Source organism: Phyllostomus hastatus, unplaced genomic scaffold (assembly GCF_019186645.2).
Source record: "Phyllostomus hastatus isolate PE091 unplaced genomic scaffold, TTU_PhHast_1.1 phas_contig_17, whole genome shotgun sequence".
Taxonomy (NCBI): domain Eukaryota; kingdom Metazoa; phylum Chordata; class Mammalia; order Chiroptera; family Phyllostomidae; genus Phyllostomus; species Phyllostomus hastatus.
In genome coordinates, this window is record NW_025333664.1 from 20,822,326 (window position 1) to 20,883,273 (window position 60,948).

The following is a 60,948-nucleotide window of genomic DNA, read 5'->3' on the forward strand; positions in this document are numbered from 1 at the left end:
TAGCTCTCTCTCACCTCCCTGAAATCAGAGTGTGGGATCAAAAGTTCCAGCCCCTATTCATGGTTGGTTCCCCTGGCAACAAGCCCCCATCCTAAGGTACTTCCCGAAAATATGTAATTTCCGTAATATGAACGTGAGAGGGGGCTTGTTATGAACGTCAGGACACCCATTTCATCTTTACGGCTCCAAAGGGCTTTCAGGAACTGAGGGCAAGAAAGCAAATATTATATCAAAAGATACTCCCAGCCCTGGCTGGCGTACATAGCTCAGTGGATTGAGCGCAGGCACCAAAGTGTCGCAGGTTTGATTCCCAGTCAGGGTACATGCCTGGGTTGCAGGCCATGACCCCCAGCAACCGCACATTGATGTTTCTCTCTCTCTCTTTCTCCCTCCCTTCCCTCTCTAAAAAAAATAAATAAATAAAATCTTTAAAAAAAAAGATATTCCATTGGTCTTATCCCTCAGGAAATTTCAAGGTTTTTAGGAGCTTTGAGCCAGCCACTGTGGCTGAAGACCAAATATACCTGCGAAATATATTTTGGTCATCTGAGTGACCAAACTGACATATTTTTGTAAGTCATGATATCTCAATCCCCGATAGGATAATGGCAGAAATTTTGGTATGCCACTTCTGAGATCGGGTTATATATAAAAGTCACTGCAACTTCCACCTGGGTCTCTCTCTCTCTCGGGTCCCTTGTTACAGGGAAAACAGCTGCCACGTCAGGAGCTGCCCTGTGGAGATGCCCACACGGGGAATGACCGAAGCCTCCTGCCAACGGCCATGCAAAGGGGCCATCCTGAGAGCAGACCCTCCAGCCCCCGTCCAGCCTTCAGGGGACGGCAGCCCTGGCCGCAGCGGTAACCTCAAGAAAGACGTTGAGCCGAAACCTCCCAGCTAAGCTGATTCCAGATTCCTGACTCTCAGAAACTGCATGAGGTAATCAATGTATATTTTTAGCTTCTGCGTTTTGGGATCATTTATTCAAATACACATGGTTTGAAAATTTTTTTAAAGAATATAATGAAAGCTCTTTGACGTAGTCCCCCAGCTGCTCTCACTTCTCCCCCTAATTTACAGAAAACCCTTGGGAAGTGTTAGATTTACTATCTTGGGTATAGAAGTAGACCAGCCCATGGCCCCTCTCCTAGATGGTCAGACCCAAGAAAGGCTGTAGCAATAAAACCATGCCCTTCTTTCTCTACAGGAACTGAGCCATTGGCCTTTGTGAACCTGGTTGCTACCTTTCCCTGCCAAAGCCTCAGACGCCCATGAGCATCCCCACATCCTGTCACAGGTCTGGGGGTGGGGGCTTCCCCTCCTCACACACTAGTGGAAAACATTACCTGGCCTTTTTGTTTGACCCATACAAATCAGAAATCAACTACTTGCCTCTGAACATGGAGTCCCAGCTTAGTACCCAGACTCCCCTCCCATAGTACTCACCCTCCATCCTGCCCCAGCCCCGCACCCCTCACCCCGGACTTCCCAATCTGCTCTGGTACCCTTCCAGGACTTCACTCATGCAGACCCCTCCACCCTGAACGCTCTGCCCCAACCCACCCTTTAGGAAACAATCACCTTTTTTTCTGTTATCCGTATCGAAGGATATATTTATGGATTAAATTTTTAGAGAGAAAGGAAGGGAATAAGAGAGAGAAACATCAATGTGAGAGAGAAACATGGATCAGTTGCCCCCCTCGTGCACCCAGGACCAAATATGCAACCAAGCTATGTGCCCTGAATGGGAATCAAACCTGCAACCCCTTGGGGCACAGGATGATGTTCCAATCAACTGAGCTGCCCAGCCAGGACACAATCACCTATCTTTTAGACTCAACCCCCAAACATCATAGGCCTCCTTGCTTCCAGCCTGACCCCAGGCAGTCGACTGTCCCCCCTCCACCCTCCAGAGAGACTGAGGGATGGATGGGAAACCTGGGGTGGTGCTTCCCATTTTCCTAAGATGGAGTAAGCAGTCTCCACCCCACCTCTGCTGCTGAAGGCAGCTCCAAACTCTGAAAGAAGGCATAGAGCAGCTAATTGAGGCCCCTGAAAAGTCAACGGTAGCAGGCAGACTAGGGAAGAATGGTAGTTGAGGTACCACCAATCTGGAAGTGAGTTTTCACTTCCTTTTTTCCTCCGATAGTCCCCGGTCTGGTCTCAGTGCAGCCCTGAACCTGGAAGTGTGCATCAGCATGAACAGGAGAAACCCTCTAGTCTGGTTCTGGAAAGCTGGAAAGAGGTCTCTTAACACTCAGAGATACTGGGGGATCCCTATTTCTTCTCTTTTGTCCGTTGTCTTGTGTCTTAGCTCCCAGGCTGTCCCACGGTGGCAGAGGTGGTGGCAGGTGCCTACAGGAGCCTGAAACTATGAGGAAAAACCACCTTCCTCTCTAACTGGAAGAGCTGTGGGATGAGCCCCTGTTGTTTTGGCCCCAGGCATGGCTGCAGTTGTGGGAAATTCATGTCAGAGTAGGGTAAATAAAGCCTCAGGGAACCAGAAAGTCCCAGGGAAATCTCTGAGAGGGAAGTTAGGGAAAGCAGCCCACAAGGTTATTTATGGACTCCTGGGCTCCCCCACAGTGGTACATGAGTAGATCCACCCTAAACCGCTTAGAGGGATAAGGAGCCGGCCGCTGCGACAGTTCCACACTGACCCCTGTGTGACATGCACACAGGGCGGACGCCCATGGCATCGCAGGGCATTTGCAAACAGGACTGACATTGGAACTCACAGAAAGCAGGTGGAGTTTGCAACCTGAACCCACTTTGCCAACTGCCTGCTAAGAGAGAAAGAGCAGTATTTCTCCGTGGATTTAAATGAGACCCAGAGTTCATAGCATAATATTTAAAAAAAAATATCCAGGACAAATGACTTACCCTACAAAGAAGCAGGAAAACCTCAGCTCACATGGGAAACGACAATGAAGACACCTACACCAAAGATACTGGAATGATTTGAAAAAGACTTTCAAGTAGCAATGATAAAAATACTCCAAGCAGCCCTGGCTGGTGTGGCTCAGTGGATTGAGTGTCTGCTGTGAACTGAAGGGTCGCTGGTTCGATTCCTGTTCAGGGCACATGGCTGGGTTGTGGGCCAGGTCCCCAGTGGGGAGCGCTTGAGAGGTAACCACTGATGTTTCTCTCCCTCTTTTTCTCCCTCCTTCCCCCCGCTAAAAATTAATAAATAAAATCTTTAAAAACAACACTCCAAGGAGAGAATGGGAGTTAGTGTTTACTGGGTACGGAGTTTTGATTTGGAGAGAAGAGAAACTCTGGAGACAGACGTGGTGACGGCTCACCACGATGTGACTGTGTGTAGTGCCCCCGAACTGTGCACCTAAAGTGGATTTAAATGGTAGATTTTGTGCTATCGTGTTTTACCAAGATTTTAAAAAATACTCCAAGTAAGGATGAAGCCTCTGAGATTTCCTCAGGTTTTTCCTAAATAGAAGATAGACATATACCAAATGGAAATTTTTGAACTGAAAAATACAGTAACTGAATTTTTTTTTTAAAACTACATGGATGGGCTAAACATTAAAATGGAGATGTCGCAGGAAAGAATCTCTGAGCTTGAAGACAGATCAATAGAAAGCACCCAATCTGAACAACAGAGAGAAAATCTAAACAACAGCAACAACAACAACAAAAAAAAAGGTACAAAGGACTTGTGGCACAATATTGAAAAAATCTAACACGCATATCATCCCAGTAGTGGACACTGCAAGAGAAAGAATACACTAATGTTCACAGCAGTTCTGTTTGTGATTCCCCCCAGTAGGAAACGACCCCTTTAATAGGCAAACACATAAACTTCAGTGTATCGATACAGGATATTAAAAGGAACAGGCTATTGATACCTGCAACCACCTAGATGAGTCCTGGTGACATTACTCTGCGTGAAAGAAGCCCATTTCAAAAGGTGGCATACCACATGATTTCATGTACGTGACATCCTCAGAAAGACACAACTATAGTGAGAGATTGGCAGATACCACAGGCGAAGGGCGGGAAGAGTGTGTCACTACAAAGGGAAACATGAGGGTTTTTTGAGGGTTGATGAACTGTTCTGTATCCTGTTTGTGGTGGTGGTTACGCAAATCTACACGTGTTAAAGTTCATAGAGCTACAGACCAAAAAAATGTACTGCATGTTCATTAAAACAGGCAAACAAAAAAACATGGGTAGCCACCTTCCAGGACAGCCCACGGTGATCCTCACCTCCTCGTACCCATGCCCTTGCACAGTCCCCTCTCACACTGAATAGGGCTGGCCGGCGTGAGCCAGAAAAAAGGCAGAAGTGAGGGTGCATGACTCCTGAGGCTAGGTCATAGAGTACAGCACAGCTTCTGTCTTGGTCTCTCAAGTCACTTGCTCTTGGGGCAGCCAGACCCAGAGTTGTGAGGTCACCCACAATCCTGTGAGAGGAGCTGAGGCCTCCCACCAAGAACCAACCCCAACTTGCCAGCCACCTTGGAAATGGAGCCTCCAGCGGCAGCCAGACCTCCAGATGAGTGCACCCTGGCCAGTATCTGACTTCGACCTTGAGGGAGACCAGAACTGCCCAGGCAAGCTGCTCCCAAACCCCTGACCCACACAGAAGATTGGAGAAATACGTGACTTTTTTTTTTAATCTTCACCTGAGCACATGCTTATTGATTTTAGAGAGAGGGGAAGGGAGGGAGAGAGGAGAGAAACATTGATGTGAGAGACAAACATCAGTTGGTTGCCTCTCACACACGCCCTGACTGGGGGCCAAACCTGCAGCCCAGGTGTGTGCCCTGACCAGGAATCGAACACGTGACCCTTCATTTCACGAGACAACACTGCTCCCTCTCACACTTCAGCCCCTACTCCTTGTCCTTCAAATGCGCTAGGCTAACATCCACGCCAGCCCTCCTGTGCTTGCCGTTCCTTCTCCCTGGAATGCCCATTCCCAGACGGTTTTCTCACTCACCTCCTGCAGGTCTTTGCTCAGATGTCGTCTGCATATCGAGGCCTTGCCTGGCCACCCCAGTCGCTGTCTTTCATAATCGTGATCACTCCTTGCACGTTATGTGTTTATTTCTCATCTGTTCTCTCCCACTCAAGAGCAAGCTCCACGGGAGGAGGGACTCAGTTCGTAAGGGTGCAACGGTTGAGTGTGCATTCCTATTTCACAGTTGAGGACAGGAGTCCCAGGGACCCCACACTGGACAAAAGATAAAGCTGGGCCTCGCACCCAAGCCTTTGAACTCCAAACCTAGTGCCCCTTTCAAACGGTCACCCACTCCAAAGAGGACTTTTATACTCAAAGAGGAGACAAAGAGTTCAGAGAGGGCCAGGGCCTTTCTTGCCGCAAGGACTGTCTTTCCTGCCTCCCCCCACGCACCTTTGGTCTCCTTGGCTCCCTCCAGGGCCTACTGCTCAGAGGCCTCATCTTCCATCCAGAGGCCGGGGAGAGTCGCTCCCACCCGCCCATCTCCCCCGCAGGCCAAGTGCTCAGGGTTCCTGTTTGCTCACTGATGACAGCCAGAGAAAGAGGTCTCACTGTGAACAAATACAACACTGGAAAGCCATGGAGAGAAGTAAGGAAGCTCACAGCAGGCAGTGCCTAGCAGGGCTTCCAGAGTCCCAGTAAAGCTTAATCCCCCCTCTCCTAAACAGTTGTAATAGCTGTGAAACATTTCATGGGTTTTGGAGTCTCTCTGGCAGCCCCATGCCAACCACTGGTTTTGAGCTGAAGAAACTGAGCCTGAGAAAGATTTTGCAGTTTCACGAAATAATAATACTATAAATCGTCCAACATCTACTATGTGGTGGATGCAATGGCAGTATTAGTTCTTTACATTCCCACAACAACCTGACCAAGTAGAACAGAGTTATGTCCCATACAAGTTTAACAAATTAGGACAGAAAGAGAATAAATTTCGGCTTTGTGCTTTAGGATCTGACTTTAAAGTAAGAGGAAACTTGACTGAAGATGTTATTTCCTTTTACAGATGTAAAAGCCTAGGTCCAAACAGGCTAATAACTTGTTCGAGTCACACAGAAGCTAGTGGCTGAGCTGGGATCAGAACCCAAGTCTCCGAGGCTGTGCACAGCCAGCACCCTCTGCATCAGGACAGAAATCAGAGCATCCAGATCCAAGACCAGCGGCTTCTCCCAAGGCCACGTGAAGAACAAAGGAAGCCTGTTGGGAACAGGCACTGTGCCCAGTGGGACCAATGAGCACAGCTTCGCTGGAGGGCAACAGCCATGCCAGTCAAAATTCGAAATGCACACACCCATGTAAACCACCAATCCCAGCAGCAGAAATATATCTTACTGATGTATCTGCACACATGGGAAATAGCACCTGTTCCAGGTTCTTCATTGCAGCTTTGCTCAGCATGGACAGAAACGTCAAACTTAGATGTCTCACAATACGTTGAATACATTATAGTCCATTCACACTACAGAATATGGAGGATAAAAAAAAATAAGATGTGCAAATCTGATATGGAAAAAGCTCTAAGGTATGTTATGTGAAAAAAGAGCTAGACAGTACAATTTTGTGTGTGTGGTTTTTTTTTAAACCAATGTACACATAGGCGTATGCTTATGAATGGCATGAGAAATTTCTGGAAGGCTTACAAGAAACTGTTAGCAATGTTTGCCTCTGGGGAGGGTTCTGGGCTAGGAACAGGCACTTATTTTTCACTATACAGATATATTGTTCTGTACTTTTTGAATTTTTTACTTTGTGCATGAATTTATTTTCAGTAAAGTTTTTGGAGACTTCCAGTCAAGATGGTGATGTAGGTAGACGTGGTTCCCCTCTTCGTCCTACCACATCAAAATTACAACTCAGGAGCATTAGGAATCGAGTTGAATAGAAGTCTGACAACTACAGAATTGAAGAAACTGCACCCATCAGGACTGGGAGGAGGCATGCAGATATGGAATGGGCTGGCCCCACTCCCCTGTGGATAAAAATTTGGGAGGGATATCTGGGGAGCAAGGAGTCCCAGACCCATACCAGGCCCCCCAGTGCCAGGAAGGTAAGTCCCCATAACTCCTGGCTGTGAAAAGCAGTGGGGATTGAGTCGGTGGAGGAGGCTGCTGGAGCCCTAAGCAATTCCTCTTGGGGAACCCACACACGGACTCACCCACTCGGACTTGCTCTCTCTGAGTTCCAGCACTGGGGTGGCAGCTTGAAGAGCACCAGTGGTATACAGGGAGAGAATGAAGTGTCTGGCACTAGGGCCAGCAGAGGCCATTGTCCCTTTGCTGAGCCCTACGCCCCACAGAGCCCATAGACTGGTGCCAAATCTGAGATTCTATCAACCTGGCTAATACTGTGTGATCTGGCTTGGAGAGCCACAGAGGCTCTGCCCCACCCAATTTACAGGCTCACCCAAGCTGCTTTTCCTTAAGGATGGCTCACCTCGGCTCCTAAATCCTATAAAACCAGCCATAGCTGTCTTCAGTGAGCCCTAGCAGCAGCCAGATTAGAGTTGCAGCCTGGCTTCAACCTGGGAATCTCCAAGCCCAGCACAGGCAGCAGCCATCTCAGGTTGCTTTATAGCTCAGGCAGGGTGCTCTGAGCAAACCACAGGTGGGGGCTGATCTTGGACTTAACCACCTGGGGAAACCCCAGAGCCTGTTCACCCAGTGGACAGCTACAGATGACATCAGAGCACCACCACCCTGCCCCTGCACAGATGATCCTCCACAGAGGGCGGAGGTTGGCGGTCAGTGGGCACAGTCAGTCCTTGCAGCTGACTGGCCTAAGTAAATCCCTCCCATTGACATGCCAACAGCAACCAAGATTCAACTACAAGAGGAGGGTATACTCAAACCACATGAAGGACACACCTCAAGTACCCCGCTTGGATGATATGGGAGGTTGTGCCACTGGACCCTACAGGCCACCTACTATATTAGGTCATACTACCAAGACAGGGAGTCATAGCAGCCCTACCTAATACATAGAAACAAACACAGGGAGGTTGCCAAAATGAGGAGACCTCATTTCATGGCCCAAATGAAAGAACAGATAAAAACTCAGAAAAAAGAACTAAAAAAAAAATAGAGATAAACAACCTATCAGATACAGAGTTCAAAACACTGGTTATAAGGATGCTCAAGGAACTTAGTGAGGACCTCAACAGCATAGAAAAGATCCAGTCAGGGAGAGCATTATGCTAAGCAAAATAAGCCAGGCGGTGAAAGACAAATACCATTTGATCTCAACTTTAATAGGAACCTAATCAACAAGACAAACAAACAAGCAAAACATAACCAACAACACTGAAATTGAGAACAGGTTGACAGTGACCGGAGGGAAGAGGGGAGTGAATTTCAGGGGGAAAGGGTGAAGGGTTTGTAGGAACACGTATAAAGGACACATGGACAATAATGGGGGGGGTGGAAATGGGAGGGAGGTAGGGAAGGCTGCCAGGGGAGGGGTGGGCTAGGGTAGGGGAAAAAGTCAGAAAACTGTACTTGAACAACAATTAAAATGAAAAACAATGTTTTTAAATGAGCAAAGGGCTTGAACAGACATTTCTCCAAAGGAGATACACAAATGGTCAATAAAGCACATGGAAAGATGAAAAAAAAATCCAGTCAGAAACAAAGGATACAGTGATTGAAATAAAGAACAATTTACAGGGTAACAACAGTAGAGTGGATGAAGCTGAGAATCAAATCAACGATTGGGAACATAAGAAAGTAAAAAACAATCACACAGAACAAGAAGAAAAAAAGAATTAAAAAAATGGGGATAGTATAATCAGCCTCTGGGACAACTTTAAGGAGTACAACATTTGCCTCATAGGGATGCCAGGAGGAGAGGAGAAAGAACAAAAAATTGGAAATCTATCTGAAAAAATAAGGAAAGAAACTTCCCTAATTTAGTGAAGGAAATAGACATGCAAGTCCAAGAAGCGTACAGAGTCCCAATTATAATAGATGCAAAGAGGCCCACTCCAAGACAGATCATTATTAAAAGGCCAAGGGTTAAACATAAAGAAAGACTCTTAAAAGCAAGAGAAAAGAAGTTACTGGAAGGTTGCCACATGGGAGTGGGGAGGGGGAGAACGGGAGAAGAGGTGAGGGGATTAAGAAGTACAAGTAGTTACAGAATAGCCATGGGGATGTAAGGTACAGTATAGGAAATGGAGCAGCCAAAGAACTTATATGCATGACTCACAGACATGAACAATGGTGTGGGGATTGCCTGAGGGAGTGGGGGGCGTTGGGTGGAGAGGGACAAAGGGGGAAAAAATCAGGATAACTATAATAGCATAATCAATAAAATATAATTAAAAACTAAAACTAAAAAGCAAGCCCTGGCTGGTCTAGCTCAGTGGACTGAATGCAGGCCTGTGAACCAAAAGGTTGTCGGTTTGATTCCCATTCAGGGCACATGTCTGGGTTTGGGGCCAGGACCCCAGTAGGGGGCGTGTGAGAGGCAACCTCACATTGATGTTTCTCTCCCTCTCTTTCACCCTCCCTTCCCTTGTCTAAAAATAAATAAATAAAATCTTTTAAAAAAATAAATAAAAAGCAAAAAAATTTAAAGATTTTATTTATTTTTAGAGAGAGGGGAAGGGAGGGAGAGAGGGAGAGAAACTTCCGTGTGAGAGATGTCAATTGGTTGCCTTTTGCACGCCCCCAACTAGGGACCCGGTCCACAAGCCAGGCATGTGCCCTGACTGGGAATCAAACCAGTGACCTTTTGGTGTGCTGGCCAACAATCAATCCATTGAGCCACACCAGCCAGGTAAAAAAAAAATTTTTTTTTCGTGATTTACATGGTCAGAGCTCTGCCTTTTGGTCCTGCCCTCAAAGGGCACCACAAGAGCCCCTTCACTCAAAGATGGTTCAGGTTGCCCCTTAGTGAGCTCTGAAAGACCACTCCATTCCTCCCACCCTCACCCCATTTGCTTGCTTTTGTCCGAGAGCCAAGCCCTGAATAAGATCTGACCAAGCACCCCCACTTTAAAAGCCTCCTGTTCCCCACAGAAGAAAGGGCCGGACTCCAGGTGTGGCATTCCAGGCCCTTCATGTGTTGCTCAAACCTTCCTCTGTTGCCTCATCTCCAGTCTCTACCTCCCCAGACCCACAATGTGGCACTGCTCACCACTCTCCACAAACTTAGCTCTTCATCTGGTTTGCACCATAGTCTTTCCCCTGAGTCATTTTAAAGTCACAGTCATATTAACAGCCCTAACATCCAGTTCTGACTGTGTCACTTCCCTCACATCACAGCCTTCATTGGCTCCCCGCGGCTCCTAGGAATGCAAACTCTGTACGCTGCCACCCCAGGTACCACTCCCTGCCGTGTCCTGATGCCCATGAACTTTCTAAACTCTTCCCGCAATCCAGCTACATCACACAAATTATGGCCCCCAATTTGCACCTTTGCTGCTATGGTTTTCTTCATCCAGAATTCTGTTTCGTCTTCCCCATAAGTACCTGTTGATATCATACCCATCATTCGACTCGACCAACCTCCTCCATGAATGTTCCATGATGCTGGAAGTCATCTCACCTTCCCAAGCCACCTTCTCTGCATATCCATTCATTCAACCAACCTGCGTACAGTGGGCATTCTTACAAGCCAGGCAATCAATGGGCTAGGTGCTGGAAGAGGGAGATGCATCAGGCATGGTCCTGGTCCCTGGAAGCTCTGATCCAGCTGGGGAAACCAAGAATAAAGGTCCTCTGATAAGTGACAGAGGCAGCACAGCACAGGGGTTAAGGGCACTGACAGTTGCTCCATACTTTCAGGGTTTGGGCCACTCACAAGCTGTATGACCTTGAGCTACCTGCTTCCCTTCTCTGTGCCTCAGAGCCCTTATTTATAAAGTGGAGTTAATAAGAAGGCCAACCTCATAGGGTTATTCTGTGACTTTGGTGAGTTAGCTTATGTAAAGTGTTTAGAACACAGCCATGGCACATGGGGAAAAATACATTAGTTATTAGTGCAATTTCAAGGTGCTGGAGGAGCTCAGAAGAGGAAAATTCCTAGAATAAGATCTTGAAATATTAATGAGAATGATATAAGAAGAAAGTCTTGACAATAGCATAGAGATGTGAAGAGTGAGAACAACAGAGTTTCTTTTTAAAAATAATTTCAAGTGTCGTAGATTCGATTCCCAGTCAGGCCACATACCTGGGTTGCAGGCCACAGCCTCCAGCAACCACACATTGATGTTTCTCTCTCTCTCTCTCTTTCTCCCTCCTTTCCCTCTCTAAAAATAAATAAATAAAATCTTTTTTAAAAAAATAATTTCAATACTTGCCCATCCCGCTTGATAGCCCCATGGGTCTTGTTCTGAGGGTCTCCAGGGCCTGGCATAAAATAAGGCTGAATGAGGGTCTCCTAAACTTAATCTTCATAATCCACTTGCCATCATTTAGTTATTATTTTTGTCTAAACCAACTCACTTTTTGTAACCTAAATAAATTTCTTAAAAGGAAACACTAAACCACATGTGTAAATGCAAATATGCAAATACAAAGTATCTAAAAAAAATACAGTATAATGAAAGCAAAACAGTGTTAATAATTCTAGCCAGCTAATGTCTGACTCCGAGAGGTGTGCTGTCTTACAGACATGCTGGCACAGAATCGAGACTTCCTTTTTGGAATTGGTAGTAGGACTGAGAAGGCGCTGAAAAGCTCATTCTCTTCTGCTAGCCGGCACCCTGTACTTGCTGGACCCCATTAGAGAGGGAAGATGTTCCCATATTGCAGAGAATGAATGGAAGTCGCCAGTTCTTTTTTTTAAAGAGGGGATTTTCAGAGAGGGGTGGGGTCCCCTCCCAGGCTTTCCCTCTGCCACACCTGGGTAGGCATTGTTCCTCACTTTGCTGAGTCACTGAACACGGGAAAGAGGTGGTTTCTGGAAAATGCCTTTTGTTCCTTTCCTTCCCATTGTTTGTCTGGTTTGGCTTGGCATCCTGGGCTGCTGATCAATACACGTGAAAACAAAGCAAACCTGCTTGCTCTTAAATACTGTTATTTCAAGGGAAAGGTCCCAACCCTGAAATAAAGGAGGCTTCAAGGAAGAATCTGAATTCTAACAACACACTCCAGAGCACAGGATTCGCCTTCGTGCTGTGGATTTCCTCCTGTCCACTCCACTAAGGATAGAAAACAAAGGGATCTTTACTTCTGGGCCTGGGGATGCTTATTATTATTAGTCGTCATCACTAAGCCTTTTTGAACAGAACATGGAAATGAGAGCTCAACTTTTTTTCTTCCCCCATCCTGTCTCTCCTTCCTAACTCCCTTCCTCTCCACTCCCTTCTACATTTTTGGAGGACGGGGTTTCCCAGCTTTGGTTCCTGTGAACACCGCTTCTCCATTTCTGCTTAATACACAACCCGTCTCTATTGGAAGTTACTTAATTTTTTTTTAAAAGGTAATTCCCATTGTCTTGTTTATTAAAATGTGGACCCGTTTCTAAAACAATAAAATCAATGAAGTCGAGGGTTCGACTCTCTGGTTGTGTACCTCCCTCAGTGCACAATAGATAAATCAGTCCACGTTATAACCGAACTGAGCGCTCCTCCCACCTCCTCAAGCCACCGGGTTGATCTGAACCTGGCTGATCTCCTGGTGGTGGTGGGAAGCAGCGAGGGCGGGGCTGCAGAGCAGGCCCTCCATCAGTGCCTGCTGGCCGGCCCATAGTCTTCCGCCCAGTGCTGCTTAAACTTTAGCTCCTGGAGACCTGAAGGTTTCCAGAGCTTCTGATTCAGCAGGTATGGGGAAGTGGGGTAGCTGGGAGACTGCATTTTCCTTTTAAAAAAAAAAGATTCTATTATACATTTATTTTTTGTAAAAGACAAATTAGAATCAGAAAATCTGAGTAACTTGACAAGGCAGAGTTATTGAGAGATGACCACAAGAATCTGAATCCAGACCCTTATGCATTTGAGATCTAACATGTGAACCTCTTCATAAATATCTGGTCATATCTCCATCATGGTAAAGCACCACTTACATGGGACTTTGGTCTCAGAGGGAGTCTGCACTTCCAGGCTGTGCAGGTGCTGTTGACACTGCTGGTCTGAGCACAACTGAAGTAGATGCCAGGCCACTAGGCATTAAAATCATGTGTAGGCGCTTCCTGAGTTACAGATTCCTGGAATCTGCCTTACTAACCAGCATTCCAAGGAGCCTCTGGAGACCACCTTGAGTAACATTGCTGGAACCACCATAGCACCCGGAACCAACTCAGAGGTAAGACAGAGGGGTGACTGACCTGTCTCACGGTCACTCTGCAAGTCAAAGACAACTCCTCCTTGTTGCCTGGGTGTTAATTAAGTCTCAGTGCACCCTGGACTTCCCTTCCCTCCGACCCACGACCCACATGCGGTGTGTCTGCGGACCCGGATGGCTCTTCCTTTAACACAGTCAGCTTCTCTTTAAGACCTGGACTCAGGGCCAAGACTGTACATGAAACGAGACTGGTAAAGTGCTTACAACTGTTGAAACTGGAAATTTATTTTATCACTTGTGATTTATATTTGAATTTTTCCATAATGAAAGTTTTTATATTTAAATCTGTGACCTAACAAATCCACTTCTGGAAATTTATCTTAAGGAATATTTTAAATACAAAAAACACCTTACAAACAACAACAAAAATAAACAAGTAAAAAGACAAAATCCATACAAAAATATTTTTTGAATAGTGAAAAATTGGGAACATACTAGGTTCTCATAATAGGACAATAATAAACTCTGGGACATCCCTCAATGGAATTTTATATCATTAAAAATGTTTATTTAGGCCATGTAACAACACAGAGAATGACATATAATCAAGTGAAAGGTAGGACAGACAGTACAATGTATATACTGCATGATTAAAACTATGCAAAGACTTATACCTTTAAAAAAAAGGCTGAAATTTAAAAATAATTTTACATATCCAGAATCTGACCTCTTCCTACCACCTTCAGTGCAGTGACCTTTGTCTGACCTTTCATCTTTCTCACCTGCATTTCTGCAACAGCTCCATATTGGTCTCCTTGCTTCTGCTCTTCCTTCCTCCCTCTGCTTCTCTGTGCAGCAAAGAGGTCTTTCAGAAGCATAAATCAGACCACGATCCTCCTCTGCTCAGACCCTACGAAGGTTTCCCGAATCTTTCCAAGTGAAAGCCCAGTCTCACCTTGCCGCTGCCCGCTAGGCTGCAGATGAGCGCACTCTCCCACTGTGGTCTACTGCTGTTTCTTGCCTCCCTTCGGCCACTGCGGCCCCATGGACCTCCTTGCTGTTCTTCACTCACCCCCTTCAGCTTCAGAGCCTTTGCACTTGCTGTTTCCTGTTTTCTGCTGGGAATGTGCTCCCTCCAGAAATCGGAGTCAGTGCCCCTCCCTTCTTCACGGCAGCTCTTCAGGGAGGTCCCACCTGAGCTCTGCACCTAAAATAGCACTGCTCCCCTCTTCAGCCCTCATGGCTGGTATTTTCCTTTACAGCACTTAACCAGCAACAACCACAGTACATTTCTTCACGTCTACTTGCTAGAATGCAAATCCCTTGAGAACGAAGACTTCTGTGTCTGATTCCCTGATGGATCCCTAGTACCTGGCACCCAACAGTTGCTCAATAAATATCTGTCACTAAAAGGATGTGGAATAACCAGCCAAGAGAACTTTAAGCTCCACGTAGCTTTGTTTCTTGGGTGACCTCCTCCTCCCCGAACGCCCCTGGCAGTGGCCAACCCACAGCAGAAGCCAGGTGGGAGTAAAGTGCACCTCATGAATGGGGGCAGCAGAGCACCGTGGCTGCCAGCACTGGCTTTGGGAGATCAAATCCTGGTTTACCGCCACTGGCTGTGTGGTCTTGGAAAAACTGTGAGAATGTTCTGATAATTAGTTTATCCTTGTGCAGAAAGAGAATAATAACAGTAGCTCCTACTTCCCAGGGCTGGGGGAAGTGGGAGGGAGGAGTAAATCAGAGACTGTCCATAAATCACTTGCCAAGCACAGTGCCAGCACAGAGTAGGTGTGTGGCCAGAGGCAGTCAAAATAATCAACTGGCACAGATGTGCCTTTGTCTCTTTCAAGTTTACAATGCGCTCTTTTACATGCTTTATCTGATTTGAGCCCTTCAACAACCCAGTCAGTGTTATCACCACTTTATAGGTGAGAAAACTGGGTCAAAGAGGAACAACGTGCTTGCCTACAGAACACACTGAATCTGACTACAACTCTGGTGCCCTCTCCCCCAGAAACGCAGCCATTATTCCGGGTGATGCTCAACGACATGGTCTGGGTGGCCCTTTACAGCCCAGACTCTAACGCATGTGCCTGGTGTGCGGTTGTGATGGGCAAATGAATCCAGCAGATGAAACCAGCCAGTGAGCTACGCTTTCCCAAGCAGCCAATGGAGACAGGGGCACACAGGCTCTGCGTATCTGAAGGAGGTTCATGAACAAATCTGAATAGATAAGCCATCTCGCAGAATCCACTTAGGATATAAAACATCTCACTCTTCCCAGGAGGGAAAATGCAAAAGCCCTTTGTATACAGTTTCTCCTGCTTAGAGTTGGGCAGTGTCTCTAAGCAATAAATGTCACCTTTGGTGCCTGACACCACGGGTGCCCCGCAACCTCTGACCCAGACTGCCCTGACAGAAACAGTATCTCTTTCCAAAGATAACCCGAGGAAGAAGTCCCAGACCGAAGCTCGGGGCTGGGCCCTCAGGAGAGTCTCCTCCACCTTCCCGGGATCAAAGACCAAGAGAAGTCACATGACAGCGGGAGATCAGCAGGTGTCACACTTGAAGCTTAGTGCCACAAGGCCAACAAGTCAGGCTCTGAGGAGTCATGGATGATTACAATCGCAGTATCCGAGAGAAAAGGAAATGACTGCAAACCTCACAAGTCAGAGATTACATTGGATAGGAAGGGGCACAGGTTGCTCCCACACTGCGACCCCAATGACTCCTGGGTCTGGGGCGTCTCTCGTCTGGTCAGAGGCTTACCAAACACTCTCTGGCGAGAATACAGTCTCAGGGCTCCAGCTGCAGGAGAAAGGCTGGGAGGACAGGCCCTGGATACTGACTTAAGGGAAAAATTCCACAACCAGACCCCTGAGACAAGAGATCAGAAGAGATGGCAGCTTTCAGGAGGACCCCACCAGGCCCGCAAGCCCTGGCCCCTGGCGATGGGTTGTAAGACCCCGATGGTGCCAGGTTTGTGGCAGGCCACCAACTACCAAGAGGCTGTGAGACCAGTGCCACAACAGTCTGGCTTGGTGGCATGTGCCCCTCGCAGGGAATGTGCTGCGTGAGCAGCACTCAGCCGTCTGTGGAGCCCTGTGTGGCACCATGACTGAGAACTTTCATTTGCATACCGTTTACAGTGGAGGACAGTGTTCATGCCTCAAACCCTGGAAAGGGACCAAGAAGTGGCTCTGGCCAGGGAGTGGGGATGAGTCTGAGGGCCACTCTGGGGGTCACATGGGGAAGTGGTGAACACTCCCACCCCACGAGCCTCATTTACATTCGGTTAAGGTCACTTTAGGTACCTACGTTAATGAACTTCATGGATTTTTTAAAAATGAGGGAGAGTTCTAGGTTAGTCATGATTTTGTATGAAAACTATAAAAATCTCTCTTGATATGTATGTGTATATATATAATCTCTTTGAAGAGAGTGCAGCATCCCAGGCTGCTCAGAGCAGGGTAGACCAAAAGACAGTGGTTGGGCTGCTTTGCTGGTGTGAGAAACTCCCAGGAGAAATAGCCAGAAGCACATAAACAGTGGAGATAGTCTGGCCCCTGAGAGCTTAGACATCCTGTACCCTGGGAGTTGGACCATCTTCCTCCTCCAGGAAGTCCTGGGCACTTTTTTCTGTCCTTGGCAGCTGAGGAGAAGCTTGTTCTTCTGGGGACCGATCCTGGGAGCAGCTCTGGCTGCCAGGCCAGGCTGGAGGGGGCAGCTGGGACTGCCGATGTGCTCCGGCCAGGGTCAGAACTCGTCCCGTAGCTGTGGGGGCCTGTCCATGCCGAAGAAGGAGGACGGCCTGCCCTGGAGGTCTCGTTCTCGCTTCACGAACGCGGTGAAGGAGGAGACACAGTTGCCAATAAAGTGGTCGGCTTGGCCAAGGATGTACAGGTCGATCTGGGCCACCTCGGGCTTCAGGCTCACCACCTTCACCTGCAGGAGGGAGGGCAGGGTATTTTAGCCTGCGTGTAGGCCAAGCTGGCCAGCTCAGTCGAGGCCTCCAGCCACATTCCCAGCTTTCTCCCTCTCTGTTGAAGCTGCAGACCCAAAAGGAGGTGCAGAGAGGATTAAGAGGTAGTGTCGGCCTCTGAGAGAAGTACCGCCCAGCAGCTGCATCGGCCCACACTCACATGGAACTCAAGCCTCAGCACTCTTTTCCCACTGCCAACATCAGCTCCATACACACCACTCATTCGCTTGCCCCCATTTGTTAGCGTCCTCTGCCTGGAATACCTTGTCATTGCACATTAACATCCCCACCAGGCCCTGGCTGGTGTGGCTCAGTGGACTGAGTGCCAGCCTGAGAACCAAAGGGTGGCTGGTTTGATTCCCAATCTAGTCACAAGCCTGGGTTGCAGGCCAGGTCCCCAGTAGGGGGCGCATGAGAGACAACCACACACTGATGTTTCTCTCCCTCTCTTTCTCCCTGCCTTCTAAAAGTAAAGTAAATTAATAAAATCTTTGAAATCCCCACCATACTCTTCAAGTCTCAGCTCAAGTTCTGCCTTTCTCATGAAGCCCTAGCCTGACCGCCGACCAGGGCTAGGCTTCCCCCACCAACCGTGATCTGACGGAAGAGCGCTCCACCCATCCAGTTCTGCGGCCTGATGCCTCTGAGCCTAAGTCCTGCCCAATCTACCCCCCAAGACAGTCTCCAAAGGAGAACCCTTCTCTTGATGGATTACCACTTCCTGGCCAGCCACCGTCCTCGCTTACGTCTTCACTGGTCTCTTTGCTGCCTCTCTTCCTGGCCTGCTCACCACAGAGCAGCCAGAGAAAACCTTTTTAGACACCTCTAATCTGTTGCTCTCTCCACCCCAAACTGAACGCCCTTAAATGGTGCCCTGTTGCTCTTCAGATAAAGATGAGAAATCTTGACTACAAAGATTTGGCCTACAAAGCCCCATGCAGGACACCTCTCCACCTCTGCTCATACCTTCAGCCACTACACACCAGACTCCTGCCTCCCTCAGGACCTTTGCATATGCTCTTCCACGGGTGTCGGGTGCTTGTTCCTCTGCCTGGTTAACTCCCATTTAACCTTGACCTTGCAGCCCCAGTCTCACCTCCTTGGGGAAGGCCTCCCTGCCCCCCTGGCCCCAAGTCTAGGCCAGGGCCCTCTGTTCTGCACTTGCACAGAACCACATTCCTCTACTTTGGAGCACCCACCTCGGTTTGTAGTTTTCACTCCTTAGTGATTCTCTGATTAATGTCAGTCCCTTGCACCTGACGAGGGGTGGGCTATGTCAGTTTGCTTGTCACTGTTGGCTGGAGCCTGCCTCAAGAATCATCTGTTGACTGGGCAAGTGAATGAATGAGCTCCCCGCCCCCACCGGGTGGCATATATCACAGTCCTCTGCGAAGTTTCTTTTCTTGGGTCTAGACTGTGAGACCTGTAGGGCAGCACCACCACCTCTTATTTATCAGTATCCCAAGTTCAGCACTGGTCAGGCTTAACGGAGAAGCAAGGCTTTAGTCCAGGAGGTAGGGGGGCCTGAGCCCATGGAGCCGAGGGGTGGGGAAGGGCAAGAACAGTGGTGCAGAAACAGGAAATAGAAAATGGCAAGAGGCTCAAGGCGTAACAAGTACATCACCTCTAAAAACTCACAAAAAACTCCCTGGGGCTCCCCACAAGCTTCAGCTTAGTGTCTGCGTGGCGGTGTGGGCAGAGCTGGGATGGAAAGTGCTTTGCTGTCACACAGAGATTTCTGGTGTAACAAAAATCGTCATCTTGCTCTTTGAATGGTGGCAAAGAAATAATACGAGTTTAATCATGGCCAAAAGCCCCTGAACAATTTCACCCACTCCCTGAAACTTACCCACTGTGTGTCACACCCACTATAATTAGCTCTACAACCTCTTGGGTAAATTCTATCCCTTCTTTCGACTTCAGTTGCCTCAGCGATAAATCGCAAGGGTTGGGCCGTATGTGCTCCAAGGTCTCCCAGCTCTGACAGTCCTCTATAAAGTCGGTGGGTGAGAGACCAGAGTACACTGACTCAGCGCTTTCTTCATAAGCCGTGTCTGGGGTAAAAGAAAGGGAGCCCCTCCCTCACTGCTACAAAGGGAGGACACTCACTGCCTTTTAAGGCCTGCACAAGCATTTAGCTCTTTCATTCATTCAACAAAGTCTCATTGAATGCTTACTACTAATTCAGTCATTTTGTCAATGCATGCTCTTCACGCATACAATACCAAGCACATTCTTCTGCTTATTGATGTGCTGAATAACTACTATTCACGGCTTCCTTAAGCATTAACTAAGCACAAAAGGGCCTTCCCGTTACTCATCAACCACCAACTTCTACTATCAATGACTGCTAACTTTACTGAGCACTTACTTTGTACCAGACAGCTTTTGTTTCTTTATATCTGATCTTCACAATCACCCTATGAGATGAACACCACTCTCAGTCCCAATGTATAGACAAGGAAACAGAAGCACAGAAATGCAGCGACCTGCATAAGGCTGCACAGTGAGTACAGCCCACGTTCTCAGAATCCATGCTCTCGATCCCTCTGCTACACTGGATCTCTACCAGGGGCCCACTCTTTACATCCTTATTCAGCAAACATTTATCAACTGTCCACTACGTGTTAGGCATTGCTCTAGGCACTGGTGATGGCAAGGCGGGGTCTCGGGCCTGGAAGAGGTCAAAGGACCTGGCCTTTTCTGAGGAAGAAGACAGTGAGTCAGTCTTGGATCCTGCCTTCAAGGAGCCATAACTCCTGCGAAGAAATAAGATGTTTCCACACTAGTCTCATACAGCCTAGAAAGTATCTCAGAGAAGGCTTGATAAAGTTCTGTGACAGCTCCCAGCTGGGACATTTGCTGCAGGAGTGGAGGGAAAACTGGAGAGGATCTGCAGAGGTGTTATGAGCTGGTGTTTGAAAAAAGGATAAGAACTGGAGAAGAACTGAATGTCCAAGCAAAAGCCCGGTGGCAGGAGGACGGGAAGCATGCAGTGGGAGTGGCGGGAAGACGCCGGTGCTTTCCCAGACTCCCTTCCCACTGCACCCCCACAGGGCCCACACATACCTTCCCTTTGAAGAGCTGTTGGATCTCGGGCACGTAACTCTCAGAATCCGTGGCGATGTAGACAGACTGGGCATCGAGAGCCCTCACCCAGAGCTTCACGGCCCGCTTGATTTCCTTCAGGTCGGGGAGGCACATGGTCATGGTGAGAGCGGCGGCTGTGCTGCGGCTGTAGCCCACACACTGCGGAGAGGCCATGAAGTGGGAGCCCGCAGTCCCGTCCTTCAGCATGGCACAGGCGTTCTTCTACATGGGGGTCGGGGCACAGAGTTAAAGACGGCAACTGGCCTGGAACCCCAGAAGCCAGAGCCAGTAACTGGGGAAAGGCAGGCAACATGGGAGGAGCTCAACAATGTTTTTTTTTTTTTTTTAAAGCATCGAGGGAAGAGGGAAATGGCGCAAAACAGTAACAGTGATTATTTCTGGGTAGTGGGATATTGGCTTTTTACAAAGTTTCTTTTCTTTCTTTGTTTCTTTTTTTTTTTTTTTTACTGGTTTTACTGTATTATCTGGGACTTCCAGGAGAATGCTGAACTGTGGTAGTGATAATGGGCGCCCTTATCTGATCTGACCTCAGTGGGAACACTTGTGATAGTTCCCATGAAGTGCATGTTTGCTGTGGGTTTCAGAGATAGCCTTTATCAGGTTAAGGTGGGTCCCTTCTACGCCTGCTTGGTTAAGAGGGTTTTTTTTTTTAATCATAAATGGGTGTTGACTTTTCTCAAATGCTTTCTTGGCCTGTATTGAGATCATTATATGATTTTTCTTCTTTGGGTGTTAATATAGTTAATGTAGCCTCATTGCATCCCCGGGATAAATTTTACTTGTTTGTGTTGCACCTTCTTTCGGCATGGATTTCACTTGCTAATATCTCACTTAGGATCTGTCCGTCTATGTTCATAAGTGAGAATGAGCTGCATACTTTTCTGAGTTGACATTATCTGAGTTTGGTATTAGTGCTCTGCTAGCTTTATAAAAATAGCATCTTGTATCTTTTTCATGTTCGAAGAAAGTGCACGCGAGAACTATTTGTTCCTTGAAGGTTTGGCTGAAAGCACTCATAACACATTCTGGCCTGGCTCCTCTTCTTTGTGGAGTGGGGATGGGGAGGGAATCTAGTGGGTCGATGTGTCATGACTTTCTCAATGGACTCTGAAGGAATTTTGATCTAATTTCTCTCTATATTTTCAAGTCTTCAACAATGAGCATTCCTAATACACATACTTTCATTTATACATATCTTCTTACGTAAATTCAGAAGACTGTCTACATCGCTCCAGGTATTTCCCACAGAGGGTGACCTGATGAGGTTCCTGCACAGTTAAGGGGCCTCCAAATTTGGAGGATGACATCTTCATTTCTCAGGAGCCCCACCCGATCTCCAGAACTTGTTTTTCAGCAATGAGTCTATTGACTAAACACTGAGCTGGGACAGAGGGCTCCGGGGCTGTGGGTTTGAGCTCTCTGGCTTGCTGGCTGACCTGGAATCTAGCTTGATACCTCAGTTTATCCATCTGCAAAATGAAGATAAAAAAGGGAACTGTGAAAACAAGAGCTGGCGAGCAAGCATGTTGGAGCCACGCATCAGATGTGTCTACGGTGGAATCATGACACACGGTGGGGATCCTTACATGGGGACTCCATGGACTTGGTTGAACAAACACTCTCTGGTCTGGCTGGCACTTGGCGCAATGGGTTCACTGTTCAACCCCCACAAGCATGGCCCTGGTCAGGGATGTGTCCCACCCAGCCAAGAGAGGGAGGAGGAAGTTACCCAGTCAGAGCCAATGCGCAGGTGAACACCGACGTAGGGCCGGATGAGGTGGGCATGGATCCGCGCCTCCCCTGTGCTCACCATCTCATCTGACCATACCATGTACTTGTGCAGCGGCCTGTGCTCCTCCAGGACGGGGAACTGGGCTGGGGCCCCTGGCAGGGCCAGCACTGGATGTTCTTTTGGAGAAAATCTAGACATAAGACAGAGCAGGGGGAAGTCAGTCAGAGAATGTGCAGAGAGCCTGGCTACCACTCCCACGGGAAAAAGGATGGTGTTGCACCATGTCCTAGAGACTGCAGAGGGAGGGGCCCCTGTAACATGCAAGAAGCACGAGAGGTTGTGAAACCCCAACGGGCTGATAAGAAACCGCAGCGGCGGCAAACAGGCACAATATGCAATATTGTCCCGCCGCCTGGAATTTACAACCTTCTTTGCTTGTTTAACAATTAAAAATTTCCAGTAGAGCTGGCTTCCAATATGTGGAGTGGTAATTCACTCCTGGGTGTGGTGTCTGGACAGAGCCTTGCCCTTTTACCCACACGGCGGGACTGGGACGTGCAGCTGCTTCCAGAGGGCAATGGACAGGCCACACTCACAGGGAATGTGTACGCTGGATAAGCTCATCCACTGAACACTCCACACGTGTTTACTGATCACCTACTATGTGCTGGAGCCCAGGGCAGGATGAGACAGGCACGGGCCCTGCACTCATGGAAAGCACCAGAGCTCCACAGATGTCCACGGTCAGACCTGCCTCAGAGGCCATTCTCCGCCTGTACACTGTGCACCTTGCAGTTATCTCACCTGTCTTTCCACTAGACTCACGCTTCCGACGGCAGTGCCTCCATGTGCTCAGAGCAGTGTCTGACACATCATTTGCTGACGGATGGATGAGGAGCAAACCCATGTTCCATCTTGATCTAACCCCAGAGCCCATGCCAGCAGCGTGAAACACCCCGCTGTCCCATAAACCCTCCAATGCCAGATCTCTGCAGCCTTCTTCCCTCTGCCTGTAATGCCTTCCTTTGCCGGCCAAAATCCTATTCTTAAAATTATGAAATAGGCACAGTACTCCGGGAAACGGTTTAGCAGTTTCTTATAAAACCAGACACGCAACTACCATTTGACTCAGAAACGAAAACCTATGTTCACACAGGAACCAGCAGATGAATGCTCACAGCAGCTTTATTCATAAAAGCCAAAAACTCAGATGTCATTCAGCAAGTGAACCCGCAAACACTGCGGTGCATCCAACCAGTGGAAAACTACAGCAGTGAAAAGAAACGAACTACCAACTCGGGCAACGACTAGGACGGATCTCCAGGGAATTCCGCTGAGTGAAAAAAGCCACTCTCAAAAGATTACGTGCTGGATGACTCCACTTACATAATGTTTTTGAAATGACAAAATGGAGAAGAGAACGGAAATAAAGACCAGATTAGTGGTTGCCAGGGGCCAGGGTGTGGGTGGGTGCGTGCACGGTTATGGAGGGGGGTGGTTACGAACTGGCCACACAGGATCTTTCGGTGTTAGAATTATTTGATATCTTGATTGTGCTGGTGGCCACAGGAGCCTACACACGTGACAGAATTGAGTAGAACTAAACACACACACACACACACACACACACAGAAGCGAGTACCAGTAAAACTGGGGAATCTGAATAAGATGGGTAGATTGTATCAACGCCAACATCCTGACTGTAATACGCCACAACAGTTCCGTAGAATGTTACTACTGGAGGAAACTGGGCACAAGGTATGTGAGAGCTCTCTATGTTATTTCTTATTACTACATGTGAGTATAAAATTACCTCAATAAGAGTTTCAGTTAAAAATTACAAAATATTTAAAACAGTACAGGAAAATACAAAAAAAAATCCACATACCTGAGACTCAAATGAGCAGGTATTGATACTTTGCTTCAGATTAAAAACAACACATACACCCAAATAAAAGCTCTATCCTATCATTTCTTCCCCTTCTTACTCTGCCCAGAAGATACTGAGATTTGCTCTGGCTGGTGCAGCTCTGTGGATTGACTGCCGGTCTGCGAACCAAAAGGTCTCCAGTTTGGTTCCCAGTCAGGGCACATGCCTGGGTTGCAGGCCGGGTCCCCAGTAGGGAGTACGCACAAGAAGCAACCACACATTGATGTCTCTCTCCCTCTCTTTCTCCTTCCCTTCCCCTCTCTAAAAATAAATAAATAAATCTTAAAAAAATATACTGAGATTTTATGCATGATTACACCTTGACTATTGACATAAAAAGATATTTTACTGTGTGCTTTTTACACAGGGCAATGGTAAAAGCATGGGCTGTCGGGCCAGATGGCCTTGTTCTAGAATGCTGACTGTGCCACTGATTAACTTGGGCAGGTGGCGTAACCATTCCATGCCTCAGTTTCCTCACCTATATAATGGAGCTAATGACAGTTCCTACCTCACAGGGCTGCTGAGATTTAGCGAATACAAGCAAAGCATTTAGAACAGTGTTTGGCACATAGAAAGCTCCAAGAAAATTCTGACCATCGCTATCATCATTGCCACCACATCGCCAGATTGCAGGTACCTATTTCAACTTTTTCAAAATTCAGCTTTATGTTTTAGAGATTTGGCCTTATTGATCGTGTGGATCATGCCATTCTGTTAGCTTCTCTTGAAGTTCTCTGTTTTGTGCAAATAAACCATGATGTACCCATCCAGTCCCCTCCTGCTGGACAGCACTCCCATGGACATGCCACTTTCCACACGCCCAACCTCCCTCCCCCAACACCTTCCTAGCCTCCAAGACCTCCAGACTTGTCGCCACTCCCACGCTTCAGCTCCTCAGGAGGGCTCCCTGTTCCCTCTCTTCTTCTTCTTTGGCCTTCTGCACACTGATGTGCTCAACGACTGTTTTCCCTGCTCCACCGTCAGCCCAGGACAGTAGGGGCCCAAACACCGTGATTCCCACACATCCCGGTCCAGGGTTGGTGTGGAGGAATTAACATGCAAGGGGTCATCGACAGCCTGGCTCTATATAACACTTGTCTTGTCAGAATTTAATTTTATAGATACAGATGCTTCTTGACTTACTGTGGGATTATGTCCCAATAAACCTACTGTAAGCTGAAAATGTTGTAAGTTGAAAGTGCATTTAAATACACCTAGCCTACTGAACATCATAGCTTAGCCTGGCCTGCCTTAAATATGCTCAGAACACTTACATTAGCCCGCAGCTGAGTGAAAACACCTAACACAATGCCTATTTTATAACAAAGTGTTGAACAGCTCATGTAATTTATTATGCATATCACTTTCTCACTATTGTAAAGTCAAAAACTTCTAAGTCAAACCATTATAATTGGAAACCGTACATACATGTGAGTCATTTATCAAGCCTTATTATGTTGACAGTGTTCCAATTGCTTTGTGTAACTTATTCATTTGATTCTCATATGAGCCTGGTGAGGTAAGTAGTATTCTTATTGTACAGATGAGGCCATTGAGGCACAGAAAGGTTAAGTAACATGCTCACACTCACACAGCTGGAATTGTTGGAGCTGGAATTTAAATGCAGGCCTTCTGCTCCAGAACCTACTCCTTTCTTTTTTTTTTTTTTAATCCTCACTCAAGGACAGTTTTTCATTGCTTTTAGAGAGACAGGAAGGGAGAGAGAAAAACATTGATATGAGAGAGAAGCATTGATTGGCTGCCTCCTGTATGTGCCCGGAATGGGGGGCACATGTGCCTGTGCTTGGCCTAGGGATCGAACCCACAATCTAGGTATGTGCTCTAACTGGGTATTGAACCTACAACCTTTCAGTTATGGGAAGATGCTCTAAGCAACTGAGCCACACCAGCCAGGGCCAGAACCTAAATTCTTAACTACTACTTTCTTCACTCCCATCTCTCCCACCTCAGTCAACAAGTACCTCAAAAGCTGAGTCTGTGTTGCATTCTTTTCTTTTGATTCCAAGCCCCTACCGCAAGCCTCAACACACAGTAGGTACAATAAACATTTTTTAGAATAAATGAACACATGAATGAATGAGAAGGATTCAGGGATCTCACCAGAAAGACCAGATCAGGTTGTCAGGGGTTAGAGAAAGAGGTGAATATTAACTGAGCACCTAGTTCGGGCCAGACCCTCAGCTAAGCTCCTTTCAGATGCCACCTCAAAGGATTTCCAAAGGAAAGCAGGAGATTGTGACTTCCCAGAGGGCTGGAACATTAAGCTAAAATCAGGATCTGCACCCTCCCTGCCCTTTTGGAAAGACCCTGTTGCTGACCCTTGGTGAATTCCAGATTTGGAAGGTCCATCCCCTCAGCAGCTCCCAGCTGTCCCGGTGGGACGTCACCTCTGACCTGACAAGCAGCAAGAGGCCCAGACCGATGTGCTTATTTGCTCCCTGTGAGGGAGGAGAGTGTTATTTGGAAAGAAAGGTTGACCACTCCTTCTGGCCCAACTGCTCACCCCACGTCAGGCCCTCAGCCTGACTCACCGTGCAGCTAAAGGAGGTTCGCTTTCCTGCTCTGGGTGCAGTGAACCTCTGGGGTTCCTCACCACCACGCCCACTCTACTGAGACGCCCCAACGCACTGCGGTTTCCCTATGCAGATCACCCACTTACGCGCCCACACACCAGCGGACGGTCACCATGGTGGGCAGAGGGTGCAGGGACACAAGTGAGGCCGAGCCTTGCTCTCGATGTCCCTGCTGTGAAAAACCACCTTTTCTTCCAACTGTTTGTATATCTGGCTCCTTCTCATTTTCCAGGTCTCAGCCCTCCTAATTACACATCACCTGTTTATACTCTCTTGGGGAGGCTGCAGCCAGGGAGAAGGATAAACTATGAGCGTGAATACCTGTTACCTTCATGCCGCAAGAATGATCCGGCCTCATGATGGAACATAACCTTCCAACAGTAAATGTGCAACAGATGTGTGTGGAATTAAACCTACACCAGGGTATTCACTGTCTCAGAATAAGCAGGGCTGGAAGGATCCTCAGAAATCACGTAGTGGGAAAGAAGCATGTCTTACCCTCCTCTTCTAGAACCCAGCTTTCCGCAGACACACAGCAGCCCAAGGTAAAGACATTTCTTAGCACTTCTTGTAGCTAGGCACGGCCATGTGCCGAGATGCTGGCCCGTGAGTTGTGAGCAAGCTATAAGGAGGCTATGTAAGAAGGTGAGGATGGGTCCTTCTTCTGCGCCTTTGTCCTTAAAGCGGACTGGGGCACGAATGCGAAGGCTGAAACTCAGCCTATGAGGTGACACTAAGGAAAAAGGCCATCCTGGGGTGGCTGCGCAGAGAGGTGGGAACCTGATTCCTGATGACACGATGCAGCTGCCATCCAGCCAGGGTTGTGTACCCCAGTACTTTTTTACTGAAGAAAATCATAAACTTCTATCTGTTTAACTTGCTGTTATTTGGGGTCTTCTGTTAAGCGAGGTCTAAGTGAAGCCCGAGACACCTAGACCGGGGCCATCCAAACTTCTGGGTGACGTGCAAGAGGGTTGCTGGTTGAAGGTGATGGGAGGAGAACAGAGCCTCCCACTTGGCTCCTCGGGGCCACCCCCATGACATGGTAGACACTTCTCAAGAATTCTTAAGGAATAGTTCGAAAACCTGGCTCAGCCCCTCGTTTTACAGACGGAGCACTGCGGCCAGAGAAGGAAAACAATCTGCTGAGTCACACAATGAGCTGGGGAAAAGCCTGACGCTTCCCAACGCCGTTGTCCCTGTACCCATATCCTTGCTGCCAAAGGACAATTTTCTACAGCAAGCGTCTACTACTTTAGAACATGCTGAAAATCCACACACCCTGAAAAGCACTCACAGGTGTCCTATCAGATTGCTCTCCCGGGGCCTGCACGGTCAGGCCGTGCCCACTTTCCCAATCTTCTGTCCTGTTTGGCAGAATAATTATTCAAATCTCTTCCCTCTGGGTGGGCTACTGCTCAGTCTCAAAAGGACTAAAACTCTGACATGTGCTACAACACACGTGAACTCTAAAGACATTATGCCAACTGGAATAGGCCAGACACAAAGGACAAATGCTGTATGACTCTATGACATGAGGTGCCCGGGACAGGCAAATCCACAGGCAGAACACTAGAACAGAGGCTACCGGGGGCTGGCAAGTTGCCGTGTAATGGGTTGAGTTTCTGTTGGGATGATGAGAAAGTCCTGGAGATGGACAGTGGCGATGGTCGTACAACACTGAATATACTTAATGCCACTGAATTGTACACTTAAAAATTTTAAATAAATCAACAAACACATACACTCTGCTGGTATACATGCACACCAGTACCATTTCTTTTTTATCCTCACCCGAGGACATGTTCATTGATCTTAGACAGGGAGAGAGAGAACATCGATGTGAGAGAGCAACATTGATCAGCTGCCTCCTGTATGCGCCCTGACCGGGAATTGAACCTTAAAACTTTTTGGTGTAGGGACGACATGCCCATCAACTGAACTACCCGGCCAGGACACCACTTTTTGAAATCCCATGTTTTTATATGTTTAAAATTGATCTTGCCAGTAATATTTACTATCCAGGTAGCTATTAATACTAATTACTCTTCAGAAAAGATAATTAGATATTTGATAACAAACTATAATAATTTCATGTTAGCAGTGTAGGGACATACATGTATATGAAACTGCCTGGAAGGTAGGAGTACATACATCAGAATGCTAGTAGTGTGTTTGGAGGGGTGGTGGGATTACGAGTAAATTTCATTTTCTTTTTTATTTAAAAAATAAAAGCAATCTCCCACCCAATTTGTGGTGAGCATTCTAATGGGTATTCATGCTAAGAAATTAGACGTTTAATATGGATTGAAACTTTGTGCAGCTGGGATTCCATAAAGAAAATGGAAAAACAGAAAACAAACAAAAGAACTGCCTGGCTCAGCCTCGCCAACCCACAGAGCTCTGAGAAATGATAAACTGTCGTCAGGCACTGAGTCTGAGAGGTTCGTTATGCAGCATCGGACAAGGGGAACACCCTGCTGTTCTCCACCTCACACGCCCCACACCAGCCAACTGGCTTTCTTCCCGCCCCCGGACCACACCAAGCTTATTCCCGCCTCAGAGGCTCTGCCGTCCGCGTCTCCACCATGAAGAACTTCCTTTTCCTCCATCTCTTTGCATGGCTGGCTCCTCATCCTTCAGATCTGTTACAGATCAAATGTTTGCGTCCCCCCTAAACTCTTACGTTGGAGCCCCAATCCCCCGTGTGTTAGCATTAGGAGGTGGGGCCTTTGGGAGGAGGTTAGCTTTAGATGAGGTCATGAGGGTGGAGTCCTCGTGATGGGAATTGTGTCCTTATAACAGACCAGAGAGCTCGTTCTCTCTTCGACGTGTTTGGATACGGCAAGAAGGCAGTGCCTGCAAACCAAGAGGTCCTCACCAGAACCCTCCCTACCATGCCGGCACTTTGATCTTAGAATTCCCAGCCTCCAGCACTGTGAGAAATAAGAGTCTGTTGTTTAAGATTCCCAGCCGCCCGTGGTATTTTGTTAGCACAGCCCAAGCTGACAAAGGCAAGGTCTTAGCCTTGCCAATCACACATCATCTGTTTGCCTTACATAAAAGGATTCACTGTAGTAAAAGGCAGAAAACTGTACTTGAACAATTAAAATTAAAAAAATAAAAAGGATTCACTGTCTCCCCCATTAGACTCACCTCCATCCGGGCAAGGGCCTTAAATACCTTATTCCTGCCTGTATGCCCAGCATCCAGAGCAGCCTGATGCTCGGGAGGTGCTTCCTATACACGTGTGGAAGGCAGGCAGCTGCCCAGGTGGCCCTAACTCTCTCAAACTGCCTCCAGCTACCCCATCTTCTCCGTTAGTCTCCCTTTCCTAAAGATTGGGCTGTAGGGCACAAGCTTCCCCAAGCCCTCACGCAACTCCTGCCACTCAGTGAGTCCCAAAAAGAGGTGGGGTAATACAAAGGTGTTTCGGCAGCATCCCTTGACTGAAGCCTCCCGGCAGTGCTGTCCCTCCTTTTCCCGCCAGGATTGTGTGCTTTTTCTGGCTTTCTGGAATTTGCTTTTGGAGCTGCTTTTAGAGTTGGTGTCATGTTTTCTTTTTTCCTGGCACTTGTGATAAGGGGCCAATCTCTATCCACTCAGGGCAGGTCTGCCTTCTGGCAATAGCTCCGGGTCACTGAGCTAAATGGGGAGAACCAAGGAGGTGGTTAAATGGGACTGCCCTGTTCAGAATCAACAATGAGGAGGGTTAGAATCTACCAGGGCTGAGTATCCTCAGTAAGTCATGGACTAGCTCTAAAGGCAAGTCCCAAATAGGAACTGGCAGCTGTTAAAGGCATAGCTGTTTTCTGCTCAGTGATTAAGTAGCTGGGTGCTCTGAAGTCAGGCTGCCTGGGTTCGAATCCCAGACTGCCACCTCAGGCTGTGTGATCTTGGGCAAGTGACTTCACTCCTCTCTTCCTCAATTTCCCTACCTGTAAAGCACACGATAATAACACCTGTCCCTGCAAACTTGTGGAAGGATTAAATGAGTTATTACCTTAAAAGACAGCACAGTGTATGGCATATAGTAGGCATTAAATATAGATCTTATTATCTACTAAAGGTGTATATACAGGCCCCAGCTGTCCATTCAATATCTGCATTACTTTAGGCAAGTTATTTAACCTCATTGAGCTCACTGTTGGCACCTGTCAAATAAATTGACAATATCCACTTCATGACATTTCTCAAAGGCTTGAATGAAATAAAGCTTGTGAATAACAGTAATAGCTAACACAGGCTAGACCCCTACAAGGTGCCACATGCTTCATATACCAGAAGGCAGATACCATGGTACCCCATTAAACCAAGGAGGAAACTCAGGCCAGGTAGCTAGAGTGGTTTGCTCAGTCACCAGAGAAAGAGGCAGGATTGGCTGGAGCTCAGGCCTGTTTTATCCTGAGCTTGTGCTTATTTCTCCACTCAGTCTATCCTTGGCCTGCTAATGCAAAGTGCTATGACCACACATAAATTCATAAGCTCCTTACAGCTAACCCAAATCTGACTTCTAAGCCCACATTCTTTCTTGCCACCTCTAGCATTAAGGGCAGGTGCACTGTGTTAGTTATCATCATTATAACCGGACAGTAGAAGGCTGGGGCTGGATCTTTCTCATTTTTATGTACCACCTCTGGCCTTTGGGTGCTTTGTCTACTACATGGCAGATGTTCTATAAATATTTCACAATCTGTGTCTATGCCCTGCTAACCTATTTTTTTTTTAAATAGGGCTGATGGGAGTGCAACTACTAAGGCACATCCAATTACCATCAGGATGACATCATTTCTCAGCCTGCACCTAAAGCTGTTCTTCTCTAGAAGCTGCTTCCAATTTTCACCATGTTAAGAGGAAGGTAACAGGGGAGTGATTCTCATATCTAGAGGAGGAAATCGACACTCATGTGACTGCACAATATTCTTTTTATAACATCCTGTATCGACTGATAAATTCTTGCTCAACCTCGTGGCAGGTCAATGTCCCACTGTGTCAGACGCTGAGGTGGGAACAGATCACACAGGATTCCAAGTTCAACAGACAGAACAGTCGCACCTTTGGTCTCATATATCAGGGTGTGGTAGATGGGGAAAGGGTCAGGAAGGTGCTGAATGCCCATGGGCCCCATACCCCTCTCTAAACCCAGCAATGCTGCTCCCTCCAAGTACCTCTGGATCCACTGGTCTTTGTAGGAGGAGCTGAAGGAAATGCCTGCGAAGAGCTCAGACTTGTTGAAACTCACATGAAACTGATCCCAAAATGGGCCAAAAGGGTTTCCTTCCTGCGGAAAGAGAGTGGTCAAAGGCTTACTGAGGGAGAAGGAAAGCCAACTCATGGGGCCAAGGGACTGTGAGTGGGGGACCCTGGTGATTTGACTCAGGCTCACAGGATGACCCAGTAGGGATAGGAATGACACTTTGTAATTCTTTGTCTGGGGCCTGAGGAAGGCAATTCCACCACCAGCCTGGCTTCTAGCAGACGTTCACCAGTGTATGAAGGAGACTCTCACTCTCATGTCGTATCCCAATGACCCCGGCATTAACTTGGGTCTGGGTAAGGAGTGTATTTTGGATATGGGGCCATGAATTAGAGAGCTTCAAGAGCCCTTCAAGACTAGATAATCCAATACCATTACTTTCAATATGGAAATTAGGGCCAGATGGAGTAAGACACTTGCCAAGCGCACACAGCAAGCGAGAGCACTGTTTGGGCCGTAAGCCGTCTCTCTTCTCACATTGCATGGCTCCTCCCACCACCCTCCCTGGACTTGAGCTTAAGCACTGAAAGATGTATTGATGACTATTGTACTCCCAAAGTGCCAGAAATTTACAAATTTACAAACGTGTACTGATAAATACAACAGCTTCTCATTTGTCTGCTAAGGCAGGAAAGTATACAAGTTAGGAGAGTGGACGATGGAGTCAAATTACGTAGGATTGAATCGTGGCTCCACCACGTGTTTGCTATGAGACCTTGGGCAAAATACTGAACCTCTTTCTGTTGCACTCAGTGGCCTCTATAAAATGGGGATTTCTAAAAAAGATTTTACTTACTTATTTTTAGAGAGAGGAGAGGCAGGGAGAAAGGGAGGGAGAGAAGCATCAGTGTGTGGTTGCCTCTCACACGCCCTCAACTGGGTACCTATCCCACAACCCTGGCATGTGCCCTGACTGGGAATCGAACTGGCAACCCTTTGGTTCACAGGCCAACACTCAATCCACTGAGCCACACCAGCCAGGGCAACTGGGATGTTGATTATCCTTTCCTCACAGAGCATCTGAAGATTAAGTGAGTTAATATGTGTAAAGCTCTTAGCATGGCACAGCATGTAGTAAGTGCTACGTGAGCATTACCTGTCATTCCTGATGTGGCACTTTACAGTTTAGAAGCACTCTTACACCCTGGCCCTCCTAATACTTTATGACTGAGACAGGGCAAGGACTGGCATCGTTATTTTGTAGGTGGAAATAAAGGCTCAGGGAAAGCAAAGTCCTCTACCCAAAGTGATAGCACTGACAAATGCCAGAAATGGGACTTAAATCTCTTTCAACTTTACACCCTTCTGGTGCCTTCCCCAACATCGTGCCATCATGCAGTGTCTCAGGGACCCAGACACTGTGGAACAGGCAGAAAGAGCACCCCAGGCCCAAAGGACTCGCCTTCATTGGGCATGTCTTCTTGTCAGGGCTTCTCTGGGCCGCCACTTCAAAGCAGTATGCGACCCGCTTCTCAGGGGGCCAATGGGTGGGTGCCAGCTTCTCCATGAAGTCCTCCAGGCTGATGACCCTATGGTAGGCTTGGAGGGGCTCCAGCTTGAAGTACTTCTGGTAGGACACATGGATCTATGAAAAAAGGCGGGGAAGGAAGGGCAGGGGTTTCTCCTCAGTATCCTAGGAGCTGTCTCATAGACATTTATTAAAACCATACACTCCAAGACCCAGAGAGCCCGGACTATGTGCCAATGAAAATCTTTTGGCGAAAGACAACAAATTAGGACAGAGGCAGAGTAGCATAAGGTATCTGCAAAATAAAGAACAAAGAGTAATTTCCCTCGGGTTAGAAAATGCCTTACTGATCTATAAGGAAAAAGACAAATGATGTAAGGGAAAATATGGGCACAGGATAGGAGTGAACAATTCACAGCAAAGAAAACCCAAATAGCTGATACACAAAAGATGTGCAACTTCATTAGTAATTAGGAAAACACGAATTACAATGACGAGGCATCGCTTCTCACTAACAAAAATTTAAAAGCTCAGTTCTAATTGTTGGAAGGGATGTGGGAAACGGGCATTTTCACACCTAGCTGGAGTAAAAGTGTACCTTCTGGAACAAACACTTTGGAATGTAATCTTGCAGCATCTAATAGAGTTTGCAATGCTCCTTCCACCACCTTTACGCATTTGCCCTAGAGAAGTTCTTGCACTTCGCAGCAGGAAATGGCCACAAGGACTCTAAAATATAGAAGAGAACTTGGAAGGAGTCACAACAAGGGCTATGATATCCCTGATAGTGGTTGCCTCTGTGGGTTGAGAGAAAGATTAAGACTAGCCTCAGGAGCCAAGAGAGATTTTATCTTTTAACAACTTTATCTGTAGCAAACTGTTAATGATTATCACCTCTAGTAATGGGTACACAGATGGTGATTGTATTAATCTCCTTATTTTTCTAGATTAACAAGAATTTCTTAGAACACCGTGGAATAAAATTTAGACTTTATCCTACAGAACAAGGTTCCCAAGCATGTTCCACTGGGTAAAGGGTTCTGCGATAAAAAGACTCCAGAGTTAAATAGGCTTGAAAAATTTTGTGTTAAGATGGTGTCTTTTCTACAGGACTTCTCAGGGCCTTTAATATGCTAATATGCATTCTGAATCCCCGATCTGAGGGGGGGATGGGAAACTGAGAATTTCCCAAAATGATTTAACCACTGCACACTTCTTATATAAGTCACTGGTGTTCTGAAGAACAGATTTTGGGAAACTATTAGCAACAAGGTCTTGTTGAAGGATTTTATGCAGAAACAATACGAGATTATCTTTTTTAAAAGATCACTCTGGTGTTGGAGGAGAGAATGTATTGAAGGTGAGACTAGAAGGGGGAAATAAGAGACTATTGCAATAGTCCTTTTATTTGTTCAAGTGTTCATTCAACATGTATTTTTTTAAATTTTTAAAAAGATTTTATTTATTTATTTTTAGAGAGGGAAGGGAGGGAGATACAGAGAGAGAGAGAAACATCAATGTGCGGTTGCTGGGGGTCATGGCCTGCAACCCAGGCATGTGCCCTGACTGGGAATTGAACCTCTGACACTTTGGTTTGCAGCCTGCGCTCAGTCCACTGAACTACGCCAGCCAGGGCTATTTTTTAAACTTTTTAAAATGTATATATTTTAGAGAGAAGGGAAGGGAGAGAGAAACAGAAAGAGAGAAACATCAATGTAGGAGAGAAACACTGATCAGTTGCCTCTCATATGCACCCCAGTCGGGACCAAACCCACACCGCAGGCACGTGCCCTGACCAGAAATGGAGCTGGTGACCTTTTGCTTTGCGGGACCATGCCCAGCCAACTGAGCCACAGCAGTAAGGGGTTAACATGTATTTTTGAGCATTGCTGGTAAGTCCAAGTAAAGATGGAGAGGCATGGAAATGATAGAAGATGCAAAAGAAGCTGAGGTAGTGAATAAAGGGAGGCATTTAAGATGCCTTGTAGATTCCTGGCTTGGTATCCACGTGAATGAAGGTATGGAATATAGGAGGTAAGACAAGTTTAAGGGGACGGATGCCAAACTCCAGCTTTGAGAATTTGAGATCTCTGTGGCACATCCGAGTAGACTCCAAGAGCATAGAAGTTAGAAACAGAGGCCTATGGTCAGAGGCAAGTCTGGGCCACAGATATTTGAGAGGTTATGTGGAGAACAGTGAAAGCCACAAGAGTCAACAGAAATTTATAGCAAAGCAATAATAATAATAGCAACTAATATTGCTCTGGCCGGGTAGCTTAGTTGGTTAGAGCGTCATCCTGATACGCCAAGGTTGCAGCCCTGGTCGGGGCACATACAAGCAGAAATCAATGAATGCATAAATAAGCGGAATAACAAATGGATATTTCTCACTCTCTCTCCAAAATTAAAATTAGCAAAATGAGTTGTTATTAAAAAATAGCAACTAATATTATTGAGTGCTGACTTAACACCAGGTGCTGTGCTCATCAGTGAGGACTTGCTCATCTAATTCGATGAGGAATACAACCATCTCCAGTTTACTTATGAAGAAACCCAGGTGACAGAATCTAGATAACTCACCTGAGGTCACACAGTTAATAAAGAAACATAAAGAGAAGACACACCAACATTTAAACAGTAGGTAAAGACAGAGCAGTCTCCAGTACAGTGCAAAGAGGAAACTGTTGAAAGGTCAGGACTGAGGCAGGAATAGGCTGTGTCTGGGAACCCAGGAGATTAGGGAATCTCAGGAAAAAGAGAGGCGCCACCAGATTAGTTGAGAAAAAGACTGAAATGACCCCTGGATCTGGTAACTGTGAGGTTCCTGATGACCTGTGTGAGAATGGTCCCAGTAGGGAGTCTAACTGGGGTGGGTTAAGTAACCTGTAGAAGGCATGGAGTAAAGACTCCAAAAGACTTGGCTGAGAAGGTAAGGTGAGAAAAAGCAAGTCACAGGGAGATGAATGGGCAATGTCTAAATTATAACAGTGAGTGGAAAAAAATTAGAACATTGATGGCTCCTGGTTACTGGGGACTTCTTGTGTCCTAAGCACTTTTCGTTGATGAGCTCAGTTGATTCTAGAAAGAGACATACATCATTCAAAGCGTGCCATAATCACTAACTCATGGTGAGAGATAGCTACCATGATTATCAGTCTGTTTTAAAGATGAGGAAACCAAGACACAAAGAAATCGAGTACTATACCCAGGCTATCCAGCTAGTAAGTGGCCAAGCCAGGCTTTGATCTCATGTACCCTGGCTTTTAACTTTTGTTAAAAACTCTCTGGCCCTCGATGGTGTGGCTCAGTGAACTAAGTGTCAGCCTGCAAACTGAAGGATCACCAGTTTGATCCTCAGGGCACATGGCTGAGTTGCTGGCTAGCTCCCCAGTCTGGGGCGTGTGAGAGGCAACCAATCCATGTTTCCCTCCCTTTCTTTCTCCCTCCTTTACCTTCTCTCTAAAAGTAAATAAATAAAATCTTAAAAAAAAACCCACAACAAAACCCTCTCTAAATATAGGCATGCAAAGGAAAAAATAATTTCTATGCAGAGAAAAGACTATAAAAGTTAAATACAATGTTTTATAAATACTAAGTATAATTTTTAAGGTTTACTGAAAACTTTTTAAAAATATATTTTATTTATTTTTAGAGAGAGGGGAAGGGAGGGAGACAGGGAGAGAAACATCGATGTGTGATGTGTGAGAGAAAAAAACAGCAATCAGTTGCATGTCCCCTAACCAGGGACCTGGCTCACAATCCAGGCATGTGCCTTAATCAGGAATTAAACCGGTGACCTTTTGGTTTGTGAGATGACACCCAATCCACTGAGCCACACAGATCAGGGCTTACTAAAAAAAAAATTTGTAAGATTGTATTTATTTATTTTTTTAGAGAGAGGGGAAGGGAAAGACAAAGAGAGGGAGAGAAACATCAATGTGTGGTTGCCTCTTGTGCGTGTGCCCCCAACTGGGGACCTGGCCCACAACCCAGGCATGTGCCCTGACTGGGAATCGAACTGGCGACCCTTTGGTTTGCAGGCCAGCGCTCAATTCACTGAGCCACATCAGCCAGGGTTTATTGAAAACTTTTAAAGTCAACTCATTAAATATTAATTCAGTCACTACTGCCAGGCCGCCACAGATATAGTGTGGACAAAGACAGACAGAGGACCAGTGGAAGACACAAAGAATAAGCAAGGAATTGGAGGATGCTGAGCATCACTGTGCTCTGGGAGTCCCTTGATGGGATGAGAGGTGGTGCTGGAGCTTGGGTTGGTGGCCTTGGACACATTTAACTAACCTGTGATTCAGTCTATCTTTCAAAACTGATAATAGTTTTACCCTTTGATCAATGGGATGCACAGAGGGTAAGATCAAGCAGGGTTGAAGAATGGGGCTTTAGGTTACGGTCACAGGTTCTAGAGTCAGACAGCACGCACTAGAACTCCAGTTCTGCTACGCATAAGCTGTGTGACCTAGGAAAAATTACCTATCCTCTCTAAATCAGTTTCCTCATTGGGATATGATGGGGGGAAAAGAACAAGTCCTCATGCAGTGCTCAGAACAGTACCTGGCAGACAACCAGCGCAGGATAAACATTAGTTATTTTATTCTGGGTGGGGTAGGGGCAAGCACAGAGGGGTGGAAGGCAAAGCCCAGAGGACTTGGGGTTAAGAAACAAAGGTGAACGAGATTGGAGAAGAGTGGACAAAGGGCCAACGTCAGCAGGGGATACTCACATTGGTAAAGGGAGGCTTGTGATGCTGGTACTCAATCCAAGGGGGTACAGCCAGGGTGCGGTTCAACAGCTTTGCAAATGCCAGCGAGCCCAAGAAGTGATCAGCCTGGTTCCCAAAGCGACCTGGATGGTATATTGTAAGAGAGGTGAGGCCTGGGGCACTGAGGGCATGGAGAATGCGGGCTCATAAATGCAGAGCCAGGGTTGGGAAGAGCCAGGGGAGCTGGTAGTGTGGGATCAAGTCTAGACTCCTGCATCTAACTGTCAAAACCCTTCAGGCCCTGTCGCTTCTGCCTCAGCCACTCCAGGTTCCCCATTATTTCCTAAACATTCTCTACATTTCTAGTCTACACATGCTTACCCCAAGCCTTTGCTTCTTTTTAAATCTTCACCTGATTTTTTCATTGCTTTTAGAGAGAGGGGGGGGGAGAGACACAAACATCAATTTGAGAGAGAAGCACCGATTGGTTGCCTCCAACACATGCCCAAACCAGGGACTACATATGCCTAGACCGCCGATCGAACCTGCAACCCATGTATGTAACCTGACCAGGAATCGAACCTGAATCTTTGGTTATGGGATGATGCTTCAACCAACTGAGCCACATTAGCCAGGGCCCAAGCCTTTGCTTTTTGATGTTCCTTCCAGGAGTGCCTTTCCACTTCTCTCTCTACTCACCTGCACAAGAAAAGGCAACTCCGATGCCTCATTCATTGGGATCTTTTCAACAACCTGCTGCCACTACTCAGTCCCCTTCTCCGCTTCCCATCTGGGATTTGAGTTAGTATTGGTTCTTCACTAATCCTATAATGTCCTTTCCCACTTCCTGGCCTTTGTACTTGGCTGTGTCCTCAGGCTGTGAATGCCTCAGGGCAAGAACCTTGTCTGATTCTCTTGGTTATCCCTAGCATGGCCTCCATTCACTCATCCCACAAATATTATTTTTGGGATAATCTGGGGAGAAGACACAAAGTGCCAGGCTCTGTTAGATACTGGAATAGAGGAGTGAGCAAGAAGGATAAGGTCTCTGCCTTTAAGGCACTCAAATTAAACATGTAAATATACAGTGACAAATTTTGATAATTTCAAGAATGAAATGAAAAAAGTTTGGTAATGGAGAATAAAGACGTTATTTGGGTTGAGGTCAGTGGAGTCCTTTCTGGCGACATTTAAGCTGCGCCTTGAGGATGGGAAGGAGTTGGTGTGGCAGAAGTGAAGAGGGTGTTTCAGGCAGAGGGAAAAGTACAGGCTTCAGGATCTGAGTATGTGCAAAGAACAGAAAGGGGCTAAGTGTGGAGCTGCAGGATCTGGGAAAGAAGGGTGTGGTGAAGATGGGCAGAGGTCCAAATCATCATGGTTAGGCGTCTGGAGGATTTAAAGAAATGCATGATTTTTACAATGATGACCCACCACCCCATTTAAACTGCACCCCTCAGTGGGCCATTAGATTCTCCCTCACCTTCTTCTACTTTATTTTCTCGTAAGTAATAATATGTAATATTTAACGTTTATGCTTCTCTTTTATTGGCTGTCTTTCCCAACTAAAATGGAAGCTCTACAAGGCCATGGAGTTTTCTGTATTATTACTGCGGAATCCCTAGGGCAGCGCACAGGGCTGGGCACAGAGTAAGCGACCTCTAAACATTTTTCTAATGAATGAAAGACTCGCCCAAATTGAGCGTTGGCTCCGTAACATAAAGTCCTGCCCCACTAACTCCATTTACTGGGCTCCGGAATAGCTTAGACCTTGCGCAAGACATGTAACCTCTCGCGGCCTGTTTTCTCATCTGCTGCCAAATGGAAGGTTGGACGCTGAGGCCTCTCATTGTTCACGACAGGGTTCTGTCGTGAACCTGTCAAGGTGTCTCTGGGCACCTCAGAGGAGTGGCTTCGCCTCTCTGGGCCTCAGTTTCCTCATTTGAGCAGAGGGCTCGGGAGGCCTTACCCATGCATGGGCAGTAGAGCAGGTAACCGGCCGGATCCCAGGAGCCCGCGGGCAACCCGGGGAACGGCAGTAGCAGCAGCAGGAGAAATGCACACAGCGGCAAGGGCGGCCATGCCCACGCGGCGGCGCCCATGTCGGCTCCGAAGCCAGAGCGCGCCGCGCCGCGGAGAGGGAGAGGAAAGGAGGGGCGTGAGCGTCCGCCCCGCTCCCGACGGCCCCGCGCACCGCCCGCGCACCGCCCCGGCCTCTCTAGCCGGCGGGCGGGCGGGACCATAGAGTTCACGGCACCGCCCCCTCCACGGCCCGAGCGCTCGCTCGCGCGGCTCCCACAATGCACCGTACAATGGCCCGACCGCCGCCACTACCGGGGCCTGAACGGGCCTGGCGGAGCCCGAGCGCGGTGAGTGCCGGCGAGGGCCCCGGGGGACGGCGGGGAGCGGGGCGGGAGGCCGTCTCGCTGCGCGCCCGCGCGCCCGACACCCGGAGCGGCGGAGCCCTTCTTCTCCGGCCCCTCAGCGCGGTCGTCCACACCCCCGACCGAGGCCCCCTCTGCGTCAGCCCGGGCCCAGATAGGCCCCAGGGTGACGAAAACCCTCCCCGGAGCCAATACCTGGGGCCTGGGGGACGCTAAGAAACTTCACTGCCCACCCCTCCCCTCCGAGACCTGTAGAGGCAGCCCTAAGGGTCCTCTATCCTCCGACCCCGAGGGTCTCTGGAGACCCAGATAAGCTGCACCTGCTCACTCCCCTCAGACACGCCTACCCAGACCCACAGAGCCCCCTTCTCAGCTCCAAATAGCCCGCTCTTTACCCTCCTTCATATTCTGCAGCCTCACAATCCTTTTTTAAGGCTTCCCTCAAATACCTGGCTCTGGAAAATCCAGATGTTCCCTCCTCAGTGGCTGTACTCCCTAACCTTAGGTATAGTCCATCCGGATACCCATTTCCAGACTCTTAAAATTCGGGGACGACACTTGTGGCTGTCCGGAACCTTTCAGTCCCTATAATCCCTCCCAATCTCTCTCTCTCTCTCTTTTTTTTTTTTTCTTTTGGTGGTGGGGGGGAGTCCCTTAGAGATCCGTTAGCTTGCTCATGAGCCCTTCCCATACTTGCCTTTTCTTCCTAACCCTGAGATCTCCAGACCATCCCTGAATTCGTTCCTTCCCCGGCAGCCGTCCACTCCCATCTCTCCCGGCTTCAGGGGAGTGTAACCTTTCCCACCACACAGTGGGGTGGTCTAGAAGTTGCTGAGGAACCAGGCTGTTCCCTGCAAATCCAGACCCTCACTCTGGCCCCAGCTTGGCGGGGGGGAAAGGGAGTTACTGGGGCTTTCACCTGCCTGTGTGGCTTGTCTCCCGGTTTGGGTGTTTTCCCATCTGTCAGTTTAGCGCTGTGATGGAGACTGGCCTTGGAATTCTAATCTGCCCCCCCCCGCCCATGCGAGGCCACTAGATTGGGGCAGAGGTGGGGGTGGGTTGGGGTGGGTATCTATCAGGTTTCCTCTTCATGGAAATAGGGCTCTAGTGAGGTGCAGCCCTTTTCTCCAGGCCTCCTCTGGAGTGGGAAGCAGCGGGAACGAGAGGAAATAGCGAATCAAAGGGACTCCAGAGAGGGCCCATCTAAACTGACAGAAGTAGCAGCCCAAGAGTAAATCCAGCTCCTGTTAGTCTAGTTTGATGTCTCTTGGAATGATGCAAGTTACCGAGACTGCAGCCTCTCTGTAATTTAATTCTCCTACCACTCGGAAGTGTGTGTGAGAGAGTGGGTGCACGGGCGGGGGTGGAGGGGGCAACTATTCTCATTCTTCTCACTGTTTTCCATCCAGTCAGTGTGTCTTTTGGATTTGTTTCTGGTGCGCAAGCCAGGACCTGGCTTTTTTCTTTAAATCTATTTATAATTTCCCAGTTGCTATTTTGGGTTCTGCTTAAGGGAAGAGTCTGTCCACCCCAAGGAGCGGGTTCCAGGGTGCAGAGTGTGTTTCCTCTTCGGCAGGTGTTGAATTAAGTTCTTCAGATCCCCAAGTAGCTCTTAGGCAGGGGGGATAAAAGCTATTTTAGGGTAGTCACTGAAGTGGAGCTGTTAATCCTCTGTGGGTCTCCGTAGTTAAGAACACTTAGAGATTAACCCTTTGCTTCCTGCAGAAGGGCTAGTTCTCAACAGTGTTTTGAGAGTGTTCTGAGAGTGTGGCAGCAGAAGGTGGGAACATGCAACTCAATACAAAGGCAAATAGCTGCCTTTTGTTGGGTATTTACAGCAAGCTGAGCCCTATGCTGAGCTCTTTGCATACCTGACTAACATGATCCTCACAACAAGCCAGTGAGGTAAGTATTTTTAGCTTTACAGATGAGGAAACAGGCTAATAATGGAGAAAGAACGCAGTTTCTATAGAGATGATGTAACACCATAAAAACTAGTTGCATCAGAAGGCAGCAGGAATTATGGCTCACAGTAGAGGACAGCCAGAGTAGGGAGCAATTTGTCTCCTTTCATCTGCCAAAGATGGTGGTCCAGAGTTTTTAGCAAGCATTGTATTTGGGGTATGAGACTTAGTAACAGAAGCTTCCTAAAGTGAGAGAACTCTGACTCAGGATGTAGTACTATAGGAAGGCAAAGACTGGTGAGAGGGGATGTGTGAGGGTTAATTGTGAGGGGAAAAGGGGAAGGTTGCCTTCTGGGGAGATGTTGGGAAGGGAAGGAAGCTGAGGTCTGAAAAGTAACATTAAAGGGTGGGGGCTGGGGGGGAAGTGCTTCTCAGGCCCCATGTGGAAAAGTGGAAGACACAATTTAGATGGCAGAGGTGACACTGCATGTAGTCACACATTTTCTGTATCAGATGCTCTCAAAGAGTATTATTTCACATAATCCTCCATGGGACTATTATAGGTAAGGACAATAAATCTCTTATTTTATTGTATTTGAGTTTTTGTAAGCGTTTATCTGAGCCAAACTGAGGACAGTGTTGGGAAGCAAGATCTCAAATGCTCCCAGTAAACCTCTCATTGATGAAACAGGGGCTCAGAGAAACAAAATAACCTGCCCATGGCTTCAGAGCCAGTAAGTGGCAGCTCTCTTGAAAGCAAGTCCAAGGTTCTTTCCCCACTACCTCCCTTTTTAGGTCAGGTGTCAGAAGGAATCTTAGGATGAAAATGCACCGAGTTACTGGGAAAATACACCAGTAACTGGGAGGGATTGATTGTGTTTGTTTTACAGGAACAGGTTCTGTCAGCTTCTCTGTAGTTAAGGTTAGTAGTAAGACCAGAAGAGCAGCTTTAAAAGAGAAGCAGAATTCTTTGACAGTTTCGGTGAGGAAGAAGTCTGAAGGAATAGGCCTGATAATGTGAGAGAAGCCTAGCGATCTTTCTGGATGAGAGGAGTTTGCAGACAAAGGACAGAAGGAGAGATACTAGATTCCCAGAAGTGTTCCTAAGGTAACAATAGCAGCTTTGGTTGTCCAGTAGCCTTTCTGTGACTGTGGGTAAGGACTTCCGCGGTGCCTTTTTAAAAAGCGTAGAGGGAATAGGATCTGGGTGTTGGCTGTTTTCTTTTTAAAGCCATAGCCCATTAAATGCAGATCAAGGCAAGCACATGGCTGCTGCCTTCCTCCTTTGGTTCTGAGTACAGCCTCGTGAGTGCTTCTTAGCCACCGCCAGCCTGTTTCCTAGAAGCCCATTACTCACTCTTTCAGTAGCAGCACACTGAACTACAGTGTCTTGTTTGTGCTTGTTCAGGAGAACAGATGAGGTGGACGTGTGGGAGGCGGGGGATGTACTGTTCTCTTTCTGAGTTTGTGCGGAATTTCCAGGGCTAGGCTCCCCTCTCATATTAGCCAGAGATGGAGCTTGCTCCCCTCTGGCTGCCTGCCATTCCCAGCTTTCCAGAAGCTGAGGTGCATGGTTTCAGATTATCAAGAGGGAGCAGAATTTGACTTTGAAGGTAGGGGAAATCCCCTTCAAACTTGTGCTTGCTATCTACCCAATTCCAAGGTTCGTGGTAATCGCTGGTATTATAAACAGGTAATTCTACCTCTGTGAAGGAGGATACTTAATGAAAGCCAGACATCAGAGGCCTTTGAGGTCTATAGTGAAGCAGGTAAATATGCCTCAACGGGAAGGCTCAAGTGGGACTAGTTCTACGCCTCATCAGCACGTGACTTAGGTAAAACGTAGTCACCTTTGTGCAGATCTTTCTAGGCAAATCTCCACTCGTGATGGGGAAATGTTTATTATATTACATTGCAATGTTTCCTCAACAAGTGGAATGGTTCCTGAACAGGGCGTAGCTCATGTTAATGATGAGCAAAGCTCTCTAGGGTATGAACCCGCTGATCCTATCATCTCGTTCACTGCCAGTCTGTTGGATGAATGGTCACTGTAAGCAGCAGGTACTAACCAGCTGAGCAAGCATTCTGTGGCCCACAGCTAGTCATTGTGGTTAGAGCCCTCCCCAGATTCTTGGGGACAGTTCCCAGATATCCCCTTTGCTCCCTTCACCTGGAAAACTCTCATGACCATCTTTTGGCATGACCTCTTCAACAGGAGTCCCTGCTGTAGCAAGTTGCATTGCAATAGGTAATCTGTGATGAGTTTGTGAATGTGGGTCTGTCATCCCACTTTTGAGAGTCAGTTTGGTAACTCCCATCCTCTTCCACTGAGTTGCTGTCTGTAAAGAAATGTCACCTTGCTCCAGCCACCGCCTTCCTCTCCGCTTCTACTCAACAAAAGAAAGGACCAGATGTCAGGATAATAGCTCCACACTTTAGAAGTGCTATAAACCCAGTTTAAACCAGAACAACTTTTTTTTTTAAGATTTTGTTTATTTTTAGAGAGGGGGGAAGGGAGGGAGAGAGGGAGAGAAACATCAATGTGTGGTTGCCTCTTGCGTGCCCCCTACTGGGGACCTGGCTGGCAACCCAGGCATGTGCCCTGACTAGGAATCGAACTGACGACCCTTTGGTTTGTAGCCCAGCACTCAACCCACTGAGCCATACCAGCCAGGGCTAAACCAGAACTACTTGAGCATAAGTTAAGCCTATGAGAATCAACTTATATCAATGACTAATATACTCATCTAAAAGAAAGTCAAGGGTCCTTTTCTAGATGCTGGGTGTATGGAGATGAAAGAGATATGACCTGAGCCCTCAAAGAATCAGAGTTCAGTGGAAGAGACTAAGTTCTAATGCAAGTGCGTGGTTACCTGCTTGTAATGGAGAAATGCACGCGCGCTGTGAATAGCTGTAGGAGGGGCCACTCATCAGCTTAGGGTATTGGACAGGCTTTGCTAAAGAAGCAGAGTCTGGACCTGAGACCAAGAGACTCAGATGGTGGAGGGCAGGGTGGGACCAGAACTGGTTCGGGGGAAATGCTTAGTGTGCTCTTGCTTCAGGGAGAATCTCTTGATGTTGTGCCGCTAAGAAACACATCTGGCACAGGGGCTGACTTTTCAGGGTGTAAATTTGCTAACTGAATGCTTCTCCTTTTCCTCGTTTGCCTTTTGGGCATTTTATTGCTCCTTAGCACCTCCATGAGGAGTAGGATTGTGGAAAATAGTGGGTGAGGGGGAGTTAGGGTAACGAGAAGGAAGAGGAGATAGAGGAGCTGCTATCTCTAAGTTTAATGGAAAGAATCTAAAAGAAGTTAGAAGAGAAAATTTGGAGTTTAGGGCTTTTATTTACTCAGATTATCTTGTTTCCTATTAACCTAAGTGGTACTAGTAATAATGGTTACCACTAAGCATTTACTAGAATCCTCCATATTCATGATCTCATTTGATCCTCAAAGCATTTTTATGATTTAGCTTATTTTGTACATGAGGAAGCATCTCAGAGAAGTCATTGGAAGGGCTGGGGTTGAAATGGGGCTCTATTTGCCTCCAGTCTCTGCTTCTGTTATATTGGACTCCCTAACACCAGGTGTTCTGATGTTTCAGGTGAAGAGATTGTTTTCTGAAGGCTGCGTTGGAGGCTGTGACAGAGCAGAGAGCCTGTGTGGAGCCGATGGGGAGGCTTTCTGAGTAACATGGCCCTTCGCCATTAGCCTTGCCATGACCACATTTTTCACCAGCGTCCCCCCCTGGATTCAAGATGCAAAGCAGGAGGAGGAAGTGGGCTGGAAACTAGTTCCCAGACCTCGGGGCCGGGAGGTGGAGAGTCAAGTGAAGTGCCAATGTGAAATCTCGGGGACACCCTTCTCAAATGGGGAGAAGCTGAGACCTCACAGCCTCCCTCATCCAGAGCAGAGACCATATAGCTGCCCTCAGCTGCACTGTGGCAAGGCCTTTGCCTCCAAGTATAAGCTGTATAGGTAGGTGACACTCCCACACCTCTTCCTGTCCTAAGGTTCCAGGAGGACAAAGCCAGAGAGACTCCACTGAGTGTGGCAGAAGAGTAGAGGTTAATTTGTCCCATAAGTATGTCCCGAATGCCATTTGGGGTCACACAGTAAAAAATAATGGTGATGGGTTTTTGTTTTTAATCCTCACCTGAGGAGGACATTTTTTCATTGCTTTTATAGAGAGAGGAAGAGGGAGAAAGAGAGAAACATTGATGAGAGAGACATTGATCAGTTGCCTTCTTATATGTGTCCCAGCTGGGGACAGAACCCACAACCTGGGTATGTGCTCTGACCAAGAATTGAACCCGTGACCTTTTGGTCTATGGGACAACACTCTAACTAAATGAGCCATGCTGGCCAGGGCAATGGTGGTGATTTTTATTCAAACACTAGAATATGATGGGTACAATATTAGATAGCCGTGAACAAACTAGATTGAACATTTGTTTTCTGTACTACTTTCCCCTCTCCTCTAAGGTAATGGCGAAAATCTTGGCTAGAAATTAAGAATCAATCTTAGAACTTCAGAAGGAAAGGGAGACACTGTGGTCCTATCTATAAATTTTAAAGTGGAGGCTCGGAGTGGGGAAGTAACTTACCCAAGGTCACATAGCTTCTTAGGTCCTGTAGTACCTCTTCTACTGAACCAGCCTGTCACTCAGATGATTGACTTCTGTGTCTATATAGAGTCCTCGGGATCCTCCGGCTCAGTGGCCTTCATGAGACTTGTAAGACCAAGAACCCGTGCTGAAGTGAAAAGGAATGTGAAAGCCCTGGTGTAACGCAGATTCGGCAGAGCAGCTTTGAAGGGAGGGTGCCTGCTTAAAGGCAGTTTTGATTTTATCCTTGCTTTTCTATCAGGGGGACACGAACTGCCTTTTACAATTGAGATAGACTGCCTGATGCAGTCTTTCATCTGTCAGACTGTGATTCATTGAGCTCCTGCTACATGCCGTGCACATGTAGCTGGGAGTGCTGGCCCTCCTTGGGTTTGCTGTCTTAATAGTGTAGACAGACAGCAAACAAATAATGTGAGCAAGATGACCAACCACAGAAAGCCTCAGTTCCTTGTCCAGAAAACAGTTTATGGGAAGGAACTAAAACAGGTAGCAGGGTGTGTGACCAGGACTGCCCTCAGGCCAGTTCTGTAGTCCTGAGGAATGCTTTGGATCTGCGGGCCTCTGTGTCTTAGGTGGACTCCATTTGCAGCTGTCCTCTTAGACCATCTTTTTGGAGAATTTTTTGTGTTTATTTGAGCCCAACTGATAAATGCTAGAGAGCATGCTCTTAGACGACCTTAGTGACAGTCTGGGTGTCAGTGAGAGGCTACAAGAAAGGTCCTAGTCGAGGAGGCAGGACCCTGACTGCACCCACAGTCAGTGTGTGACCTTAGGTGAGTTACTGAACCTCTTTGGGCTTTCGTTTCTTCACCTGCAAAATGAGGGAAGTGGACTGTGGATCACTCAGTACTTCCCTGTCACACATTACCTGCCAGTTATGCCGTAGGAGGGCAGTAGTAACCTCACAGGTGTGAGCATCAGAGTAGCATGAGAGTAATGGCATGTTTGATGCCCTTCAGCCAGAAGGGATCACAGGGTGCTGTACCAGGGACAGGGGTGGCATACCTAAGTGAACCCAGTTCTCAAGGTCAGCGTTTAGATTTAGCTTCTGCCACTCACTGACTGGTGTGTGGGACTGCTCTGTGCTTCAGCCTCTTATGGAGAACAAGATTGATGACTCAGCTCACACAGGGCCTGGCAAATGGTGGGCCCCACAGTCTTGTGGAATCAATTCTGAGTGTATTGTGGAGCTCTGGGTTGTAATCCTAGACTCTGAGCTTCTTTCCAGCCAGATGGGAGCAGGTAAACCAAGGGACACTGAGGTGCCATACCAGAAAAATTATTGGTTGTTTTTTTTTCCTAAGATTTTATATTTATTTATTTTAAGAGAGAGGGGAAGGGAGGGAGAAAGAGAGGGTGAGAAACATCATTGTGTGGTTGCCTCTCATACCCCTCCACTTGGGGACCTGGCCCACAACCCAGCCATGTGCCCTGACTGGGAGTCAAACAGGTGACCTTTTGGTTTGTAGGGCTTCACGCAGTCCACTGTACCACACCAGCCAGAGCAAACGAAAACGTTTCTTAAATGTTGCTAGTTTACATGGCAAGCAGTTTAAATGATAAAAATGAACATGCAGTGAAAAATGAATTGTTCTCACACTTGAAGTCACTGTTCTCCTTCCCAAAGGCAGCCAGGCGGAGGGTGGGGGATGAGTTTCTTAGGCGTCCTTGCTGAGATATTCAAACATGCATTCCCTTTTTATTTTCACAAGGGAGCATATTACATACCCTACACTGAACTTCCTTTTCTGACTTAGCCCCAGATCACAAAGTTTAGATATATTTCACTTTCCCTTTATTTTGTCATTTAAAATATTTGAAATACAATTTACTGAAAAGGAAATACATTTACATAATTTAAAATTTAAAAGGTACCAAAAGATATACAATGAAAGTGCTCCCATCACATCCATAAACTACATATTTTTTCTCCCCAAAGGCAACCAATGTTGTCAGTTTCTTTTATATTCTAGAAATATTTTAAGCACATACAAGCAAATTTACATGTATTTCCCGTTCTTTATATGCATAATACCAGTCTACATGCACTCTTCTGTCTCATTGCTGTTTTACACTTACTATATTTCAGGAGTTTATTCCCTGTAGGTACACAGAAAGCTGCCTTATTTTTTTTAAAGACTTGTTTATTGTGCTCACTTCAGCAGCACATATACTAAAGTTGGAACAATACAGAGAAGATTAGCATGGCCCCCGCGCAAGAATGACACGCAAATTCGTGAGGTGTTCCATATTAAGAAAAAAAAAGAAAAAAGACTATTTTAGAGAGAAGGGAAGGGAGGGACAAAGATGGAGAAAAACATTGATGGGAGAGAGAAACATCGATTGGTTGCCTCTCATACATCCCACCAGGGACCAAACTTGCAACCCAGGCATGTGCCCTGACCAGGAACCGAACTGGCAGCCTTTCGCTTTGCGGGATGACACCCAACCAGCTGAGCCACACTGGTGAGGGCTGCCTTTTTTTTTTTTTTTAAGTTGAGTCATAAAATAAGACCCTTTAAAAAAGTCGAGTTATTTTATGAATTTATTATAATTTATTTAACCAGCCTCCTGTTGGTGAACACTGAGATTATTCCTGATGTTTTGCTACGGTATACAATGCTGCAAAGAACAGCAGTACATACAGGGTGGGGCAAAGGCAGGTTTACAGTTGTGACTACACACAACAGTTTACCCCTGTATTGTTATTTATTAATTATTATATTGTTTTCCATACAAGCAACTGTGAACCTCCTTTGCTCCACCCTATATGTGATTCTGCAGGTGGGCAAGGATATCTAGAATATAGTTGGCATGGTATTCCATCCATCCCATTGCATGGCCCTACCGTAGTTTTTATACCTAGTTCCCTGTTAATGGTTACCTCAGTTGTCTGGTTAGCCCTTGGGATCTCATCTTTCTCCTCTATCTTCCATCGCTACCCCAGGCACATGGCCACCCACTCAGCCCAGAAACCACACCAGTGCATGTACTGTGATAAGATGTTTCATCGCAAGGACCATCTCCGGAACCACCTGCAGACCCATGACCCCAACAAAGAGGCTCTCCACTGTTCCGAGTGCGGTAAGAATTACAATACGAAGCTGGGCTACCGGCGTCATCTGGCCATGCATGCCGCTAGCAGCGGTGACCTCAGCTGTAAAGTGTGCCTGCAGACCTTTGAGAGTACCCAGGCACTGTTAGAGCACCTGAAGGCCCATTCACGCCGGGTAGCAGGGGGTGCCAAGGAGAAGAAGCACCCCTGTGACCACTGTGACCGGCGGTTCTATACTCGGAAGGATGTACGGCGGCACCTGGTGGTGCACACAGGCCGGAAGGACTTCCTGTGCCAGTACTGTGCCCAGCGGTTTGGCCGCAAGGACCACCTGACACGGCATGTCAAGAAGAGCCACTCACAGGAGCTGCTCAAGATTAAGACAGAGCCAGTGGACATGTTAGGCCTTCTCAGTTGCAACTCCACAGTCAGCGTGAAGGAAGAGCTGAGCCCTGTGCTGTGCATGGCCTCTCGGGACATGATGGGGGCCAAGGCCTTCCCTAGCATGTTACCCATGGGTATGTATGGCACCCACATCCCTACCATGCCCAGCGCGGGCATGCCACACTCCCTGGTGCACAACACGCTGCCCATGGGTATGAGCTACCCTCTGGAATCCTCACCTATCTCGTCTCCAGCTCAGCTTCCTCCAAAATACCAACTTGGATCTACCTCATACTTGCCCGACAAATTGCCCAAAGTGGAGGTGGATAGTTTTCTGGCGGAGCTTCCTGGAAGCCTGTCTCTCTCATCCGCTGAACCCCAGCCCGCCTCACCTCAGCCGGCGGCAGCTGCGGCCCTCCTAGATGAAGCACTGCTCACCAAGAGCCCCGCCAACCTCTCTGAGGCCCTCTGCGCTGCTAATGTGGATTTCTCCCACTTACTGGGCTTTCTTCCACTCAACCTGCCCTCGTGTAACCCACCCGGGGCCACAGGGGGCCTGGTCATGGGCTACTCCCAGGCTGAGGCACAGCCCCTGCTCACCACATTGCAAGCTCAGCCTCAAGATTCCCCAGGAGCTGGGGGACCTCTGAACTTTGGGCCTCTGCACTCCTTGCCTCCTGTCTTCACCTCTGGCCTGAGCACCACCACCCTGCCTCGTTTCCACCAGGCATTCCAATAGCCCCCAAGGAGGCCCTCAGCTCAGTCTTGGACTCTGTCAGGGAGCTTCAGTACCCATCCCATCTGCATCCCCTGTAAACGCAGCTGAGCTTTCAGAGCTGGGTTCAAACAGAAAGGATTCCAGTATCTATATGGAGCACTTGGTTTGGGGGCTCAGGCTCCAGGATCAGTTCCAGGAGGAGCCTTGATCCCCAGCCCCATGAAAAGATTGCATACTATAGGACTTCAGGTATTTTTACTTTTATTTTTTTTATCTGAATCGGGAGCCACACTTAGTCCTCTCTTTCTCCAAAGTGTCAGAACCTCCTCCTCTTTGGAGACTGGGGAGACCTGTTGGAGACAGAGAGTTTCACTTTGGATGACCTCGAGAAAAATAGCTGAAGAAGCCCGCCTTCCGGTCCCAACCTGCAGACTCCGCAGCGTCGGTCAGGCCCTGCTGCAGAGGGTCACTGGGCTCCCTCACCTGCTTCCAACAGATGGGCAGGAGAGGGGGCCTCTGCTCTCCCTCACCACCCCCACCCCTCCTTCACCAGCACCTACATGTTCAGTCAGTGTTGTCCAGCAACGGTACTGTTTACACAATCGCTTCAGACACACCATTTCACCTCTCTTGCCGAGCTGTTAGCCTTAGAATGATTGCAGTGAACATTGTTTACACACCGTGAATTCATTCCCACCAGTCCATTCCAGTTGGCACCAGCTGGAACCGTTTGGTACCTGGTGTTAACCGGAGCCCTGTTTACAAGGCGGAGTCGGGTCTCGCTGACTTCTCTTCACTTGAGGTCATATTTTTCCCCTGTGGGGAAATAAACTGACTTTGGACTGCTTCAGTCTCTGCCACCTTCCATGACCGTGTCGTCCCTGCCTTCCTCAGCAGTGTCTGCAGAAGACAGGCAAGAAGATTGGAGCAGTTTCTCACAGGTCTGCAATTCTGTTTTTCTACGAGTATATATCATGACCCCCTCATCCTACTATGAACTGGGGAGGGGGAGAAATGAAAAACATGCCCACTTCCATCTCCTCTCCCTTCCCTAATTCCCGCCCTGAACATCATGAGCTGTTATCATTAGTCTTAGGAGGGACCCGGGTTCTAGGCTGGTATGAACAGCAAAGGAGAGGGTGTGAGCCCCTCCTTTGCCTCTCCTACCTGTCCATTTTCCAGGAAGTTGTGGAATTATAGGAAGAAGAGTTTCAGAAAGTTAGGATTGGGCAGATGGATCGTTGAGTCCTAATCTGTGGGTGCATCATTGCCTCCCACACTAAACTTTTCTTACCCACAGTGTCCTCTCCTCCACTTCTCAGTTCCCTTGGACTCAGGGCCACTGTACATAGGCTTTTCTGCTCTCCATCAAAGAACTTCCACTTTCCAGTTGTGGCCTCCCTGTTTTGCCCCCAGTACTCAGCAAGGTTTCTTGCAACAAATAATTAGTTCTGACTTGTGGGGCTCTGCCAGAGACAGCACACCTCTGGCCCAGCTGAACCCCATCCTTGCTCCATTTCAGTTCCGCATGGGCACTCTTCCCATTCATGGAAGGGAGGTAGCTCAGGGACCACCAGTGTGGGACCCTTTTGAGATACCTCCACTCTGATTCAGAAACACACTTCTACCTCTTTACTGTTAACTCCTACAGATGCAGCCAGCAGTCTCTGGGCACTTCTTTCAGTGGGTGCCTCGTGCTGGCTTCTCCACTAGGATTTCAGGACAAACTACTGAGGAACTGCCTCAGCCTCCTCCCAGTCCTCCCCCTCTCATCCTTCTGTCTAGGAGTAACTTCGGTCTATTGTCAGAAACTGAGCAGGTGCGAGACCCAGGCTTCTGCTTCAGACCAGGCCAGTACTCTGTGAGGTGAAAGCCTTAAAATGTAGCTCCCTAGCTCTGGATTGGAAGCAATGTGGAGTGAAGAAGCATGTTTTTTAGGCAGGGTAGCTTGGGATACCTTTAAAAAAAAACAAAACCAGATATAAAAATGTCTGGCAAGGTGATTTGCTTCTAAAAATTAGTTTTCAGTGAGTCCCAGGGACTGATTAAGGTTTATTTTTAAAAGCGTCCACCTTGGTACGCAGCCACCTCCTGCATGCTGTGCATGTTATTGGGACTCGTATTATAGGAAATGGTATATGAGGATCCAAGCAGGACTCAGTGCTGCCATTCTCCTTGTCTGGTCTTCATCACTAGACCCAGCAATCCTTCCCCTCTCCCTGTCACCTTCCCTGCAACCCTTTGTTTACAGAGGCAAATGGGCCTCTGGCCACAGAACACAGTCTCAGGCTGATAGAGGAGACCCCTGCTTTCTGCCTTCTCTTTCCTGTCCCTTCCTCAAATCCTCTCTCCCGTTAGTGATGCTGGGAAACTCATAGGACAGGCAGCAGCTGTTTACAATCTTGTTTGTAACTGGAGCCCTGCCCCCCACCTTCCTTCCACCCTGCCCCACTGCTCTTCCTCCAGGGCCCTGACCCCCCGCAAGGAGTTTCCCTGTCACTGTGAACTTTCCTGGTGCAGAGGAGCATCAGCCTTCACCTTTTTCTTTCTTTCTTTCTTTTTTTTTTTTTGACCATAGCCACCCAGCTGTTTCTTAAACCTCCCTTTCCATAATTAAAAAGAAAAAAGAAAAAAATGCCTTATTGGCCTGGTTGTTTGAAGGATAAGAATAGCTTTATCCCACACTGAGCATCAAACCCATGTCAGTACCCTTCCTTATGGAGGCCGTGAGAGCCTGAGTCTCAGGGCATCTGCCCAGGACAGGAGCCATGGCATATGGCAGAGACCAAATAAGGAACAGGAAAAAGGGGTGCGATGGCCCCTTCCTCACCATCTCTTCTAACTTTGGTCAGCGAGGAGCTGCCCTGAATGGGGGCAGGTACCTCCCACCCCTCACAGTAGCTGGTCACCATTGAGCGCAGTCCCGAGGCCAGAGGACGGTGCCCAGCTCTGTCAGCACAAAGGACCTGTGCACATCTCAGAGGTGAGAGGTTGGGAAAGAATCACCAATGAGTTTTTTCCCCAACCTTTTACAAATGGCATTTTGTTAATGGAAATCTGGAAAGCAGGTGTGATTACTTTTTTGCTCGTAGATATTGTCCTACGTTGAAATTCTCCCACTGCCCTAAACTTTCCTCTAGTAGCCCTTTAAATTCTCCCACTCTTTTTGGTAGCTGTTTTTTTCCACTCCCCTCTCCACCTCCCTTCTTATCTAGGAGCTATTTGTAAGCACGAAAGTTTTTTAACAGTTTATATTGTACAGGATCAATATTTTGCTTTTTAACAAGGATATTTATGTAATAAACTTTGCCTTAGGCAGGTGTTGGCCAGAAAAATCCAGGTTCCTCTGGGACCCCACCCTGGCCTCTCCTGGAGCTCTGAACCTGCTGTGGAAGGAACTGGCTGTGACCTTCACCACTGGAGAGTAGGGTCTGTGGGTAGGGAAAGAGCGTTCTAGTTCTGACAGGAGAAAGGTTCACCGTGATAACCTAGTGCCTCTGTGGAGGGGTTTGGAGGAAGTGTGAAGGGGTTTGGAGGAAGTGTGGAGGAAGAATTCCAGTCCGATTTCTTCGGATGCAAGCTGACTTCCTGCACCTCTCCACCTCTGAGTATTTGGCACTAGAGCTCCTGAAACACCACTTCTCCCCCGCTCCCTCCCTCCTAGTGGTAAAGGCTTTGGAGCCGCTCTTTCAAAACGCCAGATTATTTAAAGAGAAAAATACAAGACAAAAACCTTCTAGCACTTTGTAAACACAGTGAATAACCTCTTGGAGTATTTTTGGCTTTATATAAAACAAGGTTTTTAATTGTAAAATATAAGTGCCATTAGAAAATGCACAGGGCATATCTTTGTTAAAGTAGATTTTTCAATGTTTTACAGAATTACATTTTCAAAAAAAAGTTTTTATAATGAAGTTGTTTATTAAAAACTTCTGAATGATGTGTTTGGGAGTCGTGAACCTATCTGATCGGGAAGGGCTGGAGAGAGCTTCGGGGAGGACTGGAGTCTACAAACATCCTCAGCGTCCAAAGGGATGGTTAGCGCAGGGACAGGCAGTAACAACCTACACATTGGCACCTGGAAACTTTGTACTTTGAAATAAAAGAACTAACAGGATGCCTTTGAGGTAAGTGGCATCATACTATCACTTAATCTTGGATGCAGGGATCAGAAAAACAAATCGGCTTAATGGAGTTTCATGTAACTGAAAATGCCAGATGTTGCTTTAGTCTTTAGGTTAGCGTTGGCCCAGCAATTAAATGGCTGGCGTTAGCATTCCAAGTTCTCCCTGCCCCATCTCATGCAGTTGCGACTTCATCTTCAGGGCTGACAAAGTGGCTTGTCTCTTTGTGTAGTGGAATTCTGCTATGATTCCAGAGTTGTCATTCTCACAGAGCTGACCAGAGAGAAAAGGGATCTTTATAGGCGCTCGGGAGAGAGCAGCACTTTTATTCACAGAAGCCCCAGTAAGTATCTCCTGTCTTAGTATGTCTTAATGGGGTCCTGTGCTATCCCCAAACCAGTCACTATAAGCCAGTGATGACAGGGCTGAGATGGGAAAATTGGCTTCTCAAAGGAAACTTGGGGTACTATTGGGAAGAGGAACGGATGCTGATTGTCCAAGAAACATGTCATCCACTGCCCACAATGCCCAGATGGTAAGTGGTGAGCTAGGCCCTGACCTTGCCCAGATTTGTGCCTATGCATTAGTTTCAGACAAACTGCTGAGAGGTTGACATGGCTTGGACAGTCTCTCATAGAGATAGTTATCACCATCCTGTGACCCTTGTGCTCAGATCCTCCCACCCAGGGCTCAGGCTGAGCTTGCTTTCCAGTGGTCTGGAGCCACTGTCCAGTACACCTCTGGATTCCAGCCCAGGAATCCATGGGGCATTAACAAGTGTTAATGTAACAGGTGGTTTTTTCGTTTTTTTTTTTTTTAAAGGCAGTGGGCTAGCCCTTCATCTCTTTGGCCTTCCATTTACTTGACTAATGTTCACTGTCCATCCCAGTGGGTCAGATCTCTGGGTAGGGCCCCAAGGGAATCCACCTTGGCCTCTAGAGGGTGCATGCCAGTGGATGGGTCTGGGGGCTCAGAGCTCTCTTATCCATTGAGCCAGAGGAAGCTGAAGGCTTTCTGGAGGAGGTGGCAAGGATTTCCAGGCAGAACAGGGGTATAGGGGTACTGACCCCCACAGGCCACAAGTTTAGAAGCTAAGACCACAGGAATGAAGATGCATTTGTAGAATCCCAGCTGCAAGGGCTGGTCCCTCCAGTCTCTCACCTATCCAAACACAGACTGACTGTGCACCTCAGGTTCAAGTTCACATTTGTGAAATGTCTGGTGCAGAGCCAGGGGGAAGCTGCTGGGCCTAGGGCAAAGTGTCTACCTTTCAGCCTACCAGCCCAGAAGGACCCAGCTGGTTTGGGGGAAACCAGGTGATGCGCTTTGCTCCCTGGTTGGCAGTATTTGAAACCTTCCCCTGCCCCAGATCCTTTTCTTCTGACCTTGTCTCTCCTTTCTTCACATATTCTGAGCACCTCTGTGTGCCCGTTAATTACCATCAACTGTGGCTCCCAGTTGGAGTCTGGTTAGTCATTGCAGGGAACACCTCTCAAGCCCCTATGCATATGCCTCCTTTACCCAGAGCAAAGCTGCAGCTGTCCTACAGCTGCCCCAAAGCCGCAGACGACTGTGGGCACAGGGAGACTCCCACCGGCCCACCTCAGATGCGGGAACGGTAATCACCTGGCGTGGGAGCTGTGATGGTTCTGTCTGTGACCGGGGCTGGGCCTGATCATCCCTGGTGCCTGCTCTGAACTGCTCCTTGCTTGGTACACCCCTGCACTTAACTGCCAACGCCCTATTAATCTGGAGCCCGTTCTGCCAGGCTCCCCACCGGGAAGCTCCCAGCTCCTCCGCCAGACCTCCGGGCCCCTCGCCTCCCGCAGCCGAGCGACCCTAGTGAATCACATCCGGAATGAGGGGGCACGAGGGGCGGAGCGCGCCCCGGAGGAGACTGCCTCCCCGCCTCGCATTCACGGCGCCACCGCCGCCAGCCGCAGAGCTGCCCCTCTCACGGAACCCTCCGTGTTGCCCGCGCACCCCGAGTCCCTTCAGGCCAGAGGCTTCCGCAGGTGATGGCGGACGAGGGTGAGGGGGTCCTGGAAACCGCCGCGCGCCTACCTCCGGGCCTCGCGCGGGAGGGGGGCTCGTGCCCGGCCCCGGCGGCTTGGGCCCGAGAAGGGGGATGTGGGCACCCCGACCTCTCAGACGGCCTGAGGACCGCCCTGCCTGTCCTCGGGCTCCGGGGAGCGTCCTCTTTGGCGACTCATCCTACCCTGGAAAACGGCCTTTCTGGGGGCGAGGCCCCAGAAACCTGTGGCGCAGTGGGGTCGGGGGCCCAGGCTGAAGCCCCGGAGAAGACCGAGGAAATGACGATTGAGAAGGGCGCCATCTTCTCGGAGGAGGCGGAGGGGGAGGTGCAAAAGCAGCAGGTGGGCGAGGAGATGGAGGTGGCTGAGAAGCTGGTAGAGGAGGAGAAGCTGGAGGTGGGAGCGGAGGGGCAGGACGGCCCTGGGCCCCTAAACCTTGATGGCCCAGTTGTGGACCCACTGGAGGCCATCCAGTGGGAGCTGGAGGCTGTGAGTGCCCAGGCAGACAGGGCCTACCTGCAGCTGGAGCGCAGGTTTGGGCGTATGCACCGCTTGCACCTAGCCCGTAGGAGCTTCATCATCCAGAATATTCCCGGCTTCTGGGTCACCGCCTTCCTGAACCACCCGCAGCTGTCAGCCCTGATCAGCCCTCGAGATGAAGACATGCTCTGCTACCTGATGAATTTGGAGGTGAGGGAGCTCAGGCATGCCAGGACCGGCTGCAAGTTCAAGTTCCGCTTTTGGAGCAATCCCTACTTCCGGAACAAGGTGATCGTGAAGGAATATGAATGCAGATCCTCAGGCCGGGTGGTGTCTATCGCAACTCGCATCCGATGGCACCGGGGCCAGGAACCCCCAGCTCTGGTACACAGGAACCGGGAGACTGTCCGCAGCTTCTTCAGCTGGTTCTCACAGCACAGCCTCCCAGAGGCTGACATGGTTGCCCAGATTATTAAAGAGGACCTGTGGCCCAACCCCCTGCAGTACTACCTGCTGGGGGATAGGCCCCACAGAGCCAGGAGAGGTCTAGCACGGTGGCCCACAGAGCCCCCTTCAAGGCCCTATGGGTTCCAGTCTGGCTAAGCCCTGCCCTGGGACCTGGCTTCTACCTACATAAGACTCCCTTCTACTTCCTGTGGACCTCTGCTTAGGCCAGCAGTGGCACTCTGTCATCTGCTTTCTCCTCCACGCACTCTGGCCCCTCTGGACATTGAGTAAACACAGCTTCAAGTGGAGGCCTTCATGACGAAGTTCTGTTTCCATGTGGCCTTCGTGCATCACAGGAGTCACAGGCCACAGTGTCCTTCCCACCACCCAGGGCTGCAGACATGTACTACCGGCATCTTCTGGGCCCACCTTTAATCATGGCCTCCCCACCCATTTCTGAGATGGCGCCCACGAGTCATTGCTGGAAGGACCAGTGCCTCTTCAAGGCCACAACATGCTGGGCTTATGTTTGTGCTGGCTCTGCACATTGGCTGTGGCCAGCTGCGTCTCATCACTCACGATGACGTGGGTGCACTGTGCTAGCGGTCAACTGCACTTGGACATTCTAGGGCCTCAGAGCTTCAGGATGACAGGCCAAGCTACCCCACTGGAGGTGGGACACCCAAGCTACTGGACTGTGGGACATCTGGTAAATGGGCACACAGATGCAGATGGCTGTTGCGTATGGGTGAGGTCAAGGATGTGAGGCAGTGGGTAACACATTCTTTTTGATCACGCTGATGTCGCCTGTGTGGGTCCTGCTTCACAGCCTGCTATCTGTGTGAGCCTGTGCTCTACCTTACCGATGTCTGGCTATCACCCTTCTCGTGAGTTTTCCTGAGGTTGCCACCAGCCCTTTTGCCTGCTCCCAGGTCTATAAGGACCTCAAGAACTGTCAGTGGACCCAGGTTGACCACCTGTAAATGCACAAGGCCCCCCCAAATCCCCAGGAACTCCGCTGTGCTGGCATTTCTGGGCATGGGCTCAAGTCAGGGGCAATGACTGAGTCTGTTCCAGAAGCCTGCCTTCCTGAGCCCTGGTCACTGGACTCCTATAGAGTCCATCTCCCCCTGGACTTCAGTTTGTTCTTGTGCCGCCAGGTTGGAGGTGCTGGGGAAGGGGTGTTTCTGGTCTAGGAGCCTACACCTTCCCAGAACTCGCATCTCTTCATTTTCTTTAAAGTGACAGCTCAGAAATAAACAACGGAAGAAGCAAGGTTTTTTTTTTTTTATAAACAGTTGAGGAGACAGGCTTTCTTGTTTAATTTGCCTCTCTCTATCCCCTCTGCTCCCATGCCCTTCCCCTTTCAGCAAGGTCTAGAATCTTCAAAGGGGAACAGTACAGGGCTGTTCAACAGGGAGACCAGGAGGTAGGGGCCCCGGGGGTAGGGATCGTTCATTGTTTTGTTTCTGCTGTGTTCTTTTAGACTAACTTTAGCCCAACTCTTCCTTCTACCAGGTCCAGTGCCCATCCTAGGATCCCGTAGGTACAAGAGCTTAGTTGCGCTGCTCCCTACCACCCGGTTCCCCTCCCTAGGCTTTCGTGGCTGTTTCCATCTTATTTTAGGGGTGACAATACCCAGTCCCCTTCCCACGAAAGGCCTTGTCTTCTCCATACTTGGGGAGGCCTTGAAACAAACTAATGGGGGATGTGCTCTTGGTCGGGGAGAAGCAGAGCCAGCTGGGGAGGCGGGGATGCCTGAGAGCTGGTGGAGTGGAAGAAAGAGAGCTCTGACTCTTCCCACCTTTTTTTCATTCACCAATATGTGTTTTAAGAACTATTAACAGAACACTGCATCTTTGCAGATTCTCTCCATCCAGGTAAAAGCTTGTGTTTGTGGAAAGTTAATGCTGTTTTTCATTTCACTGCTTGTAAGCAAAAATCTTTGTATCCCCTTCTCCATTTTTACTGGGGAAATTGAGGTGACAAGGCCTGCTTGTTGCTTTTAGTTGAGAACATTTACAAGAATGTCACTGTAATTTTTTGATGCCATTTGGGCACTTATGTGGCTATTCATGATTGTTATCAAATTGTTGTGGCCTGATAACATAACCCTGTACTTAGGAATAGTTTGAATATGGTGGTTTGTATCGTTACTGTGTTGTGAGGATAACCTCCCAAGGGAAACCTGTAACTCTGATGGTTTTGATGATTCTGTGCTCCAGGTGCCATGTTGTAATCAACATCACTGTATCGGTATCTCTGCTTCTAAACAAATATTCGTGATGTGGCTTTGTCCAGTCAGGATAGGATTCACAGCACTTTTGTCTTCTGTATGCATGGTGAAAAAAAATAAAACCCTTTCAGTCTGGGGGAAAAAATAACTCAGATCATGTTACTCCCTTCCAAAACCTCCCATTGGCAGAAGAAAAAAATTCGAATTCCTTGCCGTGGCCGACAAAGCTCAGTGCTTTCCGGTCCTTGCCGACATGGCCCATCAGTGAGTGGCCCCTCCATCCCCGACACGTGCCTGTCCGCTCCTTGAATGATACCAAGCCCGTTCCAGCCTCGGGGTTTTGCACTCGCATTCCCTCTGGAGCTTTCTGCAGATACCCTCTCCTCTGGCTCCCTCAGGTCTTCCAGGCCTCACACACTTCAGAGGCCTCCCCGCCCAGGCTATCTGAAGTCAACCTCTCCCTTTTCGTCTCTTCTCCCCTTCCCTATCGGTCTGTCGCTTTTCCCCACGTGCACCTCAAAATCACTGAGTGTGAATGACTGCTCACATG

At 48.1% G+C, this 60,948-nt stretch overlaps 3 protein-coding genes and 1 non-coding gene across 6 annotated transcripts; 3 read left to right on the forward strand and 1 right to left on the reverse strand.

The window, feature by feature from the left end:
- Window positions 1-13,567: 13,567 nt before the first annotated feature.
- POFUT1 (protein O-fucosyltransferase 1) lies at window positions 13,568-40,210 on the reverse strand. The gene is made up of 7 exons (XM_045832591.1): window positions 39,974-40,210; window positions 38,029-38,150; window positions 33,222-33,404; window positions 31,731-31,843; window positions 22,033-22,225; window positions 20,262-20,504; window positions 13,568-17,155 (listed from the first exon to the last, which is right to left on the reverse strand). The coding sequence occupies exons 1-7, from the start codon at window positions 40,104-40,106 to the stop codon at window positions 16,967-16,969; spliced, it is 1,176 nt and encodes a 391-aa protein (XP_045688547.1). The 5' UTR covers window positions 40,107-40,210; the 3' UTR covers window positions 13,568-16,966.
- A 31-nt stretch (window positions 40,211-40,241) lies between these two features.
- PLAGL2 (PLAG1 like zinc finger 2) lies at window positions 40,242-51,928 on the forward strand. Of its 3 annotated transcripts, XM_045832588.1 has the most exons (3): window positions 40,242-40,373; window positions 45,898-46,271; window positions 49,869-51,928. In XM_045832588.1, exons 2-3 carry the CDS (start codon window positions 46,012-46,014, stop codon window positions 51,097-51,099), a joined length of 1,491 nt encoding a protein of 496 aa, XP_045688544.1. In that variant the 5' UTR covers window positions 40,242-40,373; window positions 45,898-46,011; the 3' UTR covers window positions 51,100-51,928. The 3 variants fall into 3 exon arrangements, with proteins under 3 accessions (XP_045688544.1, XP_045688546.1, XP_045688545.1); XM_045832590.1 differs by lacking the exon at window positions 45,898-46,271 and having other exon boundaries at window positions 40,325-40,373; XM_045832589.1 differs by lacking the exons at window positions 40,242-40,373; window positions 45,898-46,271 and adding an exon at window positions 49,333-49,387.
- On the forward strand, window positions 49,071-49,177 carry LOC123815442. The gene has a single exon (XR_006785099.1). It is a non-coding gene; the product is annotated as a U6 spliceosomal RNA (small nuclear RNA).
- A 4,892-nt stretch (window positions 51,929-56,820) lies between the features above and the next one.
- Window positions 56,821-60,546, forward strand: LOC123815204 (putative testis-specific Y-encoded-like protein 3). Its single transcript, XM_045833426.1, has one exon. The coding sequence runs from the start codon at window positions 57,221-57,223 to the stop codon at window positions 58,316-58,318; it is 1,098 nt and encodes a 365-aa protein (XP_045689382.1). The 5' UTR covers window positions 56,821-57,220; the 3' UTR covers window positions 58,319-60,546.
- Window positions 60,547-60,948: the final 402 nt, after the last annotated feature.

Bases quoted from the DNA above. Each gene is read 5' to 3' on its own strand.
- POFUT1 (XM_045832591.1), bottom strand. From the start codon at position 40,106: ATGGGCGCCGCCGCGTGGGCATGGCCGCCCTTGCCGCTGTGTGCATTT. The intron at 22,226-31,730 runs GTACTTGGAGGG...TCTTATGTCTAG, and splicing joins AAAGACCAGTGGATCCAGAG to ATTTTCTCCAAAAGAACATC. The intron at 20,505-22,032 runs GTAACTTCCTCC...ACCCCCATGTAG, and splicing joins TGCGCATTGGCTCTGACTGG to AAGAACGCCTGTGCCATGCT.
- LOC123815204 (XM_045833426.1), top strand. From the start codon at position 57,221: ATGGCGGACGAGGGTGAGGGGGTCCTGGAAACCGCCGCGCGCCTACCT.
- PLAGL2 (XM_045832588.1), top strand. From the start codon at position 46,012: ATGACCACATTTTTCACCAGCGTCCCCCCCTGGATTCAAGATGCAAAG. The intron at 46,272-49,868 runs GTAGGTGACACT...TCGCTACCCCAG, and splicing joins TCCAAGTATAAGCTGTATAG to GCACATGGCCACCCACTCAG.